The sequence below is a fragment of the Cervus canadensis genome, chromosome 5 (genome assembly GCF_019320065.1).
Source record: "Cervus canadensis isolate Bull #8, Minnesota chromosome 5, ASM1932006v1, whole genome shotgun sequence".
In the NCBI taxonomy this organism is placed as follows: Eukaryota; Metazoa; Chordata; class Mammalia; order Artiodactyla; family Cervidae; genus Cervus; species Cervus canadensis.
The window spans coordinates 69694924-69762165 of NC_057390.1; the positions used below are offsets into that span (position 1 = coordinate 69694924).

General features: G+C 46.0%; 1 protein-coding gene across 1 annotated transcript; it reads left to right on the forward strand.

The window, feature by feature from the left end:
* Nucleotides 1–17589: 17589 nt before the first annotated feature.
* Nucleotides 17590–51345, forward strand: KIF3C (kinesin family member 3C). The gene is made up of 9 exons (XM_043469162.1): nucleotides 17590–17956; nucleotides 18246–20004; nucleotides 36246–36347; nucleotides 36981–37103; nucleotides 38175–38293; nucleotides 38768–38884; nucleotides 48192–48300; nucleotides 48460–48632; nucleotides 48862–51345. Exons 2-9 carry the CDS (start codon nucleotides 18466–18468, stop codon nucleotides 48956–48958), a joined length of 2379 nt encoding a protein of 792 aa, XP_043325097.1. The 5' UTR covers nucleotides 17590–17956; nucleotides 18246–18465; the 3' UTR covers nucleotides 48959–51345.
* The last annotated feature ends 15897 nt before the right edge of the window (nucleotides 51346–67242 follow it).

The following is a 67242-nucleotide window of genomic DNA, read 5'->3' on the forward strand; positions in this document are numbered from 1 at the left end:
TTTATTTTGAATTGTTTCTATTGCTATGTTTTCATAATCAATTATCTTTTCATATTTAATGTTTAATCTGCTAGCAATACCATTCAGTATATTTTTCATCTCCAGAATTTTGATTTGGGTTTCTTTTATATCTTCTATTTACTCTCATGATGCTTGTGCTCTCCTCTACTTTCTTGAACATCTGGTTTCCCTGGCTATATCTGGTTTCCCATAGCTGTTTTAATGTCCTTGTATACTATCAGCAGTATAATTTCTGGATCTGCTTCTATTGGTTGATTTTTCTTCTGCTTCTTTGAGTGACAGGTAATTTTTAAATTGGATGCCAGGTATTCTAAAATTTATGTTGTTGGGTACTAGGATTTTTTTGTTTTAGGATTTTTTTCTTTTAGATACTTGGGGAGTTTGGAATGGGATGCAGTTCAGTTACTTGGGAACAGTTTAGCCCTTTTACTGTGTGCTTTTAAGCTTTGTTAGGTGGGGCCAGAACACCTCTCAGATGGGGGCTAATTTGGCTTGGTATTGAGGCAGTCTCTTTCTAAGTACTTGATGCCCAGTGTGTTGTGAGGTCTTTAGCTCGTGGGAACACCAACTCTTCAGGAGTTCTATCTCTATGTGTGTGGTAGCCTGGAAACTCTCTCCAGATGATGAGCTGGGACATTGGTAGGACTCATCTCGTTTGTTTTCATTCTCTCAGGGATCACTGTCCTGCCTATTATCCAATGCCTTAAAACCATTGTTTTATATATTTTGTTCAATGTTATAATTGACTAAGGGAGAGGATAATATCTGGGCTTCTCTGATAGCTCAGTTGGTAAAGAATCCACCTGCAATGCAGGAGACCCTGGTTTGATTCCTGGGTCGGGAAGATCTGCTGGAGAAGGTATAGGCTACCCACTCCAATATTCCTGGGCTTCCCTTGTGGCTCAGGTGGTAAAGAATCTGCCTGCAATGTGGGAGATCTGGGTTCGATCCCTGGGCCAGGAAGATCTCCCGGAGAAGGGAAGGGCTACCCATTCCAGTATTCTGGCCTGGAGAATTCCATGGTCTGTAAGTCCATGGAGTTGCAAAGAGTTGGACACGACTGAGCGACTTTCACTTTCAAGGGTGAGTCTAATTATAGATCCTGCCGCTTCATCATGGTCGAAAGTAGACATTGCTCTTATTTTTTTTTAATTTATTTTTTAATTGAAGGATAATTGCTTTACAGAATTTTGTTGTTTTCTGTCAAACATCAACATGAATCAGCCATAGGTAACTTTTATTATTTTAAGTGCTCTTTTTTATTGAAGCGTAGCAAGCACACATAAAAATGTACAAATTCTAAGTGAATGGCTCAATAACCTTCCACAAAATAAACACACCTGTGTAACCACTTCCCATATTAATAAATGGAACGTCACCAGCACCCAAAAACCTCATGTTCTTTTCCAGGCCTTTAGCTCTCCTCCCAGAGTAACCACTATTCTAATTGCTAGCATCACAGAGCATGTTTTTGAACTTTATATAAATGGAATCATGTAGTATGTACTCTTTTGTGTCTGGCTTCTTTCACTCAAACTCATTCTGTTTGTCAGATTCATCATGTTATGTGAAGCAATAATTCATTTCCACTGCTGTGTAGCATTCCATTTTATGAATATAGTGTAGAAATAGTGTTAGTTGCTCAGTCATGTCCGACTCTTTGCAACCCCATGGACTGTAGCCCAAAGGGCTCCTCTGTCCATAGAATTCTCCAGGCAAGAATACTGGAGTGGGTTGACATGCCCTCCTCCAGGAAATCTTCCTGACCCAGGGATTGAACCCAGGTCTCCTCCATGGCAAATTCTTTACCATCTGAGCCACCAGGGAAGCCCGTATGCCACATTATTTATCCTACTGTTGATGGGCATTTGAGTTATTTCCAGTTTGGGGGCTATTATTAATAGTGCCACTATGATCATATTTGCACATATTTTTGTGTGAACATATGTATGTATTTTTAGCAATAGAACTGCTTAGTCATAAAGCTAGGCATCTTTTCTACTTTAGTGGATAACACCAAATAGTTTCCAAAGTAGTTATCCCAATTTACATTCCTACCAGGATTGTATGAGCGTTCTAGTTGCTCCATACCCTCACCAATACTATTTTGCCTTCTGCATTTTAGCTATTCTGATGGATTTTACTTACATTGCCTTTCAGAACACCATACAGACATAATAAAACCACTGAGTGGAATGAATTAACAGTGTGCCAGTTTGAGATTCCTGTATATAAGCTGTTTCTTTCTAATGGCTTTGAGTATTTCTAAAAGCATCCTGTCACTACATTTGTGTTCATCAACATTGTTTGAGCAGAATTTGAAAGCTAAGTGTTTGATGATTCACTAGGTAGAGATATGGTGGGAGGGAAGGCAAACAAAGGGCATTCTTGGCAGAGGAAGCAACATATGGAGAGAAAGTCATAAAAGGACCTGGCTCAGGGCTGCCTGGTACCACTGTGCATGACTCTTAGAATTGTTTTACACTTCATTGTCTGTGGGAATGGCACCTCCAGGAATTGTGCAGTGCACAACACATCAGGCTGTACACAGAAGCCATACCTGTAATGGTCAGGGATGATAAGAAGTTTGCTGTGACCAGAGGGCAGGGTGAGTAGGGTACAGAAGCAGGAGAAGCCAGATTCAGAGTTGGGGCAATATAACTGACTCAGATTTTGACAGAAGCTTACTTTAAAACTCCACCCTGCCCCCCCTCTAGTAGATGAGGGATTATACAAGCTTCCTCCTCTTGGATCCCTCAGCCTCTGAGCCAACAGGGCTGCCACTGAACTGAGGCTGAGGTGAAACCCATGCCAGGAAGGAGAAATGCTGAGCGTGCTCCAGCTTGTCTTGCTACATGACTCTGGTCTCAGCAAGCTGAAGAACCAACACCCTGTCCTTCCTCTATCTTGGGCTTCCTCTATTACCCGCAGCCTCAGCACACTCCTATGCCTGGAAAAATTGGGTAACCCTGGATGGGAAGCCATGCCCACCCACCTAACACCTAGGTTTGTGTTACTGAGTCACTGGAGGTGGTTTCTGAAAGCACAAGAAAGTGAAAGGAAAATTCCAGGTCCCCCTCATATCTTGGGGCTTCCCAGGTGACTTAGAGGTAAAGAATCCACCTGCAGGAGCCCCAAGAGTCACCAGCTGGATCCCTGGGTCAGGAAGATCCCCTGGAGGAGGAAATGGCAACCCATTCCAGTATTCTTTCTTGCTTGGAAAATCCCATGGACAGAGGAATCTAGAGGGCTATAGTCCATGGGGTTGCAAAGAGCTGGACATGACTGAGTACAGAGCACAGTACCACATATCTCCCCATGACCGGCCAGGGCGAAGGATATCCCTCTGAAAGAAAGACACTTTTGGGGTCAACACTCTTTGTCTGTAACCCCTCACTGCACTTCGTGTATGTGTGTGTTGCATAATTAAGGGCACTGAATAGTTGAAGTAGGGTCCCTCTGTTGGGATAGAAGGAACTACTCACCATCTGTCAGAGAGGGCAGAGACTTTTCTGAAAAGTAAGGTTCATGTTCAAGTTCTGCCTTCCTTCCAGTTACTTGGACAAAAAGTATATTCCTTAGAGTAGAAACTGGGACTGATGGAAGGGCTCCAGGGAATGGCAGAGCGAGACTGTCTTGGCTCTGGCTAAAAAGGGAGTAGCTCTAGAGAAATAAGTGGTAGGATGGCACCTCCCCAGGAGGGCACAACAGCCAGCACAAGGAACACAGGAAAGGTGCCACGGTTGCACCAGAGCTCTGGGACTGGAGTGTACATGAGACCAGATGTCAGCTGAAGATTCGGACCTGGGACTACGTGAACAATGATATGAGTAGATAGATACCTTTCCAACCTAGCTTTTTAGTTTATTTTTCTGCTTCTTCACAAGATTAACTTTCTTTTTTTCCTTGACTGCGCCATGTGGCATGCAGGATCTTAGTTCCCCCGACCAGGAATAGAACGTATGCCCTCTGCAGTGGAAGCGCAGAGTGCTAACCACTGGACTAGCCAGGGAAATCCCACAAAGTCAACTTTTAAGTCAATCAGCGGGGATATACAGCACACTCAACATGTGTTCCCTGTGACTTGAGGCTTATGAGGAGCAGAGAACAAGAGACATAGGGTCTTCCCTCAGAGAGAGTACTAAGTAACCAGAGAGAGGAGAATAAGGCATCTGAACTGCCTAAAGGATAGTATAACTGATACAACATTTTGTTTTTATTTTGAGCCAAAATGAAAATTAGTATGAACTCCCCAGCACCAGCTGGGCCACAGTGAGAGTGTGAAGCATCCCAGGAGGAAGGGAGGAGCTATCCTGATCCTGAGATCAAAATTGTTTCCAGTTCATCTGTAAGTGTTGACGATCTCTGTGTGAACTATCAAAGAAACTGTAATAGCCCTAAAAAAGCAAATCAACCAGATAGTGAAAGACCATAGCTAATTAAATACTAAAGTATGTGGGCTGAGGGGATCCATGGGTATCCAAGAGGCTGCAGGTGCTAGAAAAGGTCGAGTTCTCTAGGGCTGAAGGACGGGTATGTCTGTGCAGTCACTTAATCATATCCAACTCTTTGCAACCTCATGGACTGTAGCCCACCAGGCTCCTCTGGGGATAAGCAAACAAAGGGCATTCTAGATAGGTGAACAGTATGGGGAAAAGGCAAAGAAATAATCACCTTCAAAATCACTCCCCACCCCCGCCAAAAAAAATCACTCCCATTGCCATTGAATTTTAAAGTTTTCAAAGAACCTTCATAGCCTCGATCTTTTTTTTTTTTTTAAATCTTTCAGCAGCCTCAAACATTTGGCAGAAGAGAGATTCCCACTCACAAATTAAGTGAGAACTGGAGAGTATCTACTGATTTTTGTTGCTCAGCCTCCCTCTCTCCCATCTTCTACATCTAGCATCCTGGTTTTCCTTGGAAAAAAGCTCTCTCCACTTGGGCCAACCAGGGTTCTGACTTCATCCCTGAATTCAGGGAGGGCCTAAGCAGATCTAGTCTACTACTGAACTACCACAATAGTTCAGGAATGGGTATGTGACCCAAGTAGGCCAATGAGACTCACATCCACAACCTTTGCTAAAATAACCAAGGAAGAAAATAGTCAGTGCAGAGGAAAGCAGAGCCCAAAGACCATTTTCTGTTGACATTGGGTGCTTATATCCAGCTGTGCCTGAAGCCAGTTTATCCTAGGATTTTTCTGAGAGGTAAGCCATTGCATTCTCTTCTTGATTTAAGCCAGTTTGAATTTGATTTCTGTTACTTGCTACTATCAGAGTCCTGGATAATTCAGAAAGCCTAGCCAATATATTTAAATTCTGATCCTGTGTTCTTTATTAATGAGTCTAATAACTGGAGTGACGGTATTATAAGAAAGGATTATTAAGCATGGTGGAGTCTGCCTGGTAGGACCTGACTAAAAGACAAGCTAGGAAGGCAGACAAAGGACAGGGAGTCTCAAAAGTTTCTTGAGACAAGTATCATATGATCTCATTTATGTGTAGAATCTAAAAGAAAAGGGTACAAATGAACTTATTTGCAAAATAGAAATAGAGTCATGGATGTAGAAAACAAACTTATGTCTACCATGTGAGAAGGGGGTGGGGGAGGAATAAATTGGGAGATTGGGATTGATGTATACAACTACTATGTACAAAACAGATAACTAATAAAGACTTACTGTATAGCACAGAGAACTCTTCTTAATACTCCATAATGACCTACATGGTAAAAGAGTCTTTAAAAAAGTGGATATATGTATATGTATAACTGATTCACTTTGCTGTAAAACAGAAACTAACACATGGTAAATCAACTATAATCCAGTGAAAGTTTTTAATTCTACAAAAAAAGATTCTTGAACAATATAAAAAGAGACATTTGAAGAAAATACTGGTATAGGCAATATTCTGTTTCTTAACAGGGGAATAGTTATGGCCCATATATGTTCACTCAATTATACACACATGTTTTCTACTCTCTTCCGAATAAAACCATGATGTAATGTGTACTTTTGGAAAATGAAGAAGAAAATAATGTGGAGGTAGTGATTACAGAATGGACTGGAGAAGAGAGACCTTGAAATCAAGAGATGCAGGAAGGAAGCTGTCTGAGATGGAGGCTTGGGGTAAGGAAGGATGAAGTAGAGCAGTGGAAATATGGATGGAAGCAGGTAGAGAGGTAAGAGATGCTTCCTGCATGAATGAGGGCATGAGAAAAATACAGCTCCAAATGCTGGAAATGATGATGAGATAGGGTAGTTGAGAGGGAAAGACCTGGCTGGGGATGTTAAGGGGGTGTATGCGGTTATATTTTGAACTTATTCAGGTGGGAACACCCCAACAGTGGGTCTGTAATATCAATATCATTTGGTTGGAAGGAACAGAACCCTTGTTGAGTTAACTCGTGTGGGGTTCTAGGAAGTCAGAAATGGAGGCTCTTCTCTTTATATCTCTGGGGCGCACGTGGTCTTTCCTTGGCTCTCGTCTGCATCTGCCAACCAGGTCCTTCTGCGTCCTCAGAGGGAGGGCGCCCCTGGAAGAAGCTGGAGTGCCCTGGGAACCTCACAGGTAGGCAAAGCCATTGTTACAGCAGCTGAGTGAAGGCACCCCGTGGAAACTCTGTCCAAAATGTCTAGAAATGACCAGCTGGGTGACGAACAAGTCCTGGTATGGACAAGGTGCAAGGTCTGTGTTCAAGGAAAACCACAGGAAAGAGAACTTGGTTTGAACCTGGGAAAGAGAAACAGCAAGGTTGAGAACAGAGGCCAGGCATGGCTGATGTGGCCAAGGATGCAAGAAAGGCCTTGTGGCCAGTGATGTTCTCCATAGGACTCTTGCTTTCAGCTCACACAGGCGCTCCCACCCCCAGCCTGCCTCCAGTTCCCCTTCGCCTCCCTTCCTGAAGGGAAGTGAACTTCAAACTCCTTCAAAGCTGCCTGTGCTCCCTGCTCCCCTTCTCTGCACTCCTCTCCCCTCAGTCCAGGCCTACCCTGCTGGCACTCCTAGAAGCATGCCAACAAGGTCTCCAAGGACTTACTGGTCGCCATATCCAGGCAACAGATAATCCTCAACTCTAATCTTATTTCACTCATTCATTGGTCATTCATTCACTTATTCAAAGAATATCTGTTAAGAGCCAACTGCTTGCCTGGTGCTGGGGGTATGATACTGAGCAAGACCCATTAGGTACAATTTCCCGACAGAGACAGTGTCTACTTCTTCCTAAGATGCCATACACTCATGCACACACACTCAGGCATACTCAGACAGGCACACACACTTGCTTTTTCTGTTTACATCTTCCCTGAAGCCTCTACTAGAGATCCAGCTGCTAGGCATGCAATCTAAACGGGACACAGACAAATGGGAAGGAAGTTGGGCCAGTAGCCTAAGGAAGCTGGGAGGAAGAGGGCCAGACGGGCTGGAGGAGCACCCCAGGATGTTCTCATCGTCACTTGGCCATTTGGTAGGGCCTGGGGAGTGTGTAACTCTGAATGGCAGGCACCCAGTGGACAAGGGCACACAGCCAGGATCTCAGGTTCTGGCCACTTCAGGCAGTTCTCCAGGCAAGGCGCTTCCCAGAGGGCCAGGGAGGGACCTGGGGGAATGACTGCAGCCTTTGGGGAGGCAAGCCATCTGGGCGCATGCCTGCTACATCATACTCCTTCACTGAACCCTGGCTTTGCTCCTGAGCGTGAAACTCCTAGAACTGTCCTCATGAGGAAGGGAGTCTCTGGACAGGACCCTGAGTTCTGGGCTGGACACTGGCACCCTATAAAGTCGAGAAGCCAGCCTGTCAGGGGCCTGGCTGGTTGAACACTCAAGGGTTCTGGTGATGGAAGGTCCCAGAATTTTCCTCTTTCTCTTCCTAGGGAATTATATAAAGTAAGTGAAGAATAAAAAGGAGAAGGAGAAAGAAGATGGGGGAAGGAGAAAAGGACTAGGAAAGAAAGGAGGAGACGCAGAAGAAAAGCATTTTTAAAAACACCACCCCCCCCCAAAAAAAAAAACACCACCCAATAAAAAAATAAATAAAATAAAAATAAAAACACCACCCAAATCATAGTACTACTATTTCTCTGCTTAAAATCTTTAAATAACTTCCCATTGCTCTTTGGATAACTACACCCCTCCCCTCACCCCTCTCCCCCTCCCTCCTCACCCCTTCCAGTCATAGGGGTGCTAGGATGTGTGCACACAGGTCTTATGGAAAATTCCTCCATGTGGTTGCAAGTGAAACAGAAGGAGTAACTTAACAGGCTCATCCTAAGGAGCTACAAGAAGGGGGTTTTAGGGGAACACCATGGCAGTTCAGTGGTTAGGAGCTGGTTTTCACTGCCGAGGATACAGGTTCAATCCCTGGTCAGGGAACTAAGATCCCAAAAACTGTGCAGGCAAATGGGTCAGTAGCTTAGTCGTGTCCGACTCTGTGGACATGGACTATAACCCACCAGGCTCCTCTGCCCATGGGATTCTCCAAGCAAGAATACTGGAGTGGGTTGCCATTTCCTTCTCCAGGGGATCTTCCCAATCCAGGGATCGAACCTGGGTCTCGTGCATTGAAGGCAGATATTTTTTTTACCATTTGAACCACCAGGGAAGGCGGCAGATAAATAAATAAATAAATTTTTTTTAAAAAAGAAGAGGGCAAAAAATAAATAAATAAAAATAAAAAAGAAGGGGGCTTTAGTCCTAGATCTGTGACTAGAGGACTATGGGAAAATCATGGCCTAAGCCTCCTTTTCTTCACCTGGTCAGTGATGAGGGAGGGTAAAACCTGCCCTGCCGGCCTTGCTGGGTTATTGGGAGGCTCAGGTGAGATAAAGAGCCTAGAAACCCTTGTGAACTATCAAATACTAAACAAATAAAGGATTGTTCCTGCTACTGAGGGAACTACCTTGAGAAGTGTCAGAGGCCCACACCTCTTTCAGCTCTCAGTGCTTTCTTTCTAATAATCCTTTATCACATTATAACACCTTACGCCTTTCAAAGTACTTTAGTATCTATCTTGTGTCATTTGTTCTGACGACATTCCTGTGCAGTGGCCAGGCAGGGCTGCCCCTTGCTGGGCATATAAGGGCACAGGCTCAGAGGGGGTGAAGTCACCAGAAGGGCCAGTGTCACGGGGCGTGTCGTGGCCAAGCCAGGCCTGAGCTCGGGTTTCCTGACCACAGTGCAGGGGCTGCTCCCAGGTCCTGGAGCCGCTCTGCTCCCAGCACATACTGATGTTATTCTTTTAGATTCTAAACCTTCACAGAGGGTGCAGGCAGGGTCTTCTTAAGAGGATGAACTTCCCACGGTGGTTAGCATGGCCTATGAAAAGTAAAGTGAAAGTGTTAAGTTGCTCAGTCTTGTCCGACTCTTTGTGATCCCATGGACTGTAGCCCGCCGGGCTCCTCTGTCCATAGAATTCTCCAGGCAAGAATACTGGAGTGGGTTGCCATGCCCTCCTCCAGGGGATCTTCCTGACCCAAGGATCAAACCTGGGTTTCCTGCATTGTAGGCAGATTCTTCACTGTCTGAGCCACAAGGGAAGCCCAGCACGGTGGGGCTATTTTAGGGGACACTTGAGCTTTTGCCAATGACAGAGGTTGGATTTTGAGGGTCTACTTACGTGGGGCCCCTAGGAGTTTGCCCAGGCTGCTCTCTCATTCCTCTGTGACAGTGGTCAGCCAGCTGTCAGGCCAGAGGTGTGCCTTTTGGACCATATTAGGATCCTCCTTCAGGCGTGATTCTAACCACAAAGAGTGCTGTTGCCTAGTGCTGCACAAACAGCACTCGATGGCTCATCTTCACAACCAGGGAGTGTCAGCCCCGCGTCGCCTCTGGGGTAGGGCGAGCACAGATACACAGGCCCGCTCCCGGTCCCAAGTTCTCGCAGTTGGAGACACAGCAGCGCACGGGAAAATAACACCAAAGAGGGTGGCGCGAGCATCCTCTCAAGGCAGGGACACTGTGACCCTCCCGAATAAGACAGAATGAGCTCAGAAAGACCGAGACCTCTGGGGATTGGGAGGCTGGGAGGAAGCTTCCTGGCTCAGGACACCCGGTCCCCCTCCCCTAAGTCGGTCTCCGGGTCAGACTGAAACATTCTTGCTGTCTGTGAATCACACCAGGAAACCGCCTCTGCAACATTCCAGGATGCGAGAGCCACGCCCTCGGTCTGACTGCTGATTGGCGGTGGCGTGAGTCAGGGGAAAGGGCACGGGACGGGCAGTCTGGAGATGCGGGACTCTGCGCCTTGATCTACAGCAGAGCCAGATCAGCCGGAGAGATTTGGGCGCGTTTCCTGTCAAGGTCAAATGGCTGGGTGGCCCCGGTCGGGCCTCAACCCAGGTCTCCTGAGTTTCTGTTGTAGGAGCCTCCCCTCAAGTCTGTGGTGATGATGACGAGCATTCCAGAGGGGAGGGGGCAGGCAGGGAGACGCGATATGGAAGGAGGGCGAGGCTGGAATTGCAGCCCGCCTGGCCGGCCATGTCCCCCACCCCACCGCAACCTCCACTTCCTTTCCCCGAGTCCCCCGAGGGGCTGAATGAGACTGAGAAAGGTGATGGGAATTGTTCCCACGACATTTATAAGCGTTAAAAAAAAAAAAAAAATCAAAAGAAAAGTGACAGAGAGACTTGAATGGGAGATTCACAAAAGAAGACACAGTAGTGCCATATTAAGCATGTGAAAAGGTGCTTAACTTTATTTGGTGTCAGAGAAGACCAAACTAAAACCACTTTGAGATACCAAATATCTAAAGCTAAAAATACCAATATTAAGTGTTCTGGTTCTGGTGTGAAACCCCTGGAACCCTTGTACACTGCTGGTAGTAATTATTGCTTTTCCCACGTTGGAAAACGGTTTAACATTTTTAACTGAAGTTGAAGAGATGGCTTCCCTGTAACCCAGCAGTCACATCCCTGGGTATATGTGCAACAGAAATGTGTGGAGTGTGCATGGAGGACATGAACACGCATGCTTGAAGCGGCACACCTTGTAACAGTACCAAACTGGAAATAACCCACATGTCAATCAAGAGGCAATGATAGATGATATATTCACACAACAAAATATTACATAGTAGTATTGGATGAACGACAGCCAGATACAACATATGGATGAATGACAGCCAGACACAAGAACGTGGATGAATCTCTCAAGTAAAAGAACCCGGAAGAAAGCCAGACACAAAAGTATACACACTTATGAGTTTATGTAAAGCTCAAGAAATGACAAAAGAAAACCATAATCTTTAGATGGTAAAAGAACAAAAAGAAGCAAGCAAGTGATTACCGAAAGTCGGGAGAGAGGTTACCTTAGAGAGGAAGAAGGGATTGTGACTGTAGAGGGTCCTAAAGGAGATTCCTGGGATGCTGGCAATGTTCTGGTTTTGGCCTTGTTAGTGGGTACCCGGATGTTTAATGATAATTCTTTAAGTGGTATATTCATGTAATGCAACGTTCTGAGTGTGTGTTGTATAGTGCTGAGTGAACTATGTGAAAGTGACAATATTCAACCATTCTAACCTAGTGTTTGGCTTCTCCAGTGGCTCAGCAGTAAAGAATCTGCCTGCAGTGCAGGAGACTCAGGAGACACAGGTTCCATCCCTGGGTCAGAGATATCCCCTGAAGGAGGAAATGACAGCCCACTCCGGTATTCTTGCTGGGATAATCCCATGGACAGAGGAGCCTGGTGGGCTGCAGTTCATGAGGGTCACAAAGAGTCGGACATGACTGAGCAGGCAGCTAAGTTAATCTAATGGTTAAACCCAACAGTGATTTCATATGGTTCAACCTAATGTTTCATAATTAAAAATAACACATTAAGTGAAGCAGTATTTCAAAATGATGATCATGAAGGCTATTAATAACTTCATTCACTCATTTACCCATCAAACAAACATTTCCTGGGGGCTTGTGAACAAGCCATATTTGGAAGCACCAGGATACAGAATAAAGTTCTGTCCTGGTGCTCACATTCTAATGGGAAGATAATGCATAAACAGATACTGAAACATCTAGAATATCATATTATGATACGTGCTATGAAGAGAAATAAAGCAGAGCAAAGAGATAGAGTGACGAAGGGAGATTTCAGGAAGCATGATCAGGAGGGCTTCTCTGAGATGACATTATAAAATGCAGCTGAATGAAGTGAGAGAGAGAAACCACGTGCAGCCATGGGAGAAAAAGCCTGTGGCGGAGGAAAGAGCAAGTGCACAGGCCCTATGGCTGGAATGTGCACAGCAGGACTGAAGAACAAGGAGGCCAGTGTTGCTGGATTGGAGGGAGGGAGGGCAGGGGAGAGCATGAAGACACGAAATGGGAGAAGTAACCAGGGACCTGTCACAGAAGGCGGACGCAGCTTGGCAAGGGAGTCGGGATTTGACTCCAAGAGTGATGAGAGGCTGCTGGAAGGTTGAGAACAGGAAGTGGTGTGATTTGATTTACAGTTTAGAAGGAAGACCCTAGCTGTGCTGTGGAGGAGGGAGTCTAAGGCATGGATTCCTGTTAAAGGCTACTGCAGTGTCCAGGCAAGAGATGAAGGTGGCATGGACTAGAATGACCGTGGTGGTGGCACGCTGTACTTTGGAGTCAGGATCAATAGATTTTTGTAGAAAGAACCCAGATAGGATTTTTTTTTTTTAATGGATAGCATATAAGGGAAGAGGAAAAGGAATCAATAATAAGTATAATATTTTTCTTAAAAGGACATGCAATTCTATAGAGGATCCAAACTCTTCAAAACATGTTCTTAAATCATTTCTGTAGTGAGAAACATAAATACAGCAGAGTCTAAGAAAGGCAGCTGGGGAAAAGGATATTTTCATTGATGGATGGATAATACCGTTTAGAAAAAGCAGAAGCTAGGGACTTCCCTGGAGGTCCAGTGGTTAGGACTCCAAACTTCCACTGCATGGGATTCAGGTTTGATCCCAGGTCAGAGAACTAAGACCCGCATTCCACACAGTGTGCCCCCCAAATTTGAAAAGCTAAAAAAAAACCCAGAAGGTAACTGCCATAGGAGGTAAGGAAAACAGAGATCCTCTGAGGCCTGGAGGGGGTAGGAAAGTCTTTACTGAGGAGGCTGAAGGTGTAATCCAGGTGGGGCACAGACTGAGAGCTAAGCCTGAGGGTCCAGTACAGGGTGGTGGAGTTAGAGAAATTAGGCTTATGACCCAATATTGCCATTTACTGATTGGGTTAGTGTGAAGGTTAAATAAAACAAATGTAATCCACCTATTAGGTGCTCAATAGACAGTAGCTACTAAGGACAGCTCTTTTTAGTATTCGGTATTCAGTATTTAATTTTCAGATTTTTCTTTTCTTTATTTTGGGGATTAGCAGTTGGCTCAAATTCCATTTACCAGAAATTACCCATGGTAGTGTATATATGTCAATGCAGCTCTCATAAAGCAGAGGGAGCCCAGCTCAGTACTCTGTGATGACCTAGAGGGGTGAGCTGGAGGGTGGGAGGGAGGCTCAAGCAGGAGGTGATACACACATGTAGCTGATTCACATTGTTGAACAGCAGAAACAAACATAAGATTGTAGAGGAATTCTACTCCAGTTTAAAAAAAAAGAAAGAAAAATATTACAGCAGAAACAGGAAAAAATAAGCTTCTGGGAGAAGAGGAGCTATGAGTAATCTAGACTTGGACACAATTGGAAACCCTTGAGTGAGATAATCTCACAGTGATTGAGAACCCAGAAACTTGTAGCCCCTCTAGTGACTTTGTCACATAGTCATATCTCCCTCTGCTGGTAGAATTTGTTTTTGCAAGGTAAACAAATGCTGATTTACTTACATGTGAAAATTTGCAGGCGCCAACACCACCCCACCCCCCAACCCCAGTGGGTTACTGATCAACCAACTCTTCCTTCTTAACATAGTCTCACTCTGACTGTTACTGAGACCATACCAGAAGATGCTGGTATGGGAATCCCCTGGGAAAAAAGAACTTTCATTGTCAAAGGAAATGCCGCAAAGGGAGCTTCTTCCTCCCTCTAAGGAGATGATGAGTCTGGACTCCTAGGAAACTCATTTAAGCCAGAGCTAAGAAGCAACTGTTCTGCCATCTTCACAGTAAGCTCTCCCAGTGATAAAGAGGAAAGACCCCCAGGGTTTCAGTTTAGGAGTCTGAAGACTGACTATGCCACTTGGTGACTGGGTTTCCTTCCTTAGTTACTTGATTAGCCTGAAGCTTAGAGCCCTCACAATATGGGGATATTAATATTTTCTCTTTTCCTAGGGGATGTGAGGGTAAACTGAGTAATGTATATGATCATACTTTATTAACTGAAAATCACTCTACAAATATGAGTTTATTACCTTCACTTCTTTGTCTTGCCTCCCCATTTTCTTGTCTTGAACTCTCATTCATTTGCTTAGCAACTGATATTGATTACTTAAAAAAAATTTTTGTCAGCACCAGGTCTTAATTGCAGCACACAGGATCTTCAATCTTAGTTGTGGCATGTGGGATGTAGTTCCCTGAACAAGGATTGAACCCAGATCTCCTGCATTGGGAGCACAGAGTCTTAGCCACTGGACCACCTGGGAAATCCCAGACAAATGTTTTTTAAAAAATATTTTATAGAGAATGAATGGGTTAGAAGTAAGAATAGACCTAAGGAGACCAGACTGGACACTCCCGTGGGAAGCCAGGCCAGTGAAAATGATGGCTTGGGTCATGATATTGGCTGTGAAAAGGGAGAAGAAGTTGACAGATCTGAGAAATATTTAGGAAGTTGAGTTGATAGAATCTGGCATTTGATCAGATGTGTTGAGGGTAGGGGAAGAGCTGTTTACAGATCTAGGGACATTCTTGGAGGAGCAAGCTTGGAGGGGAGAATGATGAGTTTAGTGTTCACAGTACAACTTCAGATACTTGGACCATCCAAGTGGCTGCATGTATCAGAGAATTGGATATATAAAGTGGAGAATAGAGAAGTCTGGACTGGTAGAAATTTAGGAATCATTTAAACACAGAGTGAAGCCATAATCTATAGTGATCACTAGAGGGTAGCATTGGAAGGAAAAGAAGACTTAGGACCAAGCTTTAGGAAACTCCAACATTGAATGTTGGGGTTGAAAGAGGTCAGTTGGTTAAAAACTGCCAAAAAAGGGAGACACAGAATGTGAACAACCTTACATGCAAAGGACAAGAGGAAGGAAAACTACTATTTCATGAATATCTTCTATGTCCTGGGAGTTTTCACATACATTATCTGACTTTATTCTCATGTAAACCCTGTGAGTCAGTAAGCGTTCCTATCTTCATTTTTCCCACTGAGAAAATAGATGTTCAGAGAAGTTGAATAATTTACTTAGGGCCACACAACTTGTAAGCAATAGTCTCCAGTGTCCCTCCCATGTGGGAGGATCTGGGCAAGTGCCTTGTCAGGTAGTGACATTCGGTGGGGAGAAAAGGGCTGGAATCCCCTTTATTCAGCACTCTAGTGCCAAGGGGGTAAGCCAAAACAGAGAAAGGGTAGTCCAAAAACCAAAGCCAAGTGCAACAAGAAAACAGTTCAAGAGCCAAATGGTCCATTCAGAAGTCAGGTTGCCAAAGCCAAAACCTCACCCAGTAATTGGTTCAAAAGCCAAGTTAATCACAAGCAGTAGAACTTGGTCAAAGAGAGGGCTGAGGAAGGTCAGGACACTTCAGAAGTAGGGAAGCCACCAGCTAAGCTTCAAGCTTCCAGTTGAGCTAGCATTTGGGTACCGGGGATTTGAAGATGGAAAGGAGGTGAGGAGACAGGTTTTGTAGAATTGAAGAACTGAGCAGACAGAAAATAACATGACTGGAAATGTTTTGTGGAAAGATTCTTCTGGTAACTCTGTGAAGACGGGCCTCAAGACGGGAGAATAAGGACAAGTCAGACCCAATGCATAGATTCAACTCCCCTCTGCAGAATGGAACAGGGGTAGGACACTGGCTTGGTCCCTGGAGTTGAGAAATTATACTTGATTTGTATCCTAGAGAAAAAAAAATATGACAGTGCAAAAGTGGAATGCCAAAGGTAGACCTGGTCTGTCCAGGATACTTAAGGAAGCAGAACTGTTAGGCAAGCCAAGCCAGGACATATGTATGTCTTAAGGGCTTTCTTAAAAATGAGTCTTCTCATAGGTACAGTACTTTATGACCAGGAGTAGCATTTGAACCTCACAACCACTTTAAAACCAATGGCTTTAAATAGATGAGGAAACTAAGGCTAGGGCAAGGTAAACTGTGTGCCAAAATTCACACAGTTTGGTGGAGATCAGAACTGTAGCTCGAGTCCAGGTTTTGTTCTATGCAAATTCTGTGTCTCTCTCTGTAGAAGAAAAGAGATTGGTCAGGGAAGCCTTCACAGAGGAGGCAAGGGCAGGGCACCAAGTACAGAAGAGTTATTACAAAGGCACAAAGATGCAACATGGAACAGCCAAAAGGTAACAAAACCTGGTTTCCAGTATTATCAGTGCCTTGAAGACAAGAAGGTCCAGGTCCTAGAATAAGGCCTGGGGTTTACCAGGCGCTTGTTGTTGTTCAGTCACCCAGTTATGTTCAACTCTTTGCAACCCCATGAACTGCAGCATGCCAGGCCTCCCTGTGCCTCACGATCTCCCAGAGTTTGCCCAAGTTCATGTCCATTGCATCAGGGATGCCATACAGCCATCTCATCCTCTGATGCCCTCTTCTCCTTCTGCCCTCAATCTTTTCCAGCATCAGGGACTTTTCCAATGAGTCAGCTGTTTGCATCAGGTGATCAATCTACTGGAGCTTCAGCATCAGTCCTTCCAATGAGTATTCAGGATTGATTTCCTTGAAGACTGACTGGTTTGAACTCCTTTTTGTCCAAAGAACTCTTAGGAGTCTTCCCCAGCACCACAGTTAGAAGGCATCAATTCTTTGGTGCTCTGCCTTCTTTATGGTCCAGCTCTCACAACCAAATGTGACCACTGGGAAGACCATAGCCTTGACTATACGGACATTTGTTAGCAGAGTGATGTCTCTGCTTTTCTGTTCAAAGGAATGAATGTGTAGAACACAGGTTCTCTCTAGGAGAGTAGCTGGAAGTGAGGCTGGGAAGTGGCAGGAGTCAGAAGATGGAGAGGCTTTTATACAATATGGAAGGCTGGTGTTGGAGGAGGGGAGGGGACCTGCATGTGCATGTGCAGAAAGGATGCTAAGAGAGAATCAGCTGGAAGGTGGTTCCAGGAGAGAGAAAAGGAAGGCCGGAAGTAAACCAGAGCAGGGAGAGGAAAAGACGGTCAAGAAGCGTTTCTGCGATAGAATGCCTGGCAACAGCCTGAAGGGGAGGGGGTGATATGTAGGGGTCTGCAGGCAGAAAGGCAGGAGCAGAAGAGAGAGAGAGGATGCTGGCTGTGGAGGAAACAGGTGTGGGCAGTGGATACCCCGCATCCTCCCGCAGCTAGGCTGCAACCTCAACAGTCACTCCTGAGGCTGCAGACCAGAGAGGGAGGGGCCTCTCGGGCTGGAGAAGTCTTTAGCAACCTGCCAGAACCGGGTTAACAAAGGCAGGACTACAACTCCCAGCATGCCCCGCCCCAATGGGGTGACGGCGGGCGGTGGCTGCGCTGCACCCGCCTGGTGGGCGCAGGACCTAGGTCGGCACCCGAGCCTGTCATTCCGGAGCGGGGGTGGTCTGCGTGGCGGGGGGGCGGTGCGGGCGGGCGATGCACCCGGGTCCCCAGCGCACTGGCCACGCCGGGCTCGCGTCTCCCGCCCCGCGGCCCCGCCCCTTGCCCCACCCCAGCCGGGCGGTTTAGCTGGGGCCGCAGCGCGGCGGCAACATCACTCTCGCCGCGGCTGCTCCGCCCCATCCCCTTCTGTTTTTCTCTCATTCTCCGGTGGCGACGGCGGGGAAGGCGGAGGCAGAGGCTGCAGCAGCCGCGCTGGCTGCAATGAATGATCCTCCAGCTGGGGGAGAGGACTCCAGGTGAGCCTCTGCCCTTGGGAGGGCCGGGACCCCCGGCCCCCCAGAACCTGCAGCACCCTCCCCCCCACCCCCCCGCCATGGATCCCTAGAGGAGGAGGAGGAGGAGGAAGAGAAGACAGCTCTGCCGCCCACCCCCATCCCATTTTCCTCTTCCTTTATCTCATTGTTGCCGTCGCTGTTTACGGCAGCGCTCCCTCTGCCCCAGCATGGGGCGGGCTCTGGGTACTGCCGTTCGGCAGGCGCTGCTCCCGCGGCTGCCCGGCGATTCTGCCTAATTCTCCCTCCGCAGCCGGTGCAGCGAGGACCGGAGAGCGGTGGAGGCCCGGACTGCAGCAGCGGCGGGGCCAGCTCCCAGCATCTCCACCCTAGGAGGCTGCATGCGGATTGAAGAACGGTGCCTGGGGGCTGGGCCGGCCCTGCTGATCCCGACCTAGGGAGGACAGCAGGACTACCCAGGCTGCGGAGGGGGGCCGGGTGTGGGGGGTGTGCAGGAAGGACAGAGCAGCAAGATGGCCAGTAAAACCAAGGCCAGCGAGGCCCTGAAGGTGGTGGCCCGGTGCCGCCCCCTCAGCCGGAAGGAGGAGGCTGCTGGTCACGAGCAGATCCTGACCATGGACGTGAAACTAGGCCAGGTGACCCTGCGGAACCCCCGCGCTGCCCTGGGGGAGCTGCCCAAGACCTTCACCTTCGATGCCGTGTATGATGCCAGCTCCAAGCAGGCAGACTTGTATGATGAAACCGTGAGGCCCCTGGTAGACTCGGTGCTTCAAGGTTTCAACGGCACCGTCTTTGCCTATGGACAGACAGGCACGGGCAAGACTTACACCATGCAGGGGACCTGGGTGGAGCCCGAGCTCCGCGGGGTTATCCCCAATGCCTTTGAGCATATCTTCACCCACATCTCACGCTCCCAGAACCAGCAGTACTTGGTCCGGGCCTCCTACCTGGAGATCTACCAGGAGGAGATTCGAGACCTTCTCTCCAAGGAGCCAGGCAAGAGGCTCGAGCTGAAGGAAAACCCTGAGACAGGCGTCTACATCAAGGACCTGTCCTCCTTCGTCACCAAGAATGTCAAGGAGATAGAGCACGTGATGAACCTGGGGAACCAGACCCGGGCGGTAGGCAGCACACATATGAATGAGGTCAGCTCCCGCTCCCATGCCATCTTCGTCATCACCGTGGAGTGCAGTGAGCGTGGCTCAGACGGCCAGGACCACATCCGTGTGGGCAAGCTCAACCTGGTGGACTTGGCCGGTAGCGAGAGGCAGAACAAAGCAGGCCCCAACACCGCTGGAGGGACCGCCACACAGCCCACTGGTGGTGGCGGTGGTGGAGGGGGTGGTGGCAGTGGTGGAGAGAGGCCGAAGGAAGCCTCCAAAATCAACCTGTCGCTGTCTGCCCTGGGCAACGTGATCGCTGCTCTCTCGGGTAACAGGAGCACCCACATCCCCTACCGGGACTCCAAGCTGACCCGGTTGCTCCAGGACTCTCTGGGGGGAAATGCCAAGACCATCATGGTGGCCACCCTGGGGCCAGCCTCTCACAGCTACGACGAGAGCCTCTCCACCCTGCGCTTCGCCAACCGGGCCAAGAACATCAAGAACAAGCCCCGGGTGAACGAGGACCCCAAGGACACACTGCTGCGGGAATTCCAGGAGGAGATTGCCCGCCTGAAGGCCCAGCTGGAGAAGAAGGGGATGCTGGGAAAGCGACTCCGCAGGAAGAGCAGCCGCAGGAAGAAGGCCGTGTCAGCCCCGGCCGGGTACCCGGAGGGACCAGTGATCGAGGCCTGGGTGGCCGAAGAGGAGGATGATAACAACAACAACCACCGCCCGCCCCAGCCCATCCTGGAGACAGCCTTGGACAAGAACATGGAGAATTACCTGCAGGAGCAGAAGGAGCGGCTAGAGGAGGAGAAGGCGGCCATCCAGGATGACCGCAGTCTAGTGAGCGAGGAGAAGCAAAAGCTGCTGGAGGAGAAGGAGAAGATGCTGGAAGACCTGCGGCGGGAGCAGGAAGCCACAGAGCTGCTCGCTGCCAAGTACAAGGTAAGAGTCCCCAAGGGAGCAGGGGCTCTCCAGAGGCCCCCAGAGGGATCTGGGCTGGCAGGCTTTGCTTTGAGGGTCTGTGATCTGGCCTGAAGCAAAGTGTCCTGCCCTTCTGCCAAATGCTCCCCTGGAGATGCCAGGCAGAGCTGCTGAGGAACACCTAAAAGGAAACACACACTCGCACACAGAGCAAAAGCAGGCAGGCAGTCTCTCGAGCCAGTGAGCTTGGGCTGGTCTGACCTGCGCCTGGCAGTCTCTGCTGGTGGCCCCCAGAACCGGTCAGGTCCATGGACAGCCAGGCAGGTGTTCAGCCTCATTTCGGTGCGGGTCCTAACTCTTGCTTAGCCGCCCCACTAGTGATGTCTTCCCATTGCAGCACCATCAGACCTCACGCTGCTTGAATACCTGACATTTGGATAACACTTCACAGCTTCCATAACTGTGTACATGCTCTCATTTGATCCTCACGGTAGCTATCCCGGGTCCTGGTTGCTAAACCCCCATTTTTACAGGTGAGGGGCTAAGGCTCAGAAAAGTGACATGAGGTTCCATCCTACAAAATAGCAGAGCCAAGCTGGAACCACTGGGCCTTAGGCCCTTTCAAATCTTGATTGGCAAGGCGGGACTATGAATAGGTCCTGCTCCCAGTGAAGGCAGTCCAGCAGTCCACAGGGCCTGTTGCTTGGAATCTTAGGAAGGAGATCATGCAGAGGGTAGGAGAGTTCCTCCGGCTCTACGCTGGAAACCTGGAGTCTAGGGCTAGATGTACTGTGGCTCATTGAGTGACCCTGTGTTCATTGTGTCTTCCTTTCCTCAAGCTTCAGTTTCCCTTTTTGTAAAATAGAGGGTTGGCTTGGGTGATCTCTGAGGTTCTTCTAATCTGAGCAGCAAACCAAGCTAGCTCCTACACCCAGGCCTCATCCCAGTAAGATCCAATTCCCCATCGCCCTGAGAGACCTCAGGGCCTCAGCGTTCCCCCAGCCCCAGGGATACCTCCATGCTCCGGTGGAGCTAAGCTGCAGAGGTCCCCCTGCCTGGCTGGCCACCGACCTGTTAAATTTTGTTGTTACAGATGCCAGGAGTCCCTGTCCCAGGCGTTTCCAGGTCCATAGAGTCCTTAACACTGAGGACTGGAGGAAGGATGCAGGGAACCATGAGCTGATGTCTTGCTGGGGAGAGCAAAGCACTGTTGTTCTTAGTCCCTCTCAGGAGTGTGGGCTGGGGCTCAGGGAAGCACCGCCTGGGAGGGAGCGTGGCAGCAGCTGGAGGAGGGACAGTTGAGCTGCACACCATTGTCTGTGTTGTGAGAATGTGCTGCTGCACCCGGGGGGTTCTGGCCTTGCTTCTTTAATATTTAATTCACCACCAGGAGCTCAGCAAGGGTTATGCTGAGTCTCTTCCTCAAAGAAAGGATCAGGGGCCTGGCACGTTTGGGGCCCTCCTGGAAGAAGCAGGATGTAAAAGGCAGGACAGTTAGACTCAGCTCTCCCAGGAGGAAGGAAATTTGGGCAGTCTAGTGCTTTCCACTGGGAAATCTTACAGGGGTGATGTGTCATCAGTTTCATTACCAAGAGCCTCACCACTACCCATTGCTCTCCACCTCCACCCATCCTTAAAGCCAGGGGGCAAAAGAGGCTAAAAGGGTGCTCTTTGGCCCTGAGGAAATTGGTAGAAGGGATGGAGCAAAGGATCCATTGGGATCCTTTCCCCTGGGAACAATGGATCTCCCATTGCTGGCTACTCCCTGGCTCCCTCCATAAGATTCTTGGAGCACAGATAATGGGGCAGTCAAGAGATCAGTGGCCAGTGCCAGCATTCTTGCAGTAGAGGCATAGCCCACTGAATCCCCCTTCTTACAACTGCCAGAGGCCTTGGGAAACTGAGGCCCAGACTCGCCTAGGGCCACACAGGTGAGCCAGACTCTTTATACTTGGTCCAGCTTCTTTCTATTACACTAGAGTCCTGCTGTTGTTACCTTGCTACTTGATAATCAGAGTAATTCATTTTTATGTAACTCTCATATTTTGATCTCATGGAATCCTCACAGCAACCTCCAGAGATGAGTATTGCTATTTCCATTTGACAGTGATGAAAACCAAGGCTGGTCATGGTCTCAGTCACCTGGATTGATAGGTGGCAAAGTCAGGACTGGAACCCAGGTCTATGCTGTGCTGTTTCCAAGTCTTCATGAATCCCTCCATGTGTTCTCTGCATGACTCGTGACGAAGGCCTTTGCCTCTCTAGGCCTCGGGTTTCCATTTGCCTAATGAAGGGAAGTCTGACGCAGCTCCTTGGGGACTGTGTGACATAGTCATTATGTGCCAGGCTTTCGGATATAAGCAAAGGGGGAGGGGCGTCTGGGAAATTCCAGGAGAGGAATGATTCCACATCCTGTGACTTCTTGTCACACCCAGCCCAGGACCAACAGCAGCCAGCAAGCCCAGAAGGGAGCCTGGACAGAGGACCCCAGTCTCCCTAAGGCACTGCTGGTTCAGAGTTGGCTGTTTGTAGGATGGAGGAAACAATTTGAGGGCTCTTGAGGGATCCACTGGGTAATGAGGGGCAGAGCATGGCAGAGATAATCCCAGGTCTGCCTGGTTCACAGGGTTGTGCTGAAGATGAAGTGAGAGCATTAGTGTGAGGGCATTTGAAATAAGTTGAAAGCACTAAATAAGTGGAGGGCAATTAGCAGCCACTGGGGGGCTTCTGTTTGCCAAGCAGGGGTCCAGTGATCTCCAGGACTGACATCTTTGTTTCTGGCTTAAGGCTTTCTTTCCCCTGCCATCTCAGCTGCCTTGCCATAAATCTGCAGCTGTGGGAACAAGCCAGGCAAGAAGGATCTAGGAGCCCTCAGATGGCGGGAGCTCGGGTCCCTCCTGCAAATGAGTTTTTGCTCCCCATGTTCGACACACTCTAGCTCCCGCTTTCTGAGTTATGACATTGGCTCCCCTTCTCATCCCCCACCACCAATTCCCTTCTTCCAGTTCACACCGCCCCTGGGGGCAGTTGAGCAGTAGCTGATGCGACCCAGTGCCCTCATTCATTCTCTCTGACTCATCTTACAGTCTGTCTCACCCGTTTTTCCTGCCCACCACTTCCAGGGTCCTCATTCCCTTTGTTCTCCCCTCACTGTGTACAAACACCGTGCCTATCTCCTAGGAGTCTCCTTTCATCTCCTCTCATATTTACCTCGAGCCTTTAGGGGGTTCGAGGTGTGCAAACGTGTGAGGGTTTGTGATTGTCCTCAGCGCCCTGTTTCTGGGTAGTCATTAGCCATCCACACTTCCGCCGTGTCTCTGGGGGGCTTGAGCGCGTACCAGACCTGAGAGGTAGGGGGAGTTGGTCAAGCCACAGGCCAGACCCATGGCTGAGGTTACAGCTCTGCACGATGGCAATTCCAGTGTTTGTGCACAGTGCAGTCTCACGGCCGTGAGAATGCAATGTGTGTGGGTGGATCGAGAGAAAGCCCACTTTCATTGTGCAAGGAACATGTTTTAATGACTGTTTTCATTTTGAGCTTAATTTTTTGAGGGCTTGGACTAGATGATTTCTAAAGCTTTGGTTCTAGATCTTTAGAGGGAAAGAAGGGTGTGTAGGGGAGGCAAGGGCTGCAGATGATACAAAATAAAGGCTTGAAAGGAAGAGAGGACTGGAAGAGGTAGAAACAACACACTGCTTGTTGATCCCCATGTAAGTAGGTCTGGAGGGAGTGGAGGGAGGGGGCTACTTGGCTAGAGCCCAGCTCTCTCTGTAGTGGGTATGGGAAAGAGACCCTGCAGAAGCTGCCCCTGAAGCCAGAGGGATGAGGTCACTACAGAGAGTACAGACTGGGTGAATTTTCATTGTCTTTCTGTTGGTCCCTCTTCTTCCTCCCACTTCTCAGCATTGGGGTTCACCGTAAATAGTTTTGTAAAAGGAGGAGTCTGAAGCTCAAGAAACATCAGTAATAGCAAGAATCATGCCATTTACATAGCACTTATCATGTGCCAAACCCTATACCATATATTGTATCCAGATTATCTCTTGTAATCCCCACAGACACCTTCCAAGAAGGTGTTATTATTGTTTCCCTTTTATACTTGAGATAACCGAGATTTTGTGACTTGCCCAAGGCCTCGTGGTTTGTATATGGCAAATCTAATTGAGTCCAGGTCAGTTTGACACAAAATCCTCTCTTGTGCTTAAAGAATCATGAATACCAGGACTGGTTGCTGGGGAGGTGGTGAAAAATGACAGGAGTGGGTGTAAATATGTTGAATTTGAGGTGACAGAGTCCAGTGAACAGCGGGAGATGGAGAAGGGGAGGTTTGTTTTTTTTAAAGATTTTTTTGTTATGGATCATTTTTTTAAAGTCTTCATTGAATTTTTTACAATATTGCTTCTGTTTTATGTTTTGGTTTTCTGGCCACAAGGCATATGGGAATCTTAGCTCCCCGACCAGGAATCAAACCCACACCCCATGCCTTGGAAGGCAGAGTCTTAACTACTGGACCACCAGGGAGGTCCCAGCAGGGGAGTTTAAAAACCAGCACAGGACTGGAGATGGAGTTGAGGGGCTCATCTGTAGAAGAGGGCTCAAATGAGACCCCTGGCCCTCTGTTCTTGACCCTCCTTCCCTTAATGTAAGTGACTCCCAAATCAAGGTCTCCTGTCTGGGTCTTTGCTGACCTTTTTTTGTAGAATGCTGTATTCAGAGGTGATATCAGAGTCAGGCAGGCCTGATTTGCCAGTTCTGAGACCTCCGTTTCCTCCTCTATAAAGTGGGATAATAGTAGTACCTATGTCACAGTGCTCTTGAGAAGGTGATAATCAACATTAAACACTTTGCACAGTTCCTGGCATGTAAGCGTTCATAAATAATAGCTTCATTACTGTTATCTTCTATTACCTAATGGATGTCTTCACTTGGCTATCTTTCTGATATGTTAAACACATCACATTTTAGTTTGGCATTCAAGACCTACCAGACCTGGTTATCTCTCTCCAATGTCACCGACCTAAGAAAGTGATAGGAGAACCTAACAGCCAACTCCTCTACCCCATACTTTGAACTTAGGATGTTTCTCACTGCCCTTCTGCTGATTGTACTGTTTTTATATCCCAGGTTGTCCTGGTAACCAGGGAGTGGGAATTACGGCAGCAGGTTAAACTCAATGTAAAGAGCTTCTTTTTTTTTTTTTTAATTTAAAGAAATTTTTTTAATTTTTTTTTTTTTGGAAAGAGCTTCTTGATAGTTAGGATTGATCTGCTTCAAGAGATAATGTCTCCCATCCCTGGAAGTGTCCAAGGAGAAGCTGAGTATCACAGTTGCTCTAAAGGGATTCACAAGCCAGAAAAGCCATTGAATTAGGTGATCTTTAAAGTTCCCTCCTCTTCAAAGTCCTTTACTGTTAAAAGTAGTATTTTTTTAAAGCAAAATACAGAGTGTTCAGTTCATCTTTTTGAAAATGAAGGTGATAGCATTTAAATGTTAATGTATGAATTCAACCAATAATGGAAGATATTTTCAGCTATCATGACTGGTTAGAGAAAGACAAGGAGAAGAAAAAAATGGGAGGAAAGACAGGAAAGAAATAGAGAGGAAAGACAAATGGAGTCAGAGTTGGGGAGAAAGATGGAGAGAGAGAGAGTGGGTGAAGAGATGGACAACAGAATTTCTGGGGAGAAGAAACCCCAATTGGGAGAGAAAGTCTTTAGAGGAGAGCACGGGCATGATCTTGAGGTTAGTCTTCAAACAGGGGTGTGTCCAGTCTCTAAAGAATCCCCAGTAATCCAGGGAGCACCTGTGTTCCCAAAGCTGGTCTGGTTCCTTCCCCATGTCCCCAGGGACACCAGCCCCATGCCAGACCCTCTGAGACTTATAGGGCCAAGAGATCAGGGAACTGTGTACACTGCCCTCCTCACCCCCCACCACTGCCACCTCCCATTCCAGCTGAGTCCTCTGTGATCCTTGAGAGAAGCAAGTAACCAGAGCTCCAGGCTGGCTCTGGCATCTAGGTCAGAGTCCATGGCTTCTTGGCACCACTGAGAGTAGTGACTTACATTCCTTCCTATCCCTGGCGGTGTGATCAGTTAACAGAAGTGCCGTGAGCCGGGTGCATTTTGTGATATAAAGATCTGACCTGCAGGAAGTATGTAAGACTAACATATTTCTATCAGAGGTTCTGGGATTCAAGTTATGTTGGGACTCAGCAGGCCTTTTGGTCCAGTGTTAGGTTTCCTTTCTGTGTGTTGGCTAGAGGAGTGTATTATCACATTGCCCTTAGTCATCGCCAGCCCCCAGACAGCACAAGATTGGATGAAGTGGCTATCATAATGTTCTTATTGTGCTCTGAGGACTAGGAGGAAGGGCCTGGAGTTCAACAGGAGAAGGGCACGCCCTCCCATCTGTGCCCTGCCAGTCTGCTGCCCCTGGCCAGTCTGGGGGCACTTCTGGGGCTGACTGGGCCTGAGAGCTGCTGAATAAGGTAGCCTGAGTAGATAAGAAATGGTCTCACTTCCACCAGTGTAATCCTTCGGCCATGACAAGTCTGCGTAAGGTGGATTCCAGTGCTCTGAGCTTATAGGGTCCCTGCACTAGGGGGTTGGTATATATCTAGAGTTTTGAATATCCTGAGAAATTCTTGGTCATTAAATCCTGGTGAGACTCAAGACTTACTTTCTAGTTGTCTCCCTTTGCTCTCAGATGTACTCAACTGAGGGGTACCAGGCCCTGGGCTGAACTGTGTCTGTAGTGGTAAGTAATGGACCGTGTGGGCTTTCTCTTTCTTCAAGTGAGCCAGCAGAATAATAACAACAATTGGAATAATAATAGTAGCCACCATTTCTTTAGTGCATGCTTAATGTCAAGTATGGGCTCCCTAGGTGGCTCAGTGGTAAAGAATCCATCTACCAATGTGGAAACACAGGAGACATGGGTTCGATCCCTGGGTCAGGAAGATCCCCTGGAGAAGGAAATGGCAACCCACTTCAGTATTCTTGCCTGGAAAATTCCATGGACAGAAGAACCAGGCAGGCTGCAGTCCATGGGGTCTCAAAAAGTCAATCATGACTCTGAGCATGAGTGCACAATGTCTAGTACTCACTGTATTCTTGAGTTATTTTATTTAGTCCTCACAATAGCATCATGAAATAGTAGTGTTTTAATCTCCATGTGACAAATGAGGATACTAAGGCACAGTAATGTAGGAACAATCCAAGGTCATATGCTTATGAATGTTAGCCAGGAATATGAACCGATATCTGCTTGATTCCAAAGCCCACAATCTTCCCTCCACCCTGTATCACCAACTCAGAAAGGGAGCTTCATGCCAGATCCCTGGCTAATAGGCTCCAGTGGGAGCATCTGCTGAGATGCTTAACTCATCTCTGTCCTTACACATGATGCAGACCCCAGCCTCAGACCTCAGTCTGGGGCTGTTCATTCATATAATCAACAAATCTTCTTGAACACTATGGCCAAGAATATAAATCAATAGGTAGGGTTAACTTTGTCTTTAAATTGTTTAAATTTCTGGAGTGAATCACAGGAACTCACTAATAATGGTTATCTCTAGGGATTTTATTAATAACAGGAAGGAGGCTTTTATTTTTCACTTTATACTTTTTTTTTTTTTTTAACAGCAAGCATATAGGACTTCCCTTGTGGCTCAGTTGGTAAAGAATCCTCCTGTAATGCAGGAGACCCTGGTTTGATTCCTGAGTCAGGAAGATCTGCTGAAGAAGGGATAGGCTACCTACTCCAGTATTCTTGGGCTTCCCTTGTGGCTTAATTGGTAAAGAACCTGCTTGCAATGTGAGAGACCTGGGTTTGACCCCTGGGTTAGGAAGATCCCCTGGAGAAGGGAAAGGCTACCCACTCCAGTATTCTTGCCTGGAGAATTCCATGGACTGTATAGTCCATGGACTCATAAAGAGTCAACTGACCGACTTTCACTTTCACTATATTACTTTGTTAAAAACAAATCTAGAATTTTTAAGGGAGAAAAATATGTAAAAGAAATGTGTTAACACATGGTTGGAAGATTGACTTAAGTGAATAATTGAGGGAGACCCAGGGTCGAGAATAATTCTTAATGGTACTCAGTTTTTGGTAATCCTGTGACTTGGACAAGTCAGTTCCACTTCCAGTTCTGTAAGAAATGATCAATCAATGATTCCTTGCTTTCTGCACTATTTGCTGATTCACGGTAGCCCGGGTTTAGAGACCAGCCTGGATGAGGAACAGTGAGGGCTGGAAAGGAATGACCAAGCATTGCCTGGAAGCTGGAGGCTGAATGACCCAGGGTCTGTAAACTACGGAGTCTACACTTTATGGATCCTTAGGTCTCATCCAGTTCTGACATTGTATTAATAGTGTTCTTTTGTCTGGCTGGGTTTTCTTCCCCAGTGTTGGAGAGAAACCTTCTAGGACAATGCAAATAAGTGAACGAAGTAGAGGAGAAAGACAAAGTTAAGGATCAGATCTGAAGTGATCGTGGTTTTCCTACTCAAGCAGATGAGCTGATTTTTTTCTTCCTGTTTTTCTCCAAGGTGGACTGAAGCATTTCTGGGCATCCATATCTTGTCTAGTGCAAGACTGGAAGTAGAATCCGGCTCATCTCATTCTCTGGCCAATATGTTTCCTGATCTCTAATAGTTCCTTCTTTTTTTGACTGCGTTGGATGTTTGTTGCAGGAGGTCTTTCTCTAGTTGCAGTGAGCAGGGGCTACTCTTTGTTGCGGTGTGAGGGCTTCTCATTGAGGTGGCTTCTCTTGTTACGAAGCAAGGGCTCTAGGTGCATGGGCTTCAGTAGCTGTGGTGCTCAGGCTTAGTTGCTCTACAACATATGGAATCTTCCTGGACCAGGGATTGAACCCATGTCCCCTGCATTAGCAAGTGGATTCTTATCCACTGTACCACCAGGAAAGTCCTAATTGTTCCTTCTTCTGGATGAGAGAATTACTAGCATGTAGTGTTGTGAGGCATCCAAGGAGACCCAAGGCAGGAAACTCAGACTCAGTTTCCTGATTTATGTTCCTGAGGGCAGAGAATCACTGAAAATATCATTCTTCTTCCCCTTGCCATTGTTTCTTTCATTTCTTCTTCCCTTACTGCTGGTTCCTCAAGATCTATAACTAGAGGCCACAAAAGGAGAAACAGGTTTGTGACTGTAGGCGTGGCTGTATTCCCTAAGAGGTGGGACCTAGGATTGCTGCACTGGTTGTCTGTTCTGTTCTGTGTGATGAGTGGTGGATAGATGTCAATCAGGTACTGCACCAGGAAGTAACCTCTGACATTTGGTTGTACATTATCATTTACGAGGTATTTCTTCACCTGTTATCCAGCTCACCATTCTTACCAAAGCCTGCAAAGTTAGTGAGTATTTGCCCCATTTTACAGATGAGAAAAACTGAAGTCCAAGAGCTAATGCCCTAGATTTCTTAGCAAACGGGATGGCAGAGTGTGTGCCAAGATTCATGTTCTCTGATTGGCAGACCCAGTGCTCTTTGTTTCTTTCCACCATGGAACTTGTGAGGTGGCTCTTCCCATGAGCATTCGGGCTTCACCCTCTCTCAGGGACCCTAGTGATACTGATGCCCTCCCCACAAACACGCACTTAAGAACTCTATCCCACTCATCTCAGAGGCCCCCATAAGAACCTCAAACAGGCAGAAGCATCTTCAGCAGAGCCCTGCCTGTTTCATCTGGAAGAGAAAGAAATGGGGCCCTGAGCTTTCCTGGTGATTCCTCAGTTGGCAAAGGTGAAAAGACCAAATGCTGCTTTCCCCCAAGGGCACTTTCCTGCCCAAATCCAGGAGAAAACTGTGGCACAAGGACTTGGAATCAGGAGGCTGGTGTTTAAATACTACTTCTGCCATTTACTGTCTCCATAACCTTAATCTAGTCACCTCACCTGTCTGAGGATGGGATCATATTCATTATCTCGTGAGGTTCTTGTGATGATTAAATAGGATGATAAATGCAAGAAGGACCCAACCCAGCCATAGGCATATGGCAAGTGGCAGCCAGGACTCCTGTCTCTTGCAGAACGTCATAGCTTAGCTGGCAGTCACAAGGCAGAGCCTGTTTGGCTTCTCTGTAAAATCATACTTGATGGTATCTCCTCAGAGGGTGGCTGGCTGCGCCTGGCTGTCTCCTTGCTGGTTTTCCAGATCAGCATTTAATGAGCACTGGGCCTCCTTTCTACTCCTGATTTTGCACTTCAGTTGCTCGTGGAATCGGAAGAGGGGAGCTTCTGAATATCCCAGGCTGTATCTGCAGGCTGGCGTGGTCCCTGTGGTGAATTTGGCTATTAACTAGGGGAATTTTGCAGGAACTAATAATGCCTGTGGCCGGCGATTTGTTATGTAAGTGAATACTGAAACACTCCAGTCAGTAACATTTGGGTAACAAAAGACGTGTTAATATGTTTCTGGTCAGTAAATGCTAATTGTCACAGCAGCTGACCTGCCTCTAATACCCTAATCAAAGGCCCTAATCAAATTGGGAAATTATTAGGAAAGTGTGTAGTCAATATAGGAACAGATACACATGTGCATGTGTGCTCGGTCGCTTCACTCGTGTCCGACTCTGCAACACCATGGACTGTAGCCCCCCAGGCTCCTCTGTCCATGGGATTATCCTGACAAGAATACTGGAGTGGAATACTGCCATTTCCTCCTCCAGGGGATCTTCCCAGCCTAGGGATTGAACCCGTGGCTCCTGCATTGGCAGGCAGATTCTTTTATCATTAGCACCACCTGGGAAGCCTCAACAGATACACATACCAACTCCTTAATTATGAGTTCTAGACTTAGAAGTCTTCATTTCTGGGCCTCAGTTTCCTCCTCTGTGAAGCACAGGGCTTTGGGGTTGATGATTCCCTGAGGTCACCTTAATTATCCGATGATTTGTTTCCCTCTCACAAGAGTCAGACCATGTCCTTGGAACTCCCTGCCCTGTTTTCCGTCCACACAGCCTCTACTGGCCTTTTAGTTACACTGGACATATTCAGAACCAGTAGACCCAAACCCAGCCCTGTCTACAGGCTCCACCCACCTGAACTCTTTTTCCCTGAGAAATCGCAAAGGCAGCATTAACTGGGGCAGCTAAGAGCTCTGGGAAACTTTTCCTGGGAACTGGAAACCCCATATTCTGCTTCTTACACTTCCACCCTGAAGTGGGATTTGAGGCATCCTTGTCCCCTGCCCTCTTTAGGTGATAAAGGCAGAGATCTCTGAGGAAAAGGAGGAGATGGCTACTGGTATCCTCAGAGAAATGAGAAAAGCAGAAAAGAAAAAACTACCAGAAAACGGTTTCGAAGCAAAGAACCGAAGTCACGTATGACATGTCTCAGAGCTTGGGGGTGATGCAGGCAGCAATGGACTGTGGCTGGGGAGAAGGGGGAGCTCAGACTCTGCACCTGGATTGGAGTGCACCCCCGGATTTTAGTGCCAGGACCAGCCCCCTTTTCTAGCACAAGACAGGTTCTATCAGGCTGGCTTGACTGACAGCGTAGGCTGGGCCAGTGGACAAGACTTGGCAAGAAACCGATAAGGCTGTCATTTAGACCATGTCTGTGCTGGGTCCTGGCGGGTCAGGCAGAGACGTGTAGGAGCAGTGGACGAATGGAATGGGGTGATAAGGGCAGTCAGTCATCTCCCAGAAATTCTCTGCCTGGAGCCCAGGCCCTGGCCAGAAGGAGAAACCCTGAAACAGAGTTCAAAGTCCAAGGAGGAGGCCTAACACGAAGTCTGATGAGCAAGAACCAGGACAGAAACCGATCCTGGGAACCATGGCGTGGGGGTGGCAGTGGGAGGAGCCTTGGGACTTTGCGACCCCGGTAGCTTTGACTGATGCATCAGATTCCAGGCCTGGGTGGCAGCCTAGAGTCTGCCTGTGTCCAGCTGGGCTTCTTGAGCTGGGTGGGTGTGGGTAGCTGGAGAAGGTGGGGGCTGAAGAAACAAAGAATTGTTTTGAGTCAGGTCCATCTCCTCACTTTATTTTTTTTTTTTTCATCTCCTCACTTTAAAATCACCAAAACACAAAAAAGCAAGCATAAAAGAGCATGTTGGCAAAGGAGAGAGCAAACCTTTGCAAGCCTACCGCAGAGGTACAGAGAATAAAATTGAGGAGACTCAATTTTATATCTATCATTAAGCCAAATTTAAGATCATGATAATACTTCATGACTATGACTCTCTAAAAGTGTTCCATTATTTATTGCTGGCAGTGGTTTTAAGTGGTAAAACTTTTAGAAAGGTGACTTGACAGTATGTTCTAAGATATACAAAATGTTTATAATTTTTTGTCCACTTCTGTAATTTCCTTCTAAGAAAATCATCTAAAAGATAAAAAAAATTGGGAATTTTCTGGCAGTCCAGTGATTAGGACTCCACGCTCTCACTGCTGTGACCCAGATCCAACCCCTGGTCTGGGAACTAAAAGCCTATAAGCCGAGCAGCATGTCCAAAAAAATTATATGCATAAGAGTGTTTATTGTAAATATTAACCAACCAAACAAAATTTCTTATAATGGGGTTTATTTTATAAATTATCCACTCTAAATATTATGACTCCTCTGTCCATGGAATTCTCTAGGCAAGAATACTGGAGTAGGTAGCCATTCCCTTTTTCAGAAGATCTTTCTGACCCAGGTATTGAACCCGAATCTCCTGCTTTGCAAGTGAATTCTTTACCATCTGAGCCATCAGGGAAGCTCAAATATTATGCAATCATTAACAGAAAATTCTTTTGTTTTTAAATTTTTGTTGGAGAATAGTTGATTTACAATGTTGTGTTAGTTCAGGAAATTCTTGAGCTATTTGATAGCAGGATATAAACTTATATTTCAGAGAAGGAAATGGCAACCCACTCCAGTATTCTTGCCTGGAGAATCCCAGGGACAGAGGAGCCTGGTGGGCTGCCAGCTGTGGGGTCGCACAGAGTTGGACACGACTGAAACGACTTAGCAGCAGCAGCAGCAAACTTATATTTATCCCATATCTATAGATATGAAAAAATGATGTGTGCATATGGAAAAATCTGGGGTAAAAAGCTAATTAGCTATGATGAGGAATACGTGAATTTTTTTTCCAGTTTGTTTTACTTCTGTGCTTATTTTGACATTAGTGAAATTTTTTTTCAGAAAGCAGAGAAAGACAATAAAAGGTTAAAAATATGTCCCCAGAATCCCTTGATGAACTGTGAGTTATTCAATCCAGTACTCCTGAGATATCACATTCCATAAATGTATTACCTTCTATAAAGAAGAACTTCCCTTTGTCCTAAAAATTCAAGGTATAAGCTCTTATTCTCCCTACTAGAGGTTGATTAGAAAAGCCTCGATCTTTCCTTTTCACACCTTTTGATGGTATAGTTTCCAGGTCCATTCCCTTAACCTTTCTTTGTCTTTGCCAACTAAAGAGTCCTATTTTTTTTTTTTTTTTAAGTCCTTGGATGGTTTTAGCCGCCCTTTTCTGAATCTTCTCTCTCCTTCAAGTCCCCAGAGATGCAGTGAGAGAACTATACACAGTACTCCAGATTCAGCTGCATCATGATTTTATATTAGGGTAGAATGATTTTTGTTTTGTTCCCAAAAAAGCCTTGGTGATGGTACCTGGCCAGATACTATTGGCTTTTTTAGCTGTGGCAGCATATTAAGCCAATGTCTTCTGGGAACCATAGAGAATTACTCCTTGCTTTTCCTCTTTTTGTGGTTTATAACTGACTACTCACAGCTATCATTTAATGAAGATTTAGGATTACTTTTTTCCCCAATGTAAAACTAGTTGAAGCTCATCTGCCATTTTTTGGTCCATTCACATGGCCTAGAAATTCTCCTGCTCTTTCCCACCTGCAGGGATTTGGGGGCATCTGTGAAGCTGGAATTTCACCCTGTGCACCCTTTCTTGCATGATTTCTGACATTTGAACATTTTTCCATCTGGAGAGATGCCTGTTTGTTTCCTTCCCCTCCTTCTCCTCCCCTTTCTCTGTTCCCTCTCCCCTCCCCCTCTGCCAGGAGCATTTTAACCTCTTAAGTTCTGGCCATTGGCTTCCTCGTGGACTGGAATAATCTATTCTGTCCCTGAGGGAACTCTTGGAGAGTAGTCAGACATGATTCCTCTTGCTGGAAAATGCTGCTTTTTTTTTTAGCAGGTTCTGCTTCCTAAACACTGACAGTGTCTGCGGTAGGAAGAGCCTGGGCTTGGGAATCAAGCAGACTTGGGTCTGGCGTCTCCGTTTATATGCAGCAGCCATGGTGTGACCTTGGATGGATTACTTAACCTCCCTGAGTTTGTCCCTAAAGCATGTCACACAAGTTACTGGAAGGGGTCTCAGATGCTGATTCACTAGGCCTGTGGAGGGCCAGAGATTCTGCATTTCTAACAAGTTTTCAGATAATGCTGGTTCTGGGGACTGCAGAAAGCAGTGATTCTCCAATTTGATTGCACCCCAAAATCCCCTGGGAACCTTTAAAATCCACCGATGCCTGGACCTCACCACCTCCCTATCTACCTCCATTTCCAATTTAACTGGTGGTAGGGTATAGTCTGGGATTTCCCTGGTGGCTCAGACTGTAAAGAAACTGCCTGCAATGCAGGAGACCCAGGTTTGATCACTGAGTTGGGAAGATCCCCTGAAGTAGGCAATGGCAACTCACTCCAGTATTCTTGCCTGGAGAATTCCGTGGACAGAAGAGCCTGGAGGGCTACAGTCCACAGGGTCACAAAGAGTTAGCTGGATACGACTGAGCGACTAACACTTTCAGGGTGTAGCCTGGGCATTGAGCCTTTTAAAAGCTCCCCAGGTGATTCTAATGTACACCAAAATCTGAGATCCACTGCTTAAAGGGTTATGAGCAGAAATAAGTGTGAGACACCTGACACATAGCAGGTGCAGAGAAAATAATTGTTTTCTTCCTCTTGATTCCTTGCCCTTTGCTTCTCTCCACCCTCATCCCCAGTCTTTAAATCAGGTAGAAAAAAGCAGGGCATCAGCTGTGGCCCTGTGCCTTCCTCACTCGAGTCTTCTCTAGAGCATCTGGTTTGGGAGAAGCCCCACCTCTGACCCCCTCCAAAAGCCACCTTCAACTCCTGTCCTGCTCTGTCATCCACGATGTATGGGACACAGGGACCCCCTGCTCCCCTATTCTGCCAGCACTCCCTGCTTTGAGAGCCCTCAGTCGGTCAGCAACTTCCACTGGAAGGAATTCCAGTGGGGAGGCAGCCAGTTTCTTTTGGTGGCTCAAGGTGATTTCAACCTTCCAGGAGGCCTGGGATGAAATCAGAGGACAGCTGGGCAGCACCCTCAGACTAGCAACAGTGAAAATGCATTTTAGGTAGTCACAACTGGCAGTTTATCCCTGGCTGTTATTCTTTAAGCTTCAGATTCAGTAAGCACCTACACAATGTCTGTGCCAAGCACCAGGTGAGGGGCTGCGAATGGCACAGGGCTCAGTGGGGAGACTGGTTCACCTCTTTGTTAACCAGCTACATGACCTGAGGCCAGGTGCTCTTAGCTTCCTTCCTTGTTGATTGAGGTCTCTCTGGGGGTAAAGTTGGAGGCACCTGGCCAGTAACGGCTCAGCGGATGTCTGCTGGCTATCTTTCTCAGAGCAGGGGCGGCCCCAGGGTTACAGATGTGAGAGATGAAGGGTAGTTGGGCTGAGACCTTGCAGTGAGTGGGTGGAGCTCAAGTCTTTCTGGCCATCTCCAAACGCGTGCTGCTTCTGGGGCCCCAAACGCCCTTCAGTGCCACGGAGTCTTCTCCCTATGGCTTTTCTTCTGTTTTCCAGCTGAAGAGCAGACCCTTTCCTGCTGCCTGAATGAGACCCCCTTTCCTGAGTCAGGAGCCAGTTAGCTAAAGGGCCAGGCTGCTCAGGGACTGTATCCTGCATCTCCCCACCTCCTGAACACCAGCTGGTCCTGGTTGCCAGGATTAGATCACCGCCCGCATTCCCTTCCCCAGGCATGGTGAACCAGCCTTCCATCCGTATCCAAAGCAAACAGATCAGGTGCCCTGTATTCTCTGAGGGCTTCCCTGCCTTGTATCACCTAATGGTCTTGCTGACAATGGGAGCCTTGTGCTGGGGCCCACGAGGCTGGAGGGGAAAACTTCCTTCTTGGTGAGGGTCATGAGCCCCCATCTGGGACACATCTTCTGTTCCCTCCTGGAAGGGCAGGGAAGCCAAACCTCTCAAGCTGGGGCTGCTCTGGCCCTTTGAAAACCCATCTCTTCACCCCTTTGTGTCCCCAGGCCATGGAGAGCAAGCTGCTCATCGGGGGCAGGAACATCATGGATCACACCAACGAGCAGCAGAAGATGCTCGAACTAAAGAGGCAGGAGATTGCCGAGCAGGTGGGGCTGGGGGCTTCAGGTCCCTTGGAGGGGGTGCATGGCCTTGAGGTCAGGTCGGGGGGCTGAGGGCAGTGAGTCGTCATATGAGGGTGCCTGGAATTACAGGGCTGAGAACCTAACGCTCTGCATCCCATGGGTCCACCCGCCCAGGTGCTGGCTCTCCCAAGATGTCACCCTCTACAGGGCACCTGGTCCTAATTCCCAAACCTTCCACAAAGGTGTGAGTTCTTCACCAACTGTAGGGCTGTTTCTGAAAGCATCAAGAACCACAGTTTGTTGGTCTTACCCATCAGCTGTGATACTACAGAGGAGAGGCTGAGATAGCTGAAAAACCAGTACCGGGGCATCAGTGGATGTGGTCGACACCCCTGGAAGGCTCCAGAGGTTAGGGGCGGGGTCTCCTTCCACATGGGGCAGTGCCTGGGAAAGCGTGGCCCTGTGAGCTGAGAAGAAGGTTCAGAGAGGCCTCCACTAAGGATGGGGTGGGAGCGATGGACGTGGGCTGTGAGACACTCTCTGCGCCCTCCTGGCTCCTGCGGCCACGACGGAGCCAGGTTCCATGACAGGCAGAGCTTCCTTGGGTCTTCCCAGTATGTGCTGCTCCTCTGAGCCCCGTCCCCTGCCCCGGCCTAGAAACGCCGTGAGCGGGAAATGCAGCAAGAGATGATGCTCCGGGACGAGGAGACCATGGAGCTCCGGGGCACCTACACATCCCTGCAGCAGGAGGTGGAGGTCAAAACCAAGAAACTCAAGAAGGTAAGTTGCCACAGCAGGACCCTGGGTCCCGGTGTGTGCGGGCCCGGCAGTCACCTGCCCAAGGCGGGGTGTACTTTAGCGACCCCGCCCCACCTTGCTTGAACCTCTGACCCCTTGGGTTATGTTGCCTGGGTGCTGGGGTGAGGAGCCAGGGGATGCAGGGGTCTGGGTGGAATAGAACCTTTTCTCTTGCTTCAGGAGGGTCTTGAGAGGCTGGGAATGCCTTCACTTCCGCTCTGCAGGGTTGCCACCCTCATGCTCCTGGGTCACTTCCCCCTTTCCTGTGGTGTCACCAGTGAGTCACCGTTTGGATAGTCAGGCACTGAGCAGGCCAGGGGAGTGGAGACTTGAGTCCGGGAGAGCTCAGAGAGGAAGCACAAGGCCCTCCAGAGATGAGAGTATCAGCCACCAGGACCCTGTGAGGTCCATGGCCAGGGAATGGCACGTGTATGAACTGAGGGCCTAGGGCAGGAAGCCGCAGATTCCAGCCTGGATTCTGGAAGAGCCTGGAAAGCCCTTAGATTGCTGAGGTGGCTGCGCCAGAGCAGGCCCGGCAGAGGCCCAGCTCCAGCGGCAGTTTCCAGGTTCCACACCTCCTGGTGTGTTAGGAGTGGGACGGACAGGGGGATCAGGGCTACCCTCCCCACACCCCTCCTTTTGAGAGCACTAGAGAGGCTGGAGTGGGATGGGCCATCTTCCAAACTGGCTGAGGCTCTCCTGAGCCCTGGACCAGTAGGCCTGATACTCGGGTCCTGAATCAGGCTCTTCTTCACCTTGTGTGACCTTGAGCAAACCTGTGCCTGAGTTTCCTCATCTGTAGAAAGAGGATGTTGGACCAGAAGGTTCCCCGGGTCCCATCAAACTTGAGCATTGCACAATGTGAACAGCAGCTGAGAGTGAGCAGGCTAACAGGTCACAGTGAGGGATGGGGCAGCCCTTAGGAGAACCCGATCCGATGGATAGAGGGACATTCACACGGGGACCCTGGCCTCATCCTGGACTGAGCTGGGGGAGTCGAGCCTCGTTGGGTGCCACTCCGTACCGCCTCTGAGCTGCACCTTCCCCCGCCAGCTCTACGCCAAGCTGCAGGCGGTGAAGGCGGAGATCCAGGACCAGCACGATGAGTACATCCGCGTGCGGCAGGACCTGGAGGAGGCGCAGAATGAGCAGACCCGGGAACTCAAGCTCAAGTAGGGCCCCTTCTCTTCCCAGCCGGGGCCCGCACAGCCATCTCTCAGGCTCCGGGCCTCTCCCTGATAGGCTCCTCTCTTTGCTGAAGGCTTCAGTTCTGTCTCCTCACCCATGTCCATGACCCATAGGAATGGAAGGTGTCTGAGGGATGGGGGAGGGACCCATTGGAGTATCTTCTACCTCCTGTTTTCTCCTTCCTGTTCTCTGCCTGCATTAGATGAACCTTGTACAGGGCATGTTGGGTGTTGGCCAGAGGTAACTCCTAAGGCCTTGAGTCTATAATCTTTGCATGAGAAACTGTGATTTCCAGGCTCTATTGTTTCTCTAGGGACCCCGTCCCCCCGACTTTTTGTTTTTTCCATTTTCTCTGTTCCCTCTGCCTCTTTGTGTCTTGTTGCTCCTCTTGCAACCTTCACCTACACTGCGTGGTCTCACTCCCCAAACCCCCACCTCTACCTCATTCCTGCTCCCAGGTACCTGATCATCGAGAACTTCATCCCCCCAGAGGAGAAGAACAAGATCATGAACCGGCTTTTCCTAGACTGCGAGGAGGAGCAGTGGAAGTTCCAGCCCCTTGTTCCCAGTGGAGCGTGAGTCTCTCATCCCGCTGTCTGGGCCTAGGGACTCTCAAGCTCACCCCTGGTTGGGGGTGGCCAGGCGCTTGGGGGAGATGGAGGATGGGTTTTTTCAGGATCAAATACAGGGATCTCTGTAAAGGGAGGAACATCAAATACAGTGTCTCGTTGGTCCAGAAAATACTAGCTGGCTAACATTTGGCCAGTCTGGTGAATATTCGTTTGTCAGATGCTCAAAACAGCATCAATAGATAATATTGCCAAGCACTTACTGTGTGTTGGACACTGTGGGAGACTGTGCAGACAGAAGGTCAATAAGACACAGTCGGAGCTCACAGTCCAGTGGGGAATACAGAAAAGGAGTCAGATCAAGAAATGATAGACAGGTGAGGTCTTTGTAGCCTTACTCAGCTGGGTGATTCAGCATTTCCACCTGTTTCCACATCCTAGCTCTTAGTTTACATCCATTGGCTGGGTGTGCAGCTCCCTCTGCTGGTGGCCCTGAAGAACAAGACTGGATAGGCACACCCAGCCGAGTGACTGCCTCACCCAGCTGAACCACTGTCCCTTTGTTGAAAATCTGTGTACAGGGGTGCTCAGGAGGCTGGACACCAGTGCACTTCCCTGGCAATTCTTTATCTATCCTAGGAATATTAATACCAAGTTAGGGCAAGAGTCTCCCCAAAGCTGGAGTGGGAAGCTAATTTTAGAAATCCATAACTCCTCACTGGAGCATCAGATAGCCTACTTGATTTGCCTACTTTCTGAAGAGCTGATCCTGCCCAAGTCCTGCAATCAGTATCTTTGCTTACTGTTGAATTATGGCATCTCCTAGCCTAGTAAGGCAAAGAGAAAGATTCAGTGTTTTCTTTGTCATTGAGAAGCCTAAAAATTTGGCTCATTCCTCAAAAGCTGCTTGCTTTAGCTTACTCTGCAGTGTTTTCATTTCCATGACTCTTTGGGAAGAACCAATCTTGACATACATACCCCGTGTGTAAGTTTGTAAGCAGCCAGTTCATGAGTAAAGGACTTTTCAATGGTGTCAGTTTGGATTTTTTTTTGTTTTGTCAGTTTGGATTTAAAATCTACCTTTCCAATCTAAGTGGAGATCTGTAGTAGTACATCATTTATTGCAGATGTTCTCCACCCTCGCTGCATCTAGAATCACCTCTGAGCTGGGCTCCAGAGAATCTGATTTGAGGGGTCTTATGGGTGGATTCCAGGACTTTTTTTAAAAAATTGTTTTTTCAAAGCCTCCAGCTGATTCTACTGGGAAGCTAGGTTCAGAAACTACTGTTCCATTGCCATCTACTGGAGGAAGATGCTGGTGAGGCTTCTGCTTTGTAAGGTTATTTTGTGCTTACAAAGTTCTTGAGCTGAAAGTTTGTACGTAGAGGAATTTCTTTATATTAGAGATGGATGAGGGAAGCTCTGAGAAGGCATGTTGGGTTTTGTTTTTTTGCCTTACTGGCTTTTATTTTAAAAAAATTTATTGGGGTATAGTTTATTTATATTTGAATTTTTAATTTTGAAAATCAAGAATAATACAAAGAATTCCCGTGTGCCTTTCACCAAAACTCCCCAGTTGTTAGCATCTTGCCACATCTTGCTTGATTAATCCCCTGCCCCCAACAATTTGAGATTAAGTTGCAGACAGTCAACCCTTTACCAGTATTTCCTAAGTTGAACGAGGACATTCTCTTACATAACCACAGTACAGTGATCAGATTCAGGAAATTCTATATTGACACCAGACGAATACACAACAAGCAATATTCAATTTTAGCCAGTTAACTCAATAATATCCATTAAGGCAACTCTTCCCCACCTGCACCTGGCCACCTGTGATGGTGCATTGCATTTAATCGTCATGCCTCTTCCTTTAATCTGGAACTGAAAAAGGATCTTGATTTGAGTTTTGAAAATTTCATGCTTCAGAGGAGTTTATTCGTTTCTCAAAACATTGGCCCTGCAATTTTTACTTGACTGCCTAAGCACACAATCAGACTTCAAAGCATGGTGGTACTTTGCCTGCAGCTAAAATACACTTTCTGCTTAATGTTTATGAATTTCCATTCTTTATTCAATTTTTTTTAAGTTTACTTTCTTCCTTTTACTCAAATAACTTTAAATTTTTTTAAAACTTTTAAAATAACTTCTCTTTTTTTTGCAAAAATAAAATGGTTTGCATACACTGAAAAGCTATACACAGACAAAAAAATTAAAACAGCTATCTTAAAATAGGACATGTTAAATGATTTTTAGAGTAGATACAAGTAACAGCTTGTAAAATAGAAGTCCTCCAGTTGGTATCTTTGCTTACTGTTGAATTATTCCCTCTCCTGCCTAGTAAGGCAAAGAGAGAAAGATTCAGTGTTTTCTTTGTCCTTGGGAAGCCTAAAAATTTGGCTCATTCCTCAAAAGCTGCTTGCTTTAGCTTACTCTGTAGTGTTTTCATTTCCATAACTTTTTGGGAAGAACAACCTCGACATACATACCCTGTTGGCTTAAATCTGCATACAGTTGTTCACCAGCCCGCATTTGTATGTCTCCATTAGCAGCTTTCTGATTGGATCCCAAATGGACTGTGTTTCCATAAAATTTTATATTAAAATTGTAAACATATAAATACTTTTAAAAGCTTTTTCAAAGTTATGGTTAAGTATATTCACAACTTAACCATGCTATTTCATACAGAATCTGTATGTACCTCTTTGGAATGCAGAGTATATATTTTGTGTAGAAAATAATCTGGGTGAGGGTAAAAGGTATTAAGGCAGTTGTGACATCCCAGTGTTCTCCACTGTACTTAAATACGGTTGATATAAACAGGTATTATAGATTTCTTTAAGAAAAAATTCCAATAAATAAATTACTTCAAAAAGACTTATTAATAAATACCAGGTAGTCAACTACATGCTATTCTGAATTACTGCTCCAAATTATTTTCTTTTTTAATGTCACCTGTCCATTGTCTGATAACTGCAATAAATAATATTTATCTCAGAACTTTTAAAAAACCACAGAAATACAACAGAGAAGTAGTAACAGTTCTAGGAAGATTTTTATGAAAGCAATTTTTTTCCGCAGCAGTTGGTGATTAAAATAAAGTAAAAACACTCTCCTCCTAATTGGAATTCCCGAGTGAGATAATGACTCAGCACAGAGAGCCTCAGGGTTAGCATGCTGGTGTCAGAGTCACTGGCCTGGATCTGTGCCCCAAGCCCCTCCTTTCACAGCCAGAGAGGGGAGGGCCTTGGATGCAGCTTCCCCCATTTCGGGGAGCTCTGGGGCCTGAGACTGTAGAACAAGCTGCCTCTCTGGGAGGACTGGGTCCCACTGTTTGCAATATAACTTGATCGGGGCTGAAAACCTCTTCTGTCCCAAAACATATTTAACTAATGAAGGCATTGTCCCCTTTGCTTAATTCACCTGTGGAGTATTCTGCTTTGGCCTGTGGTGTTCTGGGGATGAGACATTGAAGGCTGCTCAAAATGAGAGGACAAAAGCATTGTTGGAAAGAAATTATCTAAAGTCATGCTGTCCCTCTAGAAAGCTTTGGCTGGAAAAAACATCTCCTCTCTTCTTCTAGCTGCAGGCATTTACCCCCACACTCTAACCCGTGCTTCTTTCTAAAACAAGGAGTTATTGTCGGGGAGCTCTTGAAACACACTCGTGTCAACTTATTTTGGAAGTCTGTCCTGTGTTCTTTTTTCTCCACTGTCTCTCTCTGATACATGGTAACTTCAGGTGAGGTCTGTTCCACAATCACAAATAATTTTGGTTGAAGTTACTTTGGAAAAAATCTTGGCAGCCACCTTCAACCATCACAGTTTTACAAGTAGGACCTTTTATGTTTGGCTTCTCATAATAGACTTTATTTTTAATTGTATTTATACACAACTGTCTTCTAAGGGTTGTATATTTGGCAGCTATAGCCCATGGTTTGCAGTTCAAAAATTCTATTTGTAACTTTAGTCCTTTGCTCTTTGCATTCCTGGCCACCCTAGATTCTTTTCAGAGCATCATGGTGCAGTAGAAAGAGACTGGTTTTGGGATGTAGAACATTTGGAATTCTGGTCCCTGCTCTGCCTTCAGAGGGTTTCTTAACTTCTCTGAACCCACGTTTCTTCACCTGCAAAGTCGGGATAATGAAACAAAAATCCCTGCAGGACTGTCAAGTTTGAAATGAAATAATGCACATGTGTCTATGTGTTGGGGAGGTGGGGGGATGTTCTAGGCCACTACCTCGCACAGAGGATGGTCCATAAATGGTTGCTGTCATACCAATAAGCCAACATGATGATTTTGGGGACTCCAGAGAAACCAGTTTGTCATCATCCCTTACAAGTGCCATAGAAGGACAGTTTGATTTGTTGCTTTTGTTTTAGATTTTGATTTTTAAATTGGGCTGCCTCCAAGTTTAGAGAGAGCATTCCTTGCTCTAAACAGAATAAGGATAGAAGGTTACGCTGGTTTTGTTACAGAGGCAAAGTTTACCTTAGTCAGAACATTCTCAGCTCTGGGTTGAGTCCCTAGATTTGTTCCCAGGCCTGTGAAAACTGAAAAAGAATCTGAAACAAGGAGAAGTTTTTGCCTTCCCAGGCAGGCGGTGAGCCATACGGAGGAGCCGTGGGAAGGGGGCGGGGGAAGTTCAGATGTGCCAAGGGATGCTGCAAGGTGGACTGCTGACCCATAGGGATGGGGGGACCTGATCGATCATGGAGAAAAGTCAGGTTTGCTGTGGTGGGTGCTTGTAAAGGACGTGGAAAGAGAAAACACACCCTATGATGTTGCCTGCTGGTTTTCAGAACAGAAGAAAGGTATGGTGAGCAGACAGCTGGCAATGAGATTGGGATCAGCCTTTGAGATGGGACTGATTTTTTAATATTAAGGGGAGAATATATATAATCCTGTGATAGAAGCTGTGTGGAGAAAGGGTCCTAAGAGAACTCTGAGGATCTACTAAGCACAAGAAAACTGCTGTGGCTTTCTTTAGGGAGGGGTGGATACTCCAGAGCCAGGCCTCCATTCTGGGCTGTCAGCCACAACCTGCTTACTACAGAGGGATCAATCATGGAAAGTAGGCCTGGGGCAGAGAGAGAGGAGATGGGAAGTTTGGTGTCCCAATTACAGACTCCCCTCCCCCACCCCCTTCTTCCCTCCTGCCACCCAGAATAGCCCTGGCATCTTTATTGGGTCAGGCTGCCAATTCACACTGATCACGGCTCTGCTCGTCCAGCCCTGTTCACTTGTCCCATTCCCAGAGCCTGCAGCCTTCAAGGCACGCTGAGGCCCAGACAGTTCTGTGTGTGCTCCTGAAAGACAGCGTGGCATCCTAAAAGGAGTATTTGGGAAGGTTCAGTTTCCAGTCTCTTCCTAGTTGTATGACCTTGGGCGCACAAGGCATTTCGCTTTTCTGAGCCTCAGTCTCCTTGTCTGTCCCGTCTGAACCTCAGGAGGTTGTTGTAAAGTTTGAATGAGATGCAGAGATACACCTTATAAATGATAAGCTATTCCTCAGGAGGTTGTTGTAAAGTTTGAATGAGATGCAGAGATATACCTTATAAATGATAAGCTATTATTTTACTGATTTTTCTGCTCCTCTCCGCCAAAAGCCGCCTCCCCACCTCTTAGAGGGTCCACAGCAGCAGAGCAAGCTGGGGCTTCTACAGCTTCCTCCTTCCTTCCTTTTCATCTATGAAGAGGGGTTGGTGGGAACCCCAAGTGGAGCCCAGCATTCTTTTATATAAAACCTGAGACTGGTTTTTCACTACTTGCTGTGGCAGAAGGCTGGCCTTGTTCTGTCAGGTCCTGCACGGCTTGTTCTAGTCAAGGACAGAATGTCCTATCTCTGAGTTACTCAGCCTGTTTCTTCTCTTCTGTCTTCTGTCTGCCTTTTGGCTTTTTTCATTGCTTGTTTGTATCCCTGTTTGAAATTAGCAAGAGGAGCTGAGAATAAATAATCATCACAGCTGCCGTGTGTTGAACGCTTGCAGTGTACTGTGCTCCGTGCTTCTCTTGTTAATCTCAGCAGTTCTGTAGGATGATGATGAGATATACGAAGCTCAGAGATAATAAGCTGCTTCCCAAGGTAACAAAGCCTAAGGGGCAGAGCCAATATTCAAACTTGGATCTGCCTGACTCTAAACCCTGTTAATTTTTTAGTGGAAATAACTGTCATTTTCTTTCCTATTTTTATTTGTTTTGAATAATCAAATACCTCATACTCATTAAGTTGCTGAGAGTAAAAAGTCTTACATACTATGTGTTGTCCAGAATATAAAGCAATGGGAACTTTCTTGTAGGTATGTAGCCACTTTGGCAATATTTAGTAAAACTGAAGATGCACGTTGGAACCATTCCATTCCTGGATATATACCCCAAAGAAACTGTTGAATATATACTTAAAGATACTTATAGATACAGAAATCTTTACAACAGCACTGTGTTAAATAGAAAGGGAGAGAGAAAAAGGAATTGACCTACATGTCCATCAACAAGAGAATATATAAAAAACATAAAATGCTATATTGAAACCTTAAGATAATCAATATAGTTAAACTGTAATCTAGAGCAGCATGGATAAATAAAAAAGACATGTTTGGGCACACAAAAAATGTATCTGTACTATACAGTACAAAATTTAGAAATAGGCATTCAATACTATATATATTATTTATGAATATATACATATATAAGTAAATATAAAAACATGCCTGACATTAATAATCACCAAACTCAAGAGAGGGATTAATTCTGGAGAAGGAAAGTCTTAAAAACTGTGCCTAAAAAAAAAAAAAAGAAAAAAAAACTGTGCCTACATTTTACTTCTCAAAAAAGATTTGGTGTTAAGTATAACAAAATGTTAAGATTTAGCAAAACTGAATGGTAGGTAAACAGATATATATTATTTTCTGTGCTTTTCTGAGTATTTGAAATAACTTATTAGATATAAACTTATACACATACATTTTAAAAATTGTAAAACCATCCAAAGATCATTACTATTAACATTTTGTTGAATATCCAAACTTCTTTCTAAGCATCCACACATGTATACACACTTCTTTAAGATCAAAACAAATTTCATCTTTTTATTTGCTTTTTTACTTAATATGTTGTAGAAATCTTTTCATGGTTACATAAAGCCAAAAACAATGTAACTGCATAATATTCCTTCACATGACTGAATAATAATTTAACTTGTCCATTCTGGTACACATTTGGTTTGTTTCTAATTGTTTGCACTTGTAAATAATATTGCAGCAAACATCCCAAATTTCCCCATCTCTGATTATTTCCTTAGGGAAATTCCTAGGAATGGGAATTTGGGTCAAAGAATATGCATGTTTTAAAAGCCAAGCCTGAGTTTTGTTTGTTTTATAAGTAATAGCTTTATTGAATATAAACCATACATAAAGTTCACCATTTTAAAGTATATTATTCAGTGGATTTTAGTATATTCACAGTTATATAACAGCACCACTGTCTAATTCCAGAACATTTTCATCACTCCGAGAAGAAACCTCAAACCCATTAGCTCCCCAGTGTCCCCATCCCTAGAAAACCACCAATCTGTCCACTTTCTGTCTCTATGGACTTGCCTATTCCAGATAGTTCATATAAATGGAAGCATACAACATGGAGTCTTTTATATCTACTGTCTTTCACTTGGCAAAATGTTTTCAAGGTTCTTCTACGTTGTAGCATGCATCAGTCCTTCATTCCTTTTTGTTGCTGAATAATATTCCATTCTATGATATTCCACATTTTGTTTATTTTTCATAAATGAATAGTCATTTGGGTTATTTCTACTTTTTGGCTGTTATGAATAATTCTTCTTTGAACATTCATGTACAAGTTTTTGTAGGGCATATGTTTTCAGTTTTCTTGACTATGTACCTCTAGTAATGGAAGCACCAGGTCATATGGTAACTCTATGTTTAACTTTTTGAAGAACCGCTATACTGTTTGCAAAGAGGCTGCTTCATTTTATTTTCCCACCAACAATGCCTGTAGGGTCCAATTTCTCTGTATCTTCACCAACATGTGTTATTATCTGTCTTCCAGGATTATAGTTATCTTAGTAACCAATGAGGTATCATGAAGTGGTATCTCACTGTGGGTTTGATTTGCATTTTCATAATAACTAATAGTGTTGAGCATCTTTTCATGTGCTTATTGGCCATTATATATTTTCTTTGAAGAAATGGCTACCCAAATCCTTTGTTCATTTTTGAATTGGATTATTTGTCTTTTTATTGTTGATTTATAAGAGTTATTTTTATTTTTTATGTTATTTTTAGATTCTAAATACAACTCATGTATCGCATGGATGATTTGCAGATAATTTCTCCCATTTTATAAGGTCATGAAGATTTACTCCTTTGTTTTACCTAAGAGTCTTATAGGTTTAGCACTTACATTGAAGTCTATGATTAATTTTTAAGTTAGTTTTTTATATATGGTACAAGGGAAGAATCCAGCTTCATTTTTTTGTGTGTGGCTATCCAACTGTACCAGTGCCATTTGCTGAAGAGACTGTTCATGCCTCATTGAATAGTCTTGGTACCCTTATAGAGAATCAGTCGCTTGTAATAAATATAAGGGTTTATTTCTAGATTCTTAATTCTATTCCATTGATCCTTATCTCTTTCCTTATGCCAGTATCACACAGCCTTGATTACTGTAACATTGTAATAAATTTTTAATTTTTTTATTGATGTATAGTTGAATTACAATGTTGTAATAAGTTTTGAGGGGCTTACCTTATAGCTCAGTTGGTAAAGAACCTGCCTGCAATGCAGGAGACCTGGGTTCGATCCCTGGGTCAGGAAGATCCCCTGGAGAAGGAAATGACAGCCCACTCCAGTATTCTTGCCTGGAGAATCCCATGGACAGAGGAACTTGGCAGGCTACAGTCCATGGGGTTGCAAAAGAGTTGGACACAACTTAGCAACTAAACCACTACCAATAAGTTTTGAAACTGGAAAAATGTGAATCTTCTCCCTTTGTTTAGTATGTGAAGTCAGTCTGTGAGTCTGACAGCTAAAATAAGATTGGATTGCCTTTCTTCAGCCCAGTCTTATGTCAGACCTTTTCACTGTGGAAAAAAATTGAAGCAACAAGAGTGATGAATGTCTTTTTGTGTTATTACTCTCTTGAGTCGTCAGATGGTATTAGAGCAAAGAGAAGCAAATTCCAGAACTGGCAGTCTGTGCGGCCTCCTGACTACCTGAATGATATGTAATCCTTCATGATATCACTCTCCCTTTGTGTTCAGAGGAAACTGATTTAAAACATAGCCTCTTCCCTACAGCAATAGCAGCCAAATGAAGAAGCGGCCAACGTCTGCAGTGGGCTACAAGAGGCCGATCAGCCAGTATGCTCGGGTTGCCATGGCAATGGGGTCCCACCCCAGGTACAGGGTAAGCAGCTGGGAAATAGAAAGGGTGGGTGGATGCTTGCAACCTCTGCTTCCTCTACCTGCCTCATTACCCTTGCTACTTCCATTATCTCCCCGAGTGCCTAGAAGATGCTGGCCATCAGGACCAGTGCTCACCTCTGGCCTGGTATTCCCACCACAGGCTGAGAACATCATGTTTCTGGAGTTGGATGTGTCCCCGCCCGCGGTCTTTGAGATGGAATTCTCTCATGACCAAGACCAAGACCCCCGTGCACTACACATGGAGAGGCTCATGCGGTTGGACAGCTTTCTGGAAAGACCTTCCACGTCTAAAGTCCGGAAGTCCAGATCCTGGTCAGTACCATCACGGTCAGAGTGAGCAATGAATTTAGCGCGGAAACCACAGTGCGGGGGGCTGGTGGACGTTGAGGAGGGTTGTGGTTGTACCCTAAAGGCGTGAAGGGAGACTGATAATTGGGGCTGCGGGGGCTGAGTTCCTACAGCGACAGGATGAGGGAAAGAAAAGTTCTCACTTTCTGTTTCCTGCACCCCCAACCCCCCAACCTCATCCGCACCCCTACAGGTGCCAGAGTCCTCAGCGGCCTCCACCTCCCACCGCACACGCCTCGCTGGCCGCCTCTGCTGCTCTGCGTCCCACGACAGTGCTTGATCACGAGTGACAACCTTCCGTCGGGCTTGCCCCGTCCCCCCCGCCCAGACCCCCAGGGACAGGGTGGCCAACCCTGGCTCATCTCGCTGCCGCTCGGTGTGCGTGCGTGCGTGTGCGTGTGTGGGCGCATGTGCGTGTGCGTATGTTGGTGGGGGACCCCAGCAGGCGTGCCTCTGCTGGCTCTTGGCCTCCTTTATTTAATTAATGTTATTTATTCGTGGAACTCGGTTCGTGTGGGAAAGGAGCCCTCTCCTGACCCTGCCGTGCTCACCGCCCAGCCTCCTCCTCCTCTTGACTTTAGACCCCACCCCGCTGCCCCCGTCAGACCTCACTCTCCTTCCAGTCAATTGCGCCCAGAAGGGAAGACGCAGGTGCCTGTGTGTATTTTTTTCTACCTGGCTTGTCCCGGAATCTCACATCTCCTCCTGCGCCGCCGGTGAGCAGCTGCTGAGCACTTTCTTGGACTACAGAAATACAAGATGTGTGCTGAAGACAGGAGACATCCATCCTGCTGATGGTGAGCGTGTGCTCCCAGCGGAAGGAGAGCCCCATTCTGCTTTCCGGGCTTCAAACAGCCTCTTTCCGCTTCTCGGGCTCCTTATCAAGGACTCCAGTGACCCCGTCCGCACAGCCCATGCTTTTCAGCTTTGGCAAGAACTCATGGCTTCCCGAACTGCTTCCTGCCCACCTTACCCACTCGGGGAAGGGAACTGTGAACCGACCAGTCGCTGCCTCCTCGGGACCTCCGGGACATGGGACAGTAATGGAGACAGTGTGGACAGTCATCAAGGGACGTCCATTTGTTTCCGTTCCCTCTGAGAAGTCACTTTGGCCGACAAGGAATCAGGCCAACTCTCCATCTTTGAGATGCTGCTTCTTCCAGCCCTCATCATTCCCTGCAGCTGCCTGTATCCCTGCTACTAGTGGGAGGATCAGTGTCCTCTCTCTGGCTAAACAAAGGTACCGGAATCTGATGCTTCTCCCTGCTCATGGAGCACAGGAGATGGAGACCCAGGCACAACCTGCCAACTCTGCCCATTATCCCTGTTCCTGAATCACATTTGTTGGGCACTGTTTTGTTGACAAGACTGACCCTTCAGCATTGTGCAAATTGGTCCCTAAGGAAATCCTCTCACTTCCCTTTGTGACATCCCAAGATGCCTCTGGGTATCTCGGGTGAATTTCTACCAAAAAGAAAGATTAATTTTCATTGACTTACCTTTTGAGTGTATATTTTGGTGGAAGAGTGAAGAGGTAGTCATGAATGAAAACACATAGTTTGGGACTGCAAAACGACCTAATATGCAGTCTCCAGTGACTAGAATATGAGGAGTTTAGTCACTGGGGAAAGCCATGAAACTGACAGGGCTGCCTGAAATTTGGTGTGTGGGAGGTGGCGGTGGGGAGTGACTACCTGGTTATTCTCTTTCCAGCAGGAAATGAACCCTTCTTGCACACAGCTCAATTTCTATCCTGAGGACCAAGCTGTGGTTTGGTTTACTTCAATGATGCTATCATTGCTGCTGTAACTATGACACCAGGTGGTTGGGCCATTCATTTTCCACTGGCGCCTGTCCTTCAAGGAAACAACGTTTTTCATCAGAGCCCAGAAGATGGTTTGAGACTCAGGATTCACATCAGAGATTCGGCTGTGGCTAGGACAGGAGTGGCGTGTAGAAATTTTCCAGGTGGCCTGGGCACAGAGGGACCTCCAGGCCTGCGTTGAGCAGCCTCTCCCACTGACCTCTGTCTTGTTTGTGGATGAAGCCTCATGTGTTACCCTTATTCATCACTTGGACACATCGACTCTGCATTGTCTGCTCACTTGACCCTCACAGTCTCATAGCACAATGTACCCAACTTCCCCACCCCCAGTCGGAGGGCTGGGCCCGAGGTGTGGTCAGAGGAGGAGCTCCTGCCTGCAGTTTTGTGTATGTGTGTGTGTGTGCGCGTGTTTATGTGTGTGTGTGTTTACCTTCACAGGGGACACTTTACACTCCGTGTAAGATATGCTGGGAACAGGGCCACGGGGGTGGCTGGATCTCAGTCTCTCCGTCTCTCTCTCTCTTCTTTTCCTTTTGATGTATCCAACACTTGGTTGACAAAGTAAGGGCCTTGATTAGGACCAAATTTCCATGTCTGTTGCTATGGTCTTTATTTAGGACAGCGATTAACAATGCAGTGGCCCGTTCTTTTCACTCTATACAGTTGATGATACAGGACATATGTAATATATAAATATATATATAAAACATTACCCTCTGTCTCCTTGGCTTAGGATGAGATCTCTCTGTCAAGCTGAAATGCACCTGCAGCTCAATGCTGCCAGCAGCCTGCAGGCCCCAGCCCTGTTCAAATTAACACAGTCGATAATAAAGGAATGAGTATCGTTACAAAGTTGGTTGCCTGCCTTCTCTTCCCTTTGACTCTCTCTGCGTTTCTTCTTTATGGTCTCCCGTCTTTCTCTTCCTTGGTTTTTTCCAAGAGGGGTTCAGGAGTATTTGGAGCCCAGCGGGAGTGATCAGCACCTGGGAACACTGGCTACTTCATAACAGGGGCTCCGTCTGAGCAGTGGGGCCAAAGGGGCAGGGCTCGGGCTCTAGGCTGAAGCCTGTGCCTGAGTTACGGCAGCAGCTGTTCGTGTGCTAGGCTAGCAGTCCCCTCCCAGTTAGTTTCGAGCTCTGAGCAGATTTCAGAACTGCCTAGATGCTGTCCACATTAGCTGTCAGTATCGTTTCACAGCTCTGCCCCTTCTGTTTATCAGCCAAGAGAGATGAAATCGGGCAATAATGTGGGAAAAGCACATCCATATGCCTGGCACATGGTGGTACTGAATTAAAATCATTAAAAGCTAGCTTTCCCTTACCCTGTCTTCCCAGGGCCTCTTTTCCTCCCTCTGAGTTCATCTGCTGGCTCCCTGGAGTGTGGCAGTCTTATAGGAAATGAGAACTAGTTGCTGCTAAAAAAAAATGTGACGCCCAGGGGAGTTGCCTGGCAGTCCAGTGGTGGGGCCCAGGTTAGATCGCTGGTCAGGGAACTAAGACCCCACAGGCCCCGTGGCACAGCAAAAAAATATAAAATGGTGACACTGATGGTTTCCTGGAGGTGCCTCCTTCCTTTGCACTGGGCTCCAGCCCTGAGATCGAAGAGGGTTCCAGGGCTCTGCTGCTTTAGGAATTGGTCAGGTATTTTTAGGTATCAGTAATTTGCTATCATGCTAAGTTGCTTCAGTAGTGTCTGACTCTTTGTGACCCTGTGAACTGTATCCCCCCAAGCTCCTCTGTCCAAGGGGTATGGACTACAGCTTGCCAAGCTTATCTGTCCAAGGCATTCTTCAGGCAAGAATACTGGAGCGGATTGCCATGCCCTCCTCCAAAGGCTCTTCCTGACCCAGGGATCGAATCGGCGTCTCTTATGTCTCATGCATTGACAAGCAGGTTCTTTACCACTAGTGCCACCTGGGAAGCCCAATCTTTATACACCTGTAGTTCTCCCAGGTAGGAGTTATTGTCCCTAGTTTACAGATGAGATATAGGGAAATTAACTAACTTGGCTAAAGATGTGGGCTTAGTGATGAGGCTGTGAAGCCTGTAATTTTTGATCCTGTGCCTCATCTCACTAGCCCATCTGCACCTCGGAACTGATAGGCACCCTACATGTTCTACAAGTAGTGCAAGCCTGGGACAAAAGGGAAGAGTGCTGGGAATAAACCAAATTTCCAGACCCTTAGCCTTGAGATCCTATTTTAAAGCCACTCATTCCTCCTATTAGCTGTGGGCTCACTTGAGTGGCTGAGCCAGAATTCCAATGAAACAGCCAGAGGGCAGAACCTTACCCTTGGCTGGGGTCTCTTGTAGACAGCTTTGTTGTTGATGAGGCAAGTGCCAGGTTTCTCTTCTTCCTCTGTGGCTGGGCACCTGATCTCCACAGAGTCACTTCTTTCTGTTTTCAGTTGCCTAAGGCTGAATGTGTGTTAATTAGAACTTCGCCACTACTAAAGATTCACTTAAGCTGGCCTGAACAAAATATGGACACTCAGAAGCATGCTGTGGACCCCCAAGGGCAAGGACAGACTATGTTCTCAGGACCAACCTAGTACCAGGGACTCAGACCCCACAAGGACCCTCTTTATCTCACTGCACTTCTGTCTGTGTGAGGTTCATGATCTGTCCTCAGCTGCTCCAGTCCGTGACAGAAAATACATCTGCCAACAGCTGTGTTTACGTGACTCAGTCATTCGGAGAGACTTAGAAGTCCCAGTGCCAACTTGTTGGGAATGTGATTCCAATTCAGTGGTTTGGGTCCGATGGATGGGAGCATGATATATAAACGTGACCTCCAAGAGTCCTACTTCTGTAACCACGCGTACGTACATGGGGTGATGATGGTAGAAATATATTCCTCAAAAATGTTGGCAGGGGTAGCAATGGGGGTGGAGTGTGCTCCGGGCAGTCAACAAAACAGATGTTCACAACCAGTGTATCCATCACACAGAATGGCTTAAGAAAAATTTGCTCTGGGATCATCTTTTACTTTTTTTCTCCTGGCTGTTTTTCTTATAAACTGCACTAAAATTACCAACCTCAGAGGTTCTGCCTTATTATATCTAGGATAGATCTATGTGGTGGACACTGCAGTTTGCCTTCCCAATATCCATTCTTCCCTTCTTCTTTACTTACACAATAATTTTGTTCAAGGAGGGCAGTGCACCTAACTGAAAATACTCTTATTCCCAGACTCTGTGCAGCGATGACACCCATAGGGCATGGTTTTGGCCAAGGAGATGTAAATGGAAGTCAGCTCGGGATTTCTGGAAATGTTTTTGCTTTTCCTGAACACCCATTTTTCCTCTTCCTGCCTAGAATTCAAACACACCTCCTGAAGTACATTCTTCACTGGGAAAAAAAAAACACATTTATTGAGCACCTGTTACCCTTGTATTCTAAGTTCTGTTCCAAGTGCTTGGTGTACAGCAGTGAACAGAGCAGACAGAAGCCCCTGTCTTCATGGTGCTTAACTCTAAGATGGGGAGAAAGACAGAAACAAGAAAAACCTCTTTGCAGGTTCAGATGACATTATGTGTGACCACGAAAAAGCAGAGAAAGGAGACGGGGAGCTCTAGGTACTGACGGTGATGGTGGGTTGTAGTCATTCCCTTAGTAGTCACCTACTAAGAAGGTGACATTGGAGGAGAGTCTTGAAAGAAGTAAGGAAGTGGACTCCAGGAGAGAGAAAGCAAATGCAAACTTTGTAGATGAGAGTGTGTCAGACTTGTTCAAGGAGCAGCAGCCATATTGCAACCTCGAGGCAACAAGCATAACAAGTAAAGATTTATGGAGTGGAGAGACCATGAGACCAAGTCCTTGGGTGGCGGGGGCTGGGGAGGTGGTGGGTGGGTTGTGCTGCTGCACCAGCCTGAGTCTGTCTACTTCTAGACTTCTAATGATGCCAGACAAACCCCCAGAGGTTTAAGCCAGTGTTAGGGGGATTTGCCAGGGATCTGCTTGTGAGAAGAGCACCTCCAAGTGATTCCAGTGAAAACTCAGTCAAGTCCAAGAAAGGTGGCTGAAGCCATTTGTGAGTCTGAGTCATGCTCTGGTGGGGCTGCCCGTCAAGCACTAAGTCCACCTGCCTGCAGAAACACCAGAACTGCCCTCGAGGGTGGTAAAGGCAGAGGACACTTCAGGGCCCCTGTGCTCAACCACATGCCCCCTCTTCAAAACTGGGTGGAGTGAGGTGGTGAGGGGCTGCTACCTTGTTTGGGCTAGAAGACCAAAGTGATTATTTGTTAATATCCCAAACTCCCTTTTTGCAATAAAGAGAAGTACACCCAGAAAAGGAAAGTAATTTACCAAAAGTCACATGAATGGTGTGTAAGCTGGGCCTGGGGAGCATAAGGACTTGTTTTCTAGACACATTGTTTATGTTTTTTTTTGTTTTTAAAAAATAATTTAAAACTTGCAGAAAAGTTGTAAGAATCACACTGAGAACTCCGCTATACTCTTAGCGATGGCAACCCACTCCAGTACTCTTGCCTGGAAAATCCCATGGACGGAGGAGCCTGGTAGGCTGCAGTCCATGGGGTCGCGAAGAGTCGGACACGACTGAGGGTCTTCACTTTCACTCTTCACTTTCATGCATTGGAGAAGGAAATGGCAACCCACTCCAGTGTTCTTGCCTGGAGAATCCCAGGGATGGGGGAGCCTGGTGGGCTGCCGTCTATGGGGTCGCACAGAGTCAGACACAACTGAAGTGACTTAGCAGCAGCAGCAGCAGCAGCAGCAACATACTCTTAGCCCAGAGACCCTGTTCAAGTTTTGCCAGCTGTCCCAAGAATGACCTTTATAGCAAAAGGATCCAATCCAGGATCATGTGTTGTATTTAACTGTCATGTCTCTTTAGTCTCCTATCTAGAAAAATCCCTCAGTCTATTCTTTTTTTTTTTTTTCACTCAGTCTATTCTTGATCTTTACACCTACCTTAACATTCTTTAATGTTACAGGCCTGTCAATTTGTAGACTGTCCCTCAATTCAGATTTGTCTGAGATCTCCCTTGATTAGAGTCAGGTGATGCACAGAAGTGATGCTGCGGTCCCTGTGGTCCTCTCATTGTATCCCGTCAGGTGGAACATGATGACATTGCTTTGTCCTGTACTGGTAATGTTCAGTTTGATCACTTATTAAGGTGGTGCTGCCAGGCTTTTCTACTATAAAGCAGTTACCCTTTATCCATTTGTAAGTAATAAGCATCTTATGAGGAGGTACTGTGAAGTTATGTAAACATTCCACTCCTCTAAATTTCACCCACGGTTTTAATATCCATTGATAATTTCCTGCTTGAATTAACTATTGCTGTATGGTTGACAAACAGTGGCCTTTTAATTCCATTATTTTTCCTACATTTATTAGTTGACATTAATGTGTTAGAAACTTGCTTTCTCTTCTCATCTGTTTTTTTGCTTATTTATATCAGTATGGACTCATAGATTCTTTTTTCCACTCTCCTCTTTCACCACAGCGGTAAAGAATCTGCCTGCAATGCAGGAGCCGCAGGAGACTCAGGTTCGATCCCTGGGTCGGGAAGATCCCTTGGAGAGGGAAATGGCAACCCACTCCAGTATACTTGCCTGGAAAATCCTATGGACAGAGGAGCCTGGTGGGTTACAGTCCATGGGGTCGCAAAGAGTTGGGCATGACTGAGCAACTTGTCACATAGCACACAGGGCTGCCGCCCTGCTCAGCTGTCCTTTTCACATGAGCGCCAACATCTCTGGGAGGCCATGGTCTGCGTAGCCACACTTAATGACCAGATTGCAAAGGAGGGAGGAAGAAGAGGAGGGAATTGGGAGGTGTGGAGGGAGAGGGAGACACATTATATTTGAAGCAAATATTTCTCTTCTGTGTGCTGCAGCAAATTTAGAAAAGCACAGGAGGATGAGAAAAGAAAGGGTGTGAACTGTCCCTGCTCTAGGGGTTTACAAATTAAGTAGTTAGGAAGAAATTCTTTTTTGAATGGTAAGAGGGGAAACACCCAGTGTGCTCCCCACCCAGGAGCACTGCACACACATCTGGCTTCCACTGGACACTGGGCCTCATGGGTGAATTGGCTGCAGCAGGGCCCCTCTCCTGTATGCCCCTAGTCAAGTCATCCAACTCCCTGGATCTTCAAAAATGATGGCTTTTACCCCCTCACCAGCAGTTACTCATGGTAAGAGACACTCTAGAGTTTACAGAGAATAAAGAGCCCTGGAAGTGTAAGGGGTTATTATGGTTGTATCAGGATATTAGATCAGCTGCTTAAAAGGGCATCCCAAATAACTGGGGTTTAAACAAGACAGTTTTATTACTGTCCCATGTGGTAATATTGGTATAAGTGGACCAGGGCTGGTTTGCTGACTGATAGGGCTATTCCATGGGATTAGAAACCTACATTCTTTCCACCTTGTTGATTCAACATCTTTAGAGTGTTGTTCTTGTCCACAGGGCCAAGACACTCATCACTACATCTGCGTTCCAGTCCCTGGAAAGGGGAAAAAGGAGGAGTAGAGGGCGTGCTGATCCTTAATGGGAACTGGAAGTTGCATAATCCCATTGGTTAGAACTTTGTCATGCTCATCTTCAAGGTGGGCGTCTGGGTCTTTATTCTGGGTTGCTAATAATCAGGGATTTTATTATGGCACAACCGTGTGGATTGGCTCTGTGACTGGTCACAAGGTGAGCCCTGTATTCTCTGGATTCCTGCAAATTCCAGATGTGTGTTTCTGTCACGGACAACAGAGCCAAGATTTGCAGGACTTGGACCTTATACAGTTTTGGGGAGAGAAAGGAGAGCTCTAACCAAGAAAAAAGAACAAAATTAGTTACAGAAGTGAATAGGTAGAATGAGAAAACAAAGCACTAATTATACAATTTAAAAGCTGACAAATATCACATCACAAAATTCAGAAAAATAGTATGATATGCTTATTGTTTAAAAACCTGACAGACCGCTCTAAAACTCTTTCCCTGCATTTTCCGACTGTGCACTTTTTGGATCTATCTGAATACAACCATAACTTTGCAATATTTTCTAGCCAAAAAAACATACAAAAACCCCAGATGCATAATTAATTCAGTGTCTCTTTTAAAATGGTTGACTGAAATTTTAAAAATATTATTATTGAGAGTTTAGTAAAGTTTCTTTGTGCTTCACTTCATTATTGGTGCGTGCATGCTAACTTCAGCTGTGCCCAACTCATTGCGATCCTATGGATTGTAGCCCACCAAGTTCCTCTGTCCATGGGATTCTTGAGGCAAGAATATTGGAGTGGGTTGCCATACTCTCCTCCAGGGGATCTTCCCGACCCAGGGATCAAATCTGCATTTGCCTCCTGTGTTGGTAGGCGGGTTCTTTACCATTAGCGCCACCTGGGGAAGCTGTCATATATTATTTTAGAATTATGATTAAACTTGGGAAAACCTCTATCAAATTTCTTTCATATATGTGCTACAGGATTTCAGGGCATTTTAAGTTATTGGTATATGTGTGCAATAACTAATCTTAGATACTGTTTGAAGTAACAATACTCATTGACCAGATGGTTGATGATATCCTAATTGTAATGGTTTATTATTAATTTTTTATATCTTTGTATGTCAGCATTGGGGGGGGGATGCAGAAAACATACAACATGCACACAGATGTGTTAGCTGTTTTAGTACTGCTACAAGATTGTGTCTGTAAACACAAGAATTCTGATAAATTCTCTTTTGCACAACTTCCATCAAAAAGAGGAAAACGAATTGTGTGTTTATGATTAGAAACACTATGTTATATATATTCCTGACAGGAGGGAGTTTTCATTTTGATCAGGGATTGATGAGAACCAAATTGTCTGCTTATACTGTTTTGCATGTCTGAAAACGGGAAGAATTTTCTACAGACGAGCTTTTGGCTCTGTAAATTTCAGACCTTGTCTCTCCTTCACTATCCACCGATGTCAGGTGCCAGGCACTGGAGGACTCCTTGTTACCAGTTTACGGTCTCTGGCCCTGCACTTGAATATTTTGCCACCCGAGTGAGTGAGTGGGCAGAGTGAGTCATTAGAGGACTCTTGGCAGGTCTTCCTACCCTAGGTCAAATAGCAATATTCATCTATACATTTAGACTGTGCACCACATAAATATATCCCATTGAACCAAGCTAAATATGTCTCCAACTCAACTTCCTTTTAATTAGATCTAAAATATACATGTAGCCATGTCTTGAGGATGTCAGGGAATTAGGAGTGGAGACAGTGGTTTTAAATGACTACAGTAAAAATATCTTACTTTTAGAATTCTTTTCCAATTTTATTTAATTAATTTTTGGCAGAGGGGCTTGCAGGATCTTAGTTCCCTGACCAGGCACTGAACCCAGGCCGTGGCAGTGAAAGAAAGTGCCAAGTCCTAACCACAAGGCAACCAGGGAATGTCCCCAGTTTTATTGAGATATAATTGACATATAGCACTGTATAAGTTTAAGGTATATAGCCTGATTATTTTATTTACATCCATCATGAAATGATTTCTACAATAAGTTTAGTGAACATCACCTCTTATAGGTACAAAATTGAAGAAATAGAAAAAAAAGATTTTTTTCCTTGTGATGAGTGTTCTTAAGATTTAGTCTTTATGGGCTTCCTTGGTAGCTCAGTTGGTAAAGAATCTGCCTGCAATGCAGGAGACCCCAGTTTGATTCCTTGGTCAGGAAGCCCCGCTGGAGAAGGGATAGATCACCCCCTCCAGTGTTCTTGAGCTTCCCTTGAGGCTCAGGTGGTAAAGAATCCGCCTGCAATTCAGAAGAACTGGGTTTGATCCCTAGGTTGGGAAGATCCCCTGAAGAAGGAAAAGGCTGCCCACTCCAGTATTCTGGCCTAGAGAATTTCATGGACTCTATAGTCCATGGGGTCACAAAGAGTCAGACATGACTGAGCCACTTTCACTTTCACTCTCTTAAACAGTTTCATATATAATGTACAGCAGTGTTAATTATATTTATCCTTAGTACTTACTTATCTTCCAGCTGGAAGTTTGTACCTTTTGACTGCCTTTATCCAACCTGGTTCTCCCCGACTTCCCCACCCCTTTACAACCTGTAACCACAAATCTGTTCTCTTTTTCTAGGAGTTGGTTGGTTTCTTCGTTTTGTAGGAAAAGTGACCTACCACACAGTATAAGTGACCTACCACATGTTACTTCCTGGTACATAGCATAGTGATTCGATATTTCTATGCATTCCAAAATGGTCACCACAATAAGTCTAGTTACCATTTACTTTTATAATTTTTTAAAGAAACATGTGACTATATGATTACAATGTCAGGGCCCGGGACTTCCCTGGTGGTCCAGTGGCTAAGACTCTGAGCTCCCAGTGCAGGGGGCCCAGGTTCGATCCCTGGTCAGGGAGCTAGATCCCACATGCTACAACTAAGACCCAGAGCAGCCAAATTATTTATTTAAATTAAATTAAAAAAAAAATGTCAGGGCTCCTCATTGGCCCCTGCAAGCAGGGTGTCCTGGGGTTTAAGCTTCCATATCTTCATAGTATGTCTTCCCTGGTGTCTCAGTGGTAGAGAATCTACCTTCCAATGCAAGAGACACAGATTTGATCCCTGGGTTGGGAAGACTCCCTGGAGAAGGAAATGGCAACCCACCCCAGTATTCTTGCCTGGGGAATCCCATGGACAGAGGAGCTGGACACAACTTTGTTGACTGGATAACAACAACAGCAACATCTTCATAGTAAGTCCACCTCAGTACCCATAGGTGTGGACAGAGCTTTCATGGCAGTGATTCGAGTTAGAAACCAACTTTGCATTCTCCTTGGTATCCTAGCCCTGCTTTTCCAGTTCTCCTCTTCATACCAGTTCCCTTCCAACCCACGTTCTGAAGACTTCTCTCTTCCTGATAAAGAGGATAGGCAATAATACGCAAGTATCACCACAGATAAATTTCTTAATGTGAACCTTAACTATAAGATTAATACATGTCAAGTCAGAACAGTTAAAATAAATGAACATATACACACATGTGCACACACATTGGAAACTAAACAACATGTAGATAAATAATATTAATGGTTTTATTTATGTAATTAGGCCACTATTAACAATGGGCAGCTAAGAGCTGTCCAACCCGCCCTGGGACTGTGCCCAGGCCCTGTTCAAAGGCATCATTCATGGAAGGCTGAACTTGTCCAGAGTGTTGCTTCTTAACCTGTGGGGTGTGTGTTTGTGTGTGTGCGTTTGTGTACTCATATGTGCACATGCAAGTATACATGTCCATGCTATACAGCAGGTCCTGTGGAGAATGTGCTCTCTATTTGGTTGGCAGTCCTCTCTTTCAAAGGTGCTTGTTGAACATGTGCTTCCTCACACAGCCCTGTGTTTGGTCTCCAAAGATGAGGAAGAGTTTCTAGATTCCAGGTATTCACACAGACATTCATTTTTAATGCCAAGCCTGTGTGACCGCCATCTCCCAAGCCAGTGCCAAACCTGGAATGCCGCTGATTAGAGAACATCTTTATTTAAAAATAGGAGTAAAGTCTGATGACACAGGCTGCTCTCACTGTAGGGAATTTAAGTGCTTGGGGTTGGCCTTCCTTCCTTCCTTCCTTTTTCACCACACCTCTTTATCTGTCTGTCTGTTTCTCTCTGTCTCTCTGTCTCTAGAGCCAATGGCCTACAAAAGGGAAATCAGTACTTTAAAAAGAAAACATGGCAGGAAGGGATAAATTAGGAGTTTGGGATCAATGGATACACACTACTATCTACAAAATAGAGAAACGACAAGGACCTACTGTATAGCACAGGAAACTATATTCAATATCTTAGATAACTTACAGTGGAAAAGAGTCTGAAAAAGAATATATTTATATATACATTAGGGGAAGCACACTGATTGAAACTGCCCACCCTGGCCAGGCACCATAGTAACCATTTGCATGAGTAGTTTTACGACAGGAGGTAAGGAACCTGGTAAGGAACACGGAACTAATAAGCCACCACCAACCCCAAGAGTTTGGGAAAGGTCAAAAGGAGACACCACATGTCTGACCACCTCCCAGAATCCTTGCTGGCATCCATCTTGGCTGAACAAGGCATGCACCACCAGGAAGGACTCTGAGTCAGAATGATTGGCTAAAGACAACCTGGAAACTAATCCCATCACCATAAAACCTGAGACTGAGAGCCATGTGGCAGAGCTCTTCTCCTGGGTTCCCTCACCCCACTGCTCTTCACCGGAGTGCTCTTTTCCAATAAAATCTCTTGCTTTGTCAGCACACGTGTCCCCTTGGATAATTCATTTCCGAGTGTTAGACAAGAGCCCAGTTTCGGGCCCTGGAAGGGGCCCCCCCTTCCTGCAACATATATGTACAACTGAATCACTTTGTCATGTACGTGAAACTAACATATTGTAAATCAACTATACGTCAAGGAAATAAAAGAAAAAAATCTTCAAAAACAAACAAAACAGGATTTTAAAATATTTTTTTGAGAAAGAAATGATAATATATTTTACCTGTCTACATTTTTAATGAGGAATGAAGAACTAACAGTTTGTATGTTTACATATAAAACGTATACTTTTTTATGTAAAACTAAAGACAGCATATTAAAAAGCAGAGACATTACTTTGCCAACAAAGGTCTGACTGGTCAAGGCTATGGTTTTTCCAGTGGTCATGTATGGATGTGAGAGTTGGACTGTGAAGAAAGCTGAGCGCCGAAAAATTGATGCTTTTGAACTATGGTGTTGGAGAAGACTCTTGAGAGTCCCTTGGACTGCAAGGAGATCAAACCAGTCCATCCTAGGGGAGATCAGTCCTGGGTGTTCATTGGAAGGACTGATGCTGAAGCTGAAACTCCAGTACTTTGGCCACCTCATGCAAAGAGTTGACTCATTGGAAAAGACCCTGATGCTGGGAGGGATTGGGGGCAGGAGGAGAAGGGGATGACAGAGGATGAGATGGCTGGATGGCATCACTGCCTCGATGGACATGGGTTTGAGTGGACTCCGGGAGTTGGCGATGGACAGGGAGGCCTGGCGTGCTGCGATTCATGGGGTCGCAAAGAGTCGGACACGACTGAGCGACTGAACTGAACTGACTGAATAGTCAAATATATAAAAAAATTCATTTCTACAATTCAGCTGGTTTTGTACTTGGCTGGTTAAGATACTCTTAGAGAGTGGAAATGGGTTTGCAGGAAAGAGAGAAAGAAAGAAAGATGTGAGAGAGCTATCCTAGGCTGTCATCTAGAAAACACGATACCAGGAAAGGACCGTGCACAGGAGTGAAGGATGAAGTGATGGGGAGTGAGCAGGAACCAGCAGGAAGAGCTTCGGGTTCAGGCACCAGATTCTACCCTCCAGGATCCTGGGACCTAAAGCAAGTGGAAGCTGACCTTTGAATCCTTTTGACTTCTTGCAAGTACTTCAATGCCATCTTTGCAAAGAAAAACAGATTTTCTGCTTTTATGATTACATGTTTAACTTTTGAAACTTCATGCTGAGAAAAAGGGTTTATTTCCCCAGGGAATTCTAAAAGTTTTGCTAGCACTGGAAGGCACGACGTGTGTTTCAGAGATCCTCCTCCCTACTGAACATGGCTGTCAGCGGAGCAGAATGACAGCTCCCTTTGATCTGCAGAAGCTGCTTGACTCATCTTTGTTTTTGCAGAGCTCAGGGCTGTCACATGCCACAGTAGTTGTTCGTGGCCCTTTCCCCTTGTGAAACTCAACCCATATTTTGATTGCATTTCATTCTAGTTGCAAGAGATGTGGTAAAAACAGTAATAAAAGCAGTTCAATGAAAAACAATCCAAAGGAATAAATGGATTTTTGCCCTAAGTGCAGCAGGGAAGAAGCACTCCTCACCCCCAGCCTCTCCCAGCAACCAGAGCCTCAACTAACTCCTTCCAGCTCCCAGGGGAACTGCAGAGCTCCCAGGCTGCCCCCACTCAATTTGCTTTACAAAGGGAAAATAATTCTTAAGGAGCTGTTGGAAACCTGCATTATATCTGAAAAGGGGGGGAGGGTAGCAGTGAATTATTTAAAAAGAGAGTTGGAGAATGGAAGGGGATACGATATCCAAAAATACCCAACTAACATGCACTCACATACACCCACACACACTTACCCAAAGCCCCGTTACCAACTAGAAAATGGAATCTAGCTCAGGAATGATAATTTACCATATTCTTCAACTCCTCAGTGAAGTGAAGGGCTGTAGTCATGGTGTTTTAGAAAGGAAGGGAGTTTCATTCATTCATTCATGAATACTTACTGAATACCTGCAAGGAGCAAGGCTTATGCTAAACCTTTAGCAATTGTTGATGTCATCCCCATCAACAATTCCTCACCACCCACATAGCCACCATTTCTCCCCATTTCCACTGCAACTTCCCCTCCCCCATCAAATCCTACAAGTCTCCTAACTGGTCTGTCAGCTTCTATCTTTCACCTTTTCTCTCTGCCCCATCCTCACCCCTGTCCCCATGGTACATTCTCCACACAATAGCCAAAAAGATATTTCACAGCAAAGAGTTTATATTTAAAAAGTAAAATAAAATCATAAGAATCCCCTGCTTAAAACTCTGTAATGGTTTCATATTACCCTTTAAAAACTGGTTTTTTTTTTTTTTTTAACAACTGCCTGCAAGGTCCTACACAAACTGACTCCTGTCTATACTTTTATTACAATCTTATATCACATCCCCCATCTCAAAATACTCAGTATTGACACTGGCACTTTTAATGGTGTATATGGTCCCTCAGCTTTGCTATGCTTGTTCCCTGCTCAAGGCCTTTGCACTTGCTATGTCTTGTCTTGAGACACTCTCCCCCAGACTTGTAGATGGCTCCTTTTCACCATTCAGATCTCGCATCAAATGTCACCCTCTCAGTGAGGTTTTCCCCAAATGTCACCTTCTCAGTGAGGTTTTCCCTGGCCACTCAGTCTAAATTGGTTGCTCTTTCTACACCATTACCCTTTTAAATTTATTTTCTAAAAGCATAGCACTTACCCCACTATCTGAAGGTGTTTTATTTGCTTGATTTTTGACATAATAGTTTTTAGTGTGGTCCCAGGTTCATAAGTTTTGGCATCACCTGGGAAATCATTAGAAGTACCTATTCTCAGGCCCTACCCTAGACCTACTGAATTGGACATTCTGGGGGTGGGATCCAGAGATTTGTAGTTGTACAAACCCTCCAGGTGATTCTGATGAGAATTAGTTTGAGAACCACTGGCTTTTAATAATTACTGCTTCTCTCCCTCTTCCCCCTAGAATGTAAATCCAAGAGAATGGAAGTCCATCTGTCTTATTCAGCACAGAGCCTACTGTTGCAGGAAGGGGGACCCTTTCCAGGGCCCGAAACTGGGCTCTTGTCTAACACTCGGAAATGAATTGTCTGAGGAGACACATGCTGACAAAACAAGAGATTTTATTGGGAAGGGCACCCGGGGGGAGAGCAGTAGGTAAGGGAACCCAGGAGAACTGCTCTGCTGCATGGCTCACAGTCTCGGGTTTTATGGTGATGGGATTAGTTTCCGGGTGGTCTTTGGCCAATCATTCTAATTCAGAGTCTTTCCTGGTGGCGCACGCATCGCTCAGCCAAGATGGATGCTAGCAAGAAGGATTCTGGGAAGTGGACAGACACGCGGTGTCTCCTTTTGACCTTTCCCGAACTCTTCCGGTTGGTGGTGGCTTATTAGTTCCGTATTCCTTATCAGGATCTCCTGTCATAAAACAACTCATGCAAATGGTTACTATGGTGCCTGGCCAGGGTGGGCGGTTTCAATCAGTGTGCTTCCCCTGACACTACCAGCACCAAACATATAGCAGGCACTCAATAAATTGTTGAATGATGACAGAGTGAATGAATGATTGACTAGTGTCCTGAATTTTGTGTCTGGGGGTCACATGGGATGGATTTGGCAGAGAGCCCTGTGGAACCAGGCCCCAGGAATCTGCTTTTGTCTATATAACACATTGATCTTGCAGGCTAGATAAACCCAAACAGGGAATTCTGAAGTTAAAGAAATGCTTGAAAAGTATTGTTCAAAATGTTATTAATTACAGTTTGGAAACTAGGAGCATATTCCAAGGTCCTTCTCAGAGAACCAGATGGTTTGTAGATTGTATCCGATTAGAGGACAAGGATAATATCTTTTTCTTTCAATTCTGTACAGTTCTTACTATGTAAATCCCAGAGCAGGCTGCTGATCGACAAAGTAGCTTTCTCGTCCCTCAGTCATTCTGCTTTATATCAATCCTGGAATCTAAAAAAATAAAAAGAAAAAAAGCTCTAAACCAATTAATTCTGCCTCCAGTGGTTTCTAAAAGCTTTCAGATTGAAACACCAGGTCAACCTCCAGCCCAGATGAAGGAGGAAAAACACCATCTTTGCAAAAGACATTGAACTTTAGAAAAGGTTAGATCAACAAGGAGAACAATAGAAAGGCCTTGGGAACCTCTTCTTAGAAATAATCCACTGGCTAGAAGCAAATACTAAAGGGCAGACGCCATGCTGGGTACTGGGGTTACAAAGACCAGGAGAGTAGGGTTCGTGTCTACAAGGAACTCACAATCTGAGGAGAGAGACAGGCACGTACACCAATAGAGCAGAGAGTCAGTTCTGAAGTGATGACTAACTGCAACGGTTTGCAAAGGAAAAATTCCTGGAGGAGGTGATATTTGAACAGATCTGGAGAGCTGTTGTCTCACTGGGTAGGCAGGAAAGGGCAGTCCAGGCAGAAAACACAAATGTGAAAGCACAGAGATGAAAAAGGGCAGGGAAGAGTTCAAAAATGATTAAGAGAAATGACTGAATTGGTTACTAGATATATATGGATATTTAGAGAAATTTAAATACTGACTGTTTGATATTAAAGTTTATTGTTAATTTTTAAAGATATATTAGTGATTTGTGGCTATGTTATGAAAGAATTCTTATCTTTTGGTAATACATATTGAAATATGATTTCTGGTTAAAAGGATATGGTATCTGTAATTTGCTTCAAAATAATATGGGAAGGGCAAGAGAGGGTAGGGATAAAGATGAAAAGAGGTTGGCGCTGAATTTTTGTTGAAACTAGAGGATGGATAAACTATATTTTATATGTCTATATGTTTGGAATTTTTTATAATAAAGAAGTTAGGTGGGGTGAGAGAGATTGCCTAGGGCTGTAGCTACTGTTGTAATAAGCATTCAACAAACATTACTTTTCTCGCTCTCTTGAATGTGTCATTAGATGTGATGACCATATTACTACTTATAGGCACAAGCTGGAGGAAAAAGCTAAGCAAGTCACTGATGCTTTTTCTATCCCAAGTCCTACTTCCCAGAGTGTGTGTATTGCCCACTGTTTGAAGCAATGGCCCCGTAAGAGTTGCTCTTGCTTACTGTTACACATGGGAGGGGTGGCTGGTCTCCAAAGTGAACGCAGGTTTGTTTCCAAGGGATCCTGCTGAAGGCCACCCTGAGAGACGAGACATACTTGATCAGGGCTCAGCTGGAGCTCCAGCTCCCGGTTCACAGAAGGGCAGAGAGCTCAGCCTCTTCAGGGTCTGCTTCTTTTACCAAGGACTGAGCTCAGGCTTCCCTGGTGGCACAGATGGTGAAGAATCTGCCTACAATATGGGAGACATGGGTTCGGTCTCTGGGTTGGGAAGACCCCCGAGAGGAGGAAATGGCAACCCACTCCAGTATTTTTGCTTGGAGAGTCCCCATGGGAGCCTGGGGAGGAGCCTGGGGGGCTACAGTCTATGGGG

Excerpts from the sequence above, each read along its gene's own strand:
- KIF3C (XM_043469162.1), top strand. The coding sequence starts at position 18,466 with ATGGCCAGTAAAACCAAGGCCAGCGAGGCCCTGAAGGTGGTGGCCCGG. Across the intron at positions 37,104-38,174 it reads AAACCAAGAAACTCAAGAAG|CTCTACGCCAAGCTGCAGGC; the intron begins GTAAGTTGCCAC and ends TTCCCCCGCCAG. Across the intron at positions 48,301-48,459 it reads GGTCCCACCCCAGGTACAGG|GCTGAGAACATCATGTTTCT; the intron begins GTAAGCAGCTGG and ends TTCCCACCACAG.